The sequence below is a fragment of the Mercurialis annua genome, linkage group LG4, assembly GCF_937616625.2.
Source record: "Mercurialis annua linkage group LG4, ddMerAnnu1.2, whole genome shotgun sequence".
In the NCBI taxonomy this organism is placed as follows: Eukaryota; Viridiplantae; Streptophyta; class Magnoliopsida; order Malpighiales; family Euphorbiaceae; genus Mercurialis; species Mercurialis annua.
In genome coordinates, this window is record NC_065573.1 from 21,079,917 (window position 1) to 21,152,005 (window position 72,089).

Below are 72,089 nucleotides of genomic sequence, written 5' to 3' on the forward strand. Positions count from 1 at the left end.
CATTCCTCCATTTTTTTGGCGAACCAAAAAGCCCCTTAGAATTTTTCATGTACCTGAAACATTCAACATGAATTCAAAATACTTTCAAGACAAAATAAAATATCATCATTCATGGCGGCACGCTATAAAAACCATAAAAGATGAGGCGACATGGGTTTAACCGCCAAAAAGAGTGAGGCGGTGATGGTAGATACATGACGCCTGAGGAACATTCAAACAAGTACTGATGTACACCACAACAAACAAAATATAAATACTACCACAAGTAGAAGAAGAAGGAACAATTGAAAAGAGAGACAAAACAAAATAGTAAAGAGGAATAGAAGGATACAATAAATATAAACATTCTATTCGATTTTTGAAGTGACTCTCAAAGTTAAGCAACGACAAAATTTGGAATTACTTCCAAAATCAAGAGGATGATTATCAAACAAGGACCACTAACAAGGAATCAGTTAAACGTAGGCTTTTCCAAATTTTAGATGTAGACGTAAACCAGCATATACGTTTAAAATTCTAAAAACCCACGAAAGGCTAAAAGCACTACATCCACCACACCAGATTATATCGAAGCAAAGGCCTATAAAAAATGCAACACTAAAGGACCTTTAAAAGAGGTAAATGCCAGTTCTAATTTTTCTGGTATGGTTTAAATTACTCGTTTAAATACTACAACTACACTTACTGACTTATGTATAAGTGAATCATTTTAAAAGTTTTAAAGATATATTTTAGGCTAATAATCACCGACGGTCCTTGACTTTTACCCTAAACTTCTGTAAACCCCTATACTTTCAAAAGCTTCCCTAAACTCCCCAGACTTTATGGCGGCGCTCATTTACGGTCCTTATGGACAAAAAAATCCCTTACAAAAAAATGGCAGCTAGCGGCGCCACGTTATCTGACATGTCAGAAAAAGTTCAAAAAAAATTAAAAGCCCAAAATACCCCTGAAATAAACCTAATCAAACCACGCTCAATTTAATCTAACCATTCTCATTCAAACCAACCACGCTCAACCACGCTCGATTTCGAATCTGTTCTCAAATTCTTGAGAACAGATCGTTCTCAAGAACAGATTCGGAAGATGACCTGCGGCGGCGGCGGTTGACCTGGTTGGTTTTGAGTGTGGTTGGTTTGAATGAGAATGGTTGAATTTAATTGAGTGTGGTTTGATTAGATTGGTTAGATTTTGGTTTGATTTGCTTATTTCAGGGGTATTTTGGGCTTTTAAATTTTTTTGAATTTTTTAGGACATGTCAGATGACATGGCGCCGCCAGCTGCCAATTTTTTTGTAAGGGCATTTTCGTCCATAAGGGCCGTGAATGGCGCCGCCACAAAAGTTGGGGGTTTAGAGAAGTTTTTGAAAGTATAGGGGGTTTAGGGAAGTTTGGAGTAAAGGTCGAGGACCATTAGTGATTATTAGCCATATATTTTAATTAAATTTAAAAGTTTATTTGTATTTTGATATAAACATCAAAGAACAAAGGGATAACGCGCCCCCTAAATTTGCGAAACGGGGTCATCGAACTGAATTTATACTTTTTTGAGCAACTAACTCCAAAACTCTTCATTTTTGGGTCAAATAACCCCATAATTGTATTTTTAAATGCGTAAAATATAAATCGGAGGTGAGGGATGCACAAAAATAATTAGATACTTGCTTAATTGTTCCAATATAATTATCCTAAATTCATTTTTTGAAATAAAAATATAAATTATGAGATTATTGGGCCAAAAATGAAGAGTTTTTGGATTATTTGCTTAAAAAATTATAAATTAAATTAGATAATCCCGTGTCAGAAGTCCGAGGGCGCGGTGACCCTTTACTCAAACATCAAAAGATAAACTAAACCTTTTCTCATATTTAATTTAATTGGTAAAAAAATGACAAGTTAGGAGATCCAATTATTTAAAAAGCTAATTTGGATATTGACTTAATGGAGAAAATGAAAATTAAGTCAAACAGTATAGTATAAGCACATATGATGATAATGATGGATGTATTTTATTAAAAATAATTAAATTACTAATAAAATAACTTAAATAACAATTTATTTCCCCAATTTATAAATAATGAATAATTAGAAAATAAATTAACTATGGACAAATTAACTTTAAAATTAATAGTTATAGTCAATTAATTTTGTTTTTTTTAATTCACCCCTTAAAATTGTAAGTTAATTGTCCTCTTAAATAATAATTTGTCCTCAACTTATAATCAAATTTGCAAAATAGAAAATAATTGATTACAATCACCTATTTTTAAGAATGATTTGTCCATAAAAATAATTTACATAATAATTATCTATTTCTTACAAATTAAAAAAACAAATTACTATTTAAATTCTAATAGGAAAAAAATTACTCTCTCGGTCTTATAAATATAAGCAAAATAAAATTTACACAAGAATTAAGAAATAATAATTAAAATAGTTATATTTTAGGGGTATTCCTATTAAATAGCACTACTTTTAACGTTTTTTGTGATTTAAGGTATTACTACAAATTGTCTCAATTATTAGCCCAAACTTTCCAATCTTTTTAATTGTTAGCCCGGGTCCCATTTCCGGCATTTGAAATCCCACGTGGCTTGCCATATTGCCTCGTAAGCGCCAGTGTGACCTTCTTTATGCGACGTCGTTTTGGATTATTTCTATCAAATAACACGAACTACCATTTTGTCTCAAATATTAGCACAACCTTTCAAATATTTTTAAATTTTAGGCTAAAATTTGTTTCCGGCTATTGGAATCCAATGTGCACATTTAAGAATAATTAGTGTCGTTTCACGTGTTTCACACGTGGCTCGCAGTGTGACTCGTCAAATTATTAAATAATATTTAAAATAATAATTTATTAGGAATAGCAAATAGCGGCTCATGGAGAAGTGTTTTTTTAGTGCAGTCCACTCACAAAGTTAACGAGGTTCAAAAGTATTCCTAACATTGAATGTTTATCCAACTGCAAATAGGCATGCTGAACATGTTTACTGTTTTTAAATTGGCCCAGTCCAGTCCATAATTAACAGGCTAAAGGACAAACAACTTAAAATTAGTCTAATCTAGTCCAACGAATCACCTAGACGAGTTAGGTTAATCACTCAAAAATGTAAATAATGGTTGTACAGGATTTAAAGATGGTTAATAAAATCAATCAGATTTAGACATCCAACTAGACTTTGTGTATGCAAACTAACCAGACCAGACATTTATTTAACTATCTCTTAGAAACCGCCAGGTTAAGATAAATGAATGAGACTAAGTGCTATTTTTCAGTTCAAATCGAGTCATATGCGCGTCTAGCATGTTTAATTGCTTTCATCCATGTCTACTTCCAGCCTTGATATCCTGTGAATTTCGCTTGATTGTCGAGATGAGATTTAGATATGTCCGGTAAATAAAAGAAAATGCCTTTAATAAAAGTATACACGAGAATCGGGATATGTCCACGAACCCGGTCTTTGACTCGGCATACAGTAATCTCACCGAAGGCGAGTGTGATTACCTAGTCGAAATGAAAGCCAGTCCTAACACGGCTAGGTGACGCCTCCATATTTAATCAAACCCTAACCAGAATCGAGTCGGCCATAAGTTTGGGCGAGCGAGGAAACCTCCTCCGGAACCCGCTCCGCTCACATTTATCCTTAAACATTAAATTAAAAGGAGGCTAAAAGGTGGAGGTTTTTTATATTAATTTTTTAAATAAAAAAATGTTAATTTAGTACTTAATGATACAATAGAACTGAAAAAATACAAATTGGAATAAAACTGCACAAGTTGAAATGTCAAGATGTAATTAAAAGGGGGTTAAAAGGTGAGATTTTTTTTAGACATTAGTTCTTGGAATAATCATTTGTTTTAAATTTCAATTTAATTTATTTTTTTGTGTACTTCTAATTTATATTTTATTTTATTTTTTCTCATTTTGTTTCCTATTTTTTTTAATTCGTTTATTTTCTTATCAATTATTTAAAACTACCTTTGATATTATTGTACTAACTTTAATAATTGAGAACTATGATCAATTTAAAATTTCAGTAATTAATCAGATTGTTTAAAAACTAAAAATATTAAAATTTGATACTCTGTGTTTATTTTATATTCTGAATAATCTTCTACATATCTAAAGTATGTTAAACTTTCAATTTATGATTAATAGACTGTATTATTGCAACATACATGGACAAAATTTGAAGTTCCACTAAGGCCCCGCTTGATTTGTTTTATAGCAATTCCTGTGAAGTTAACTGTCACGACCCAAATTATTGAGCCGAGACCGGCGCTAAGGAATGGGAGTGGTAGCTCCGAAACCCGTAGCAAGCCTAAAACCACTCTAACTTTTTCGCGGAAACACAAACACAACTATCCTATAAACATATAATAAGAAAGACACATTTACAATCATAACATAACATCATCGATACAATCATAGTGGGCATTTCACTTCCGTAACTGGTACGTACTAGCCCATCTATCGATCAATACAAAAACTGACAACCAAAAGATGTCACATCAAACAAACATTATACACGTACACGACCTATAAGACCTAACTATACTAGGCTAAGACTCGTCACACGTATACTACTGCAGCACCAAGGGGACTTGTACCCAGCACACCAAAGACGGTCTATCTGATCCGACTCTAACACCTGAAAAACATCAATGTGAGGGGTCAGTATTTGGGGAAATACTGAGTGAGAAAACATATTACTAAGGTATTATAGAAAATAACATCGCATTTAAAACAAAACACATATATACAAACATATTATACTTCAAGCATTTGATCCGATCGAAACCCTAATATCTTAGTATGCATAATGAACATTATCACAACATCTCACGATCGATCGATATGAGTCCGGGATAGTTCAACCAGCCGACTCGCAGATACAGGCCCCGGGATAGTTCAACCAGATAGGCTCTGTATCGCATGCACAAACAAGTATGATATACGACCCATGAAATCTCTATCTATGACTTACCCGGACGCTGGTGATCACACAGCCTATTGACACCCAATAGGTAGCTTGTTTCCCCCGGATCATATACTAGTTTTCACAATCTATATATATTCGATAATACGATCACAAATTCATTTCTATCGATAAAATACTATAGCATGCGATGTAGTTTAATATTATATTTATAATATAAAAACTATCTATTGCGTAATAATACTCAAAGTAAAGTTTAACTCACAACGATCGCTATTCCTTATATCCAAACGTAAGCTCCACACGTCATTCACTCTTTTAACTATTCCAGCTCGTCGATCTCATACCTCGTCGATGTATCCACTTCCTATTCAAATCATATGTACGTTTAATCCATCATCGTAAACTTAATACTAAAACTCTAAGTTATAAACTTAGTTCGATATGATCGTATTCCCGATACGACTCTTGACTTCGATAATATTTTAATCCAATTTTCTCGAAAATATCAAATCTCTAGATCAAATAGACGTCATATACTCGTGAATACGAGCCGGGGTACACGGGCGTGCCCCGAGGTGGGTTCACGATCGTGCAACCAAGTGCACGTTCGTGCACCTCAGGGGTACACGTTCGTGTACTTTAGGTACACGATCGTGTACCTTGCTAGGTGCACGTTCGTGTACTTTCAGTACACGTTCGTGCACCCGTGGTACACGGTCGTGCACCACGTGCACAGCTCCTCGGAAGTTGATTTCCGGGGTTTTATCACCATTCCGACATGCTTCACACATCCATACTCAAAACCCATATCTCGGTTTCTTCAAAAACGTCATAATAACTTCAAAAACGTCAAATTCGAATCCAAAATCGTTAAAACGATAAAACCGCTCGAAACCTTAAACCAAAACGTCAAGCTTACCTCAATTGACGCTCGTAGAAGATAGAGAATTGAATTCTCAATCCATCGGCGCGAGAATCACTCGATTCGGACGAGAAACGGCGAAACGGCGACGGATCGTAATCGTTCGTCAAAACCTTCTGTGAGTTTCTTTCTCCTTCTGATCATTCCTTATTCTTAAGGAAACATATATATAGTTTGGCAAATTTGCCAGTTTAATCCTTCATTTCTTTAACTTAAACCAATTCTCTTTTAAACTTTCAATTTTAACCAAACGGTTAATTATCCTTTTAACTCGATTATCTACGTATTATTTATATCCCAATAAATAATACTACTCCAAAAATAATTATTTCCGTCGATAATCTTCCAATTTCTATTCTCGAGGCTAAATTGGATAATTTACACTTTGGTCCTTGAAATCTTCAAAATTGACAATTTAGCCCAAAATGAATCCGCGTCCAAATTTTAAAAGGTCTCCGATTGACCTGAAACTTTTACCACCAATACTATAAAACATTTCGCGGACCTTGGCGAAATAATTCCAATTTCGGACTTAACTGGTTAAATTACCACTTTAGTCCCTGATCTAAAGTTTGTGACTTTTCTTGATATTTTTCCTTATTTTCTTATTCTAATCCTCAAACATATACGTCTTACTCCATATTATTCTTTTCTTTAATATCCAATATCTTTATTTCTGTAACTCCGGTCCTTCTCTACCGGACACGTTGTACTAAACGGCACCTGAACTTACGGGGTATTACATTCTTCCCCCCTTATAAAAATTCGTCCTCAAATTTTCATACAACTTTTTTACTTATCTTAAACCCTTGACCCTTTTCATTTGTTCCTTGTTTAACATTCAATACTATATACTTTGTATTCCATCACACGCTTTCTTGACTCGTCGCTCCTATCCTTGTACATCCATCGTCGATATCCTTATTAAATCCGACGTCTTTCTAATATCACACAATATCCACCTCATCTTATCATAAGGGCAATCTTCTATCTTCAAAGCATAAACTATAAATCGATTCCTATACTCAACTATCCTCTTTTCATACTCCTATCATACAATTTGAACGTCCTAGTTCACCATCCAATCATTTTCATTCCGCTATTCACGTACATCTATCATTTACTTCTCTTATACAAACTTCATCCTTCATATCCACTTCTTCTCTTATATCCTTGTTTAAGATCTTTGACATCCCGTCAAAGAGATACTTACTTTCTAACACATCACTAATCGGGTACATATCACTGTCCAACGTATTCACGATCTTAACTATATACTAGCTCGTTAACTCGAAACTAAGTTCATATCCTAGAAGCATAACGTCTATGTTTTCGCAACTATACGTATTTATTCGCCTCTTGGTCTTGACCGCAGCTTGCTCGCGAGCACTTCACTTCCGTTACAGAGTTCTGGTCTAGGTATACTTACATGAAAACAAAACTCTTTCAAAACTCTTTCGATAAAACGATTCATTTTGAACTTTAAATCAAATTTCATTTTCATTTTAACAAAATTGTGCACTAGGGTGATGACGTCTCTCATCCCCAAAGAGTTGCCACATCTCACCTTTTCGTCCGAACATAATGCATATGATGCATGTCCTATTGATGTATGTACAGATATATGTAGTGATCCACTTCTATCAATGTCGTGGCACTTATCGATGACTATCGCGGGTCTAGGCACAACTATGTTTTCAAAATCGTTTACACAAACAACTTTCAAAAAGTTTTAAACTTCGAGTTTTGTAAGTTCTCTAGACATTTAAACTCTGTACACGGTAGGTTCTTCCACTTCTGTAACTTCATACTTCTTCTTCATGCACATCTCGACATTTCGATAATTCGATTTCGATACCATCTATACATCGTATACGTATTTCGCAAAGAAACAAACAAAGGTTTCACAATCCATCGATCATACTTGTCATAATGAAACAAACAAGAATTTCACAATCCATCGATCATACTTATCATAATGAAACAAACAAGAATTCTCAATCAATCAAAAATTCACAATCAATCAGCTCGATCTTAAAACAAATAATACAAACAACTTGGATCAGACATGGCTCAATTCTATAGCTGCAGTAGTTCCTAGCTTAGTCTAATGACCTAATACCTAGGAACAAACAAACATCAATCACAGACTTGCAGTGGTATCATGGACCAACTGCACTCAAATCACATATTAGCAGAGGTAACTGGACCAACTGCTCTGATACCAACTTTTGTCACGACCCAAATTATTGAGCCGAGACCGGCGCTAGGGAATGGGAGTGGTAGCTCCGAAACCCGTAGCAAGCCTAAAACCACTCTAACTTTTTCGCGGAAACACAAACACAACTATCCTATAAACATATAATAAGAAAGACACATTTACAATCATAACATAACATCATCGATACAATCATAGTGGGCATTTCACTTCCGTAACTGGTACGTACTAGCCCATCTATCGATCAATACAAAAACTGACAACCAAAAGATGTCACATCAAACAAACATTATACACGTACACGACCTATAAGACCTAACTATACTAGGCTAAGACTCGTCACACGTATACTACTGCAGCACCAAGGGGACTTGTACCCAGCACACCAAAGACGGTCTATCTGATCCGACTCTAACACCTGAAAAACATCAATGTGAGGGGTCAGTATTTGGGGAAATACTGAGTGAGAAAACATATTACTAAGGTATTATAGAAAATAACATCGCATTTAAAACAAAACACATATATACAAACATATTATACTTCAAGCATTTGATCCGATCGAAACCCTAATATCTTAGTATGCATAATGAACATTATCACAACATCTCACGATCGATCGATATGAGTCCGGGATAGTTCAACCAGCCGACTCGCAGATACAGGCCCCGGGATAGTTCAACCAGATAGGCTCTGTATCGCATGCACAAACAAGTATGATATACGACCCATGAAATCTCTATCTATGACTTACCCGGACGCTGGTGATCACACAGCCTATTGACACCCAATAGGTAGCTTGTTTCCCCCGGATCATATACTAGTTTTCACAATCTATATATATTCGATAATACGATCACAAATTCATTTCTATCGATAAAATACTATAGCATGCGATGTAGTTTAATATTATATTTATAATATAAAAACTATCTATTGCGTAATAATACTCAAAGTAAAGTTTAACTCACAACGATCGCTATTCCTTATATCCAAACGTAAGCTCCACACGTCATTCACTCTTTTAACTATTCCAGCTCGTCGATCTCATACCTCGTCGATGTATCCACTTCCTATTCAAATCATATGTACGTTTAATCCATCATCGTAAACTTAATACTAAAACTCTAAGTTATAAACTTAGTTCGATATGATCGTATTCCCGATACGACTCTTGACTTCGATAATATTTTAATCCAATTTTCTCAAAAATATCAAATCTCTAGATCAAATAGACGTCATATACTCGTGAATACGAGCCGGGGTACACGGGCGTGCCCCGAGGTGGGTTCACGATCGTGCAACCAAGTGCACGTTCGTGCACCTCAGGGGTACACGTTCGTGTACTTTAGGTACACGATCGTGTACCTTGCTAGGTGCACGTTCGTGTACTTTCAGTACACGTTCGTGCACCCGTGGTACACGGTCGTGCACCACGTGCACAGCTCCTCGGAAGTTGATTTCCGGGGTTTTATCACCATTCCGACATGCTTCACACATCCATACTCAAAACCCATATCTCGGTTTCTTCAAAAACGTCATAATAACTTCAAAAACGTCAAATTCGAATCCAAAATCGTTAAAACGATAAAACCGCTCGAAACCTTAAACCAAAACGTCAAGCTTACCTCAATTGACGCTCGTAGAAGATAGAGAATTGAATTCTCAATCCATCGGCGCGAGAATCACTCGATTCGGACGAGAAACGGCGAAACGGCGACGGATCGTAATCGTTCGTCAAAACCTTCTGTGAGTTTCTTTCTCCTTCTGATCATTCCTTATTCTTAAGGAAACATATATATAGTTTGGCAAATTTGCCAGTTTAATCCTTCATTTCTTTAACTTAAACCAATTCTCTTTTAAACTTTCAATTTTAACCAAACGGTTAATTATCCTTTTAACTCGATTATCTACGTATTATTTATATCCCAATAAATAATACTACTCCAAAAATAATTATTTCCGTCGATAATCTTCCAATTTCTATTCTCGAGGCTAAATTGGATAATTTACACTTTGGTCCTTGAAATCTTCAAAATTGACAATTTAGCCCAAAATGAATCCGCGTCCAAATTTTAAAAGGTCTCCGATTGACCTGAAACTTTTACCACCAATACTATAAAACATTTCGCGGACCTTGGCGAAATAATTCCAATTTCGGACTTAACTGGTTAAATTACCACTTTAGTCCCTGATCTAAAGTTTGTGACTTTTCTTGATATTTTTCCTTATTTTCTTATTCTAATCCTCAAACATATACGTCTTACTCCATATTATTCTTTTCTTTAATATCCAATATCTTTATTTCTGTAACTCTGGTCCTTCTCTACCGGACACGTTGTACTAAACGGCACCTGAACTTACGGGGTATTACATTAACTTCCCGGGAAGTATAGTTTATGGGAAGTTAACTTTTCAGCAAGTTGATAAATATTGCTTGTTTTGATTTTTACTTTCCGGGAAGTACAAAATTAATTTTTAATTAAAAGACAAAAATGTCTTGTGATAATTTTTATATAACTAAACAAATAAATATTTTTTTAAATCGAGCAATAAATAATTTAATTTTTACTTATTAACTCTTATTTTACGATTCAAGTACTATTTGAGAGAGTTTTTAAATATTAAAATTTAAAAATTATATTTTTTATTTGAATTTTACATAATATAAAATATTAAATAAAAATATTTAATTTTATTATAAATAATAATTATAAAACAATATAGGTATATTTTTTGAAATAAATAAAAATATTTTTTATATAAATTTAAAAAGAAAAAAAAAGTTAAGGTTAAATTAGGAAAATACAACAAAAGTGATAGGGAAGTTCTACTTCCTTGATTTTTGCTAGGGAAGTTACTTCCCTTTAAAAGAAAGTCAAACATCCAACTTCTCGGGAAGTAGAATGTATAAATTGAACCAAGCAAAAAAAATTTGCTACTTCCCGGAAAGTATAACTTCCCGGAAAGTATAACTTCCCTAACCTATTTACCCCCAATCAAGCGAGGCCTAAAACTATACTCACATATGTTCTAATTAACAAATAGCAACCTATGGTTACAACTCAGATTTCTTCGTGCTCGATTTCTTCCCACTCAATTTCATCCATCTTCTGTGCGAGCCCAAGGCAAACGTGCATAGGCTGGTCAACAGGGGCGGACCTAGGAAGAGCGTAAGATGGGCAATCGCCCACCTTATAATTTTGACTCCCTTTAAAAAACGTTGATATGGAATTGAAAAATATGATTGTGTCACCTCAAATTATATAGTTTGTCTACCTTAAAATTTATTTATTTTAATTTTACTCATCTTATAAAGTTTTAATATAATTTTGACCACCTTATAAAATATTTCTGGGTCCGTCAGTGCTGGTCAACCCTATGTATTTCAAAGGCATCTAAGATAATGTCGATTCTTCTCAGTGGCCGAAGGTATCCATCTAGCTTCCTCAGGCTAATATTTGGTGCAAAGTTCGGAGGCTCATTAAAAGTCTGTACCACGAGCCTATCTTTCATGCCACATAAAATTTTGTCTGCCATGAGGTAACCCTCCAACTGCCACTGATGGTCCCTGTAACTAAAAAATTGCAACGAAGAATCAGAGCGTTGCACTGCAATAGCAAGCTTGTCTTCCCACCTCATCAACTTTTCCACTGTTGGTATGCTTGGAGGCACAGCAGCAGGAAATGGAGGCAAATCAATTCTCCTCGTCCTGAAGTTATCCCCAATACCCATTCCCAAAATGTATTGGCCATAGTCGACCATCCAGTAGAGACAGCCTCCAATCGCTATTCCGCTCCTTGACGAGACGCTTATATGTTCGAATGTCGGCGCCACTATGCCCACGTTCATCCACCGAAATAATTCCCAGTCGTATCGGAAAACTGAACCTACAGATGTTCCAACCATTAGGGTAGGGCGTTCCCTGCCATTATCAAGAAATCCGTAAAACAACTGACTTGCAATGTTAAGTTCAGGCAGAGTTACCGATCGGCCTGTGGAAGGATTGCAGAGACTGGAATGATTTGGGCCTGGGACAGATCTCCTAAACTCCCTGATATTCAGGTTTCTCATGTTGGAATTCCTCTCTTGAGCTATTAGTGCTAAGACACCTCTCACAGAGCTGATGATTGCACCATTGTCGAATGCACGTGAATCAAAGGGAAACGGCCTTTTTTTAGACTCCATATTACATGTATTCAACAGAAGCAGGTTGTTGTCTCTTCCACTCTCTAGATACTGAAAGACAAGGTGCTTTCCATCCCCATATGATAGGGCAGCAAGCATGTCCAGTAAGCCATACTCCAATAAAAAGTGCCTGACTAATATATTTATGCGAATCACGAAATGCCATTGGAGTTCAAGTCTGACCAGTATCTCGTTTTGCATATCTCGGTTCTCGTTTAAGATACTTTCTTGGTCCATTTTCTGCTTCTTCCCATTTTCCGTTTCGTAGCGTTTCCTCTTTTCTGCATGAAATCCATTATTTAATCCGAGATTATTCATCTTTCCCTCCTACAGAACAAAAAGGAAATAAATTGAAACCCAACTAACAAAGCCAAAACAAATTATAAGATGAAGATTATTAATCAAGAACGGATTTTTATAATGAAAATGCAAAAAACAGGAGAAACTAACAGAAATATGATTTAAAATCATATATGCAGATCATATAATAAACGTACAAAGTAAAAACAAATTATAAAATAAAAAATTAACAGTATTCGTCAATCAAGAATGCATACATATAAACAAAATGCAAGAAAGAAAGAATAATAGAAACTAACGGGGAAATTTAAAACCATATGATAAACAAACTCCGTAAAAACTAATTATAACATGAAGATTTTCATCAAGAACCGACATGCATAAAGAAAATTCAAGAAGAATGCAAAATCATAAAGAAAAACTGTTTTCAGTAATCAAGAACAGTATTAACGAGAAAACTAACAGGAATATGATTTCAAATCATATAAACACGAAAACCCAGTTAATCAATTCACAAGAAATTAGAGTTATTGTACTTGATATAGGATTCTTGATTTTAAATGTTCTTCTTGATTTTGGCGCACTTATAAACTTTCTTATTTGAAAGAAAAAGACTGTTTGATGCATATGATATTAAGGAAATTACACCATTTACCAAAAAAAATGAAAATAATTACAAAATTACATGTTGACTTTTTTCATTTACAAAAATCTTAATAATATTTACAAAAGTATAAAAAAATAAAAAATAATATCAAACATACGGTGTATACTGTGGGTATAATGTTAGTATACTAATAAACTAATATATCAACATTATATCAATATTATACCAACATTATACATACTGAGATTTTATTAATATTAAATAAAAAATTACTAAAATTACATCAAATCGTTTACCAAAAATTAAATTAATAATATACCAAAATTATACTAACAGTATATCAAGAGTGTACACATCAAAATATACTGAAATTTTATTATTACATCAACATTACACCACATTGCATACTAAATATTAACCTAGCAATATACTAAAATTATACCAACAATATATAAAATCTCTAGTTCATTACCAACTATAGTGAAAAATACATATAAAAAAAATATACATGTTATCAACTAGAAAATATATATAAAAATTTATAATCGATATACCGGAAATATACTAAAATTATACCAATAATAAACCAAATATTATTTTTAAATTATCTGATTTATAGTTTTAATATTCCAAAATTATACCATAATTATACTGACATTATACAAATCGTACTTTTGTAATTAATTTTCATTTTTTGGTACTTTTGTAATTAATTTTAAATCAGTCGTATTTTTATAAATAAAAAAAGTTGACAGATACTTTTGTAAATATTTTTAAAATTTTAGGTACTTTTGTCATCGTCCCTATGATATTCTACAGTGGGCTATTAGCCAAAATGGGCTTTTTTTTTACTTATGAGTAATTATTTTATGGCATTTTTACAAAAATGCCACTTTTTTAGAACACTTTCCTTTTTACCATGTTTTGTAAAGTTATTAGAATAAAGGATCACTTTGCCCCCTCAACTTGGCACAAAGTATCAAAAACTTTCAAATTAGCAAAACGGGATCACTTTTACCCTGAATTTGTTAAATTTAAACCCCCCTCTCCACTCTCACTTAAGAGAGTAAGATACACTCTCCAGATTTCTTTTATTCTAGGTGGTTTTAAATGATAAAGAGATTAAAATGATCCTAATTTTTTCTTAACATTTTAAATTAACTCCTAATAAATTAAAACAAAAACAATTTAATCCTTTTAATTTAAAATTTTATATAACAAATTAACCCCTATTTTTTTATATATATAACAAATTAAACCCCAAATCAATTTTTTAATAAAATATTAATTTTTTAAAAATTTTACAAAAAAAATTAAAATTTTTTATGAACCCGTGGATCCTCAAGAACAGACTCGTGGGTCTGTTCTTGAAAAAGAACAGATATGGGGGGTATCTGTTCTTCTTCAAGAACAGACCCTTCATATGTTCATCAGAGAATAGACAGTGGGTCTGTTCTCTGAGAAACAGACCGGAGGAGCAGCATCTTCCTTTTTCCGCGAGGAGAGTTCCTCCTCGCCGGAAACTGAGAAAAAAAATTTGAATCTTTTTTGAAAAAAGTCTAAAAAGGTCCCTGAATTAATTAGGTTTAAACTATAATTAATTAGTATTTAAATATGATTAATTAGAGTAATTTTTTATTAATTAGTAACCCACTCTCCAATTAAGGTGCCACGTCAGCATAGGGTTTTTTTTTACCGGTTTTGACAAGTTCATGTTAAAAGTGATCCGATTTTTTCGATTTGGACGTCTTTGATATTTTGTGCCAAATTGAGGAGGTAAAGTGATCCTTTGTTCAAAGTTATTACATTCATACCATATTTTAGAATTTTTATTTACCATTGCACCATATTGTATTTTATCTTATCCTAATTCACTATTTACTCAATATTTTTTTATCTCCCCGACTCTTCTTCCCAAAAGACCACTGCTCATCTTCTTTTCTTCTTTTAAAATTGACGGCTAATAATCACTGACGGTCCTCGACTTTTACCCCAAACTTCTCTAAACCTCCTATATTTTCAAAAGCTTCCCTAAACCCCCCGTATTTTGTGGCGGCACCATTAACGGCCCATATGGTCGAAAATACCCCTTAAAAATTTGGCGGCTGTAATTATAAAAAAAAATAAAAAATTGGCGGCGCCAGGTGTCAACTGACACGTCATTAAATATCTAAAAATAATTAAATCACTCAAAATACCCCTCAACTATTTTAATCAAACCACACTAAATCAAACCCAACCGTTCGGTCAACCTATCACCACCGCCTGCCGCCGCCCACCGCCGCTGATGCCGTTCTCCGCCACCAACATCGCCGTCCTCCTGTCATATCTGTTCTTGGAACAGATTGCCAAATTTGTTCTCAAGAACAGATTTGGAAATCTGTTCCTGAGAACAGCTGAGAACAGATCAAGAACAGATTTGGAAATCTGTTCTTAAGAACAGATATCTGTTCTCAAGAACAGAATTTTCTGTTCTTGAGAACAGATCTCAAGAACATAAATTTTCTGTTCTAGAGATCTGTTCTCAAGAACAGAAAATTCTGTTCTTGAGAATAGAACTTTTTGAGAAGACGACCGAAGGGGACGGGTCAGTTTGAGTCGGGTGGGTTAGGTCGCGTGGTGGTTTGGGTTCGAGTAGATGGTTTGGGTTTTGGTTAGAGTTTTTTTCAAATATTAATTTGAGGGTATTTTGGGTTTTCCAATTTTTTAGGGTATTCTGGTGACGTGTCAGCTGACATGGCGCCGCTAATTTTTTTTTTCTTCAAATGACAGCCCAAAAAAATGACGGCGCTGAGGGGTATTTTCGTCCATAAGGACCATGAATAAGTGCCGCCATAAAAGTTGGAGGGTTTAGGGAAGCTTTTGAAAGTATAAGGGATTTAGGGAAGTTTAGGGTAAAGGTCGAGGACCGTTGGTGATTATTAGCCGAAATTGACTATTACCTTCAATTTTTCTCTATTCTTTTATGAACAAAGGATCACTTTACCCCCCCGAACTTGGCACAAAGTATCAAAAACGTCAAAATTGAGAAAACCGGATCACTTTTACCCTGAACTTGGCAAAACCGGTTCAAAATCCCTCTTTATGCTGACGTGGCACTTAACTGGAGAGTGAGATTTATAAAATCATAATTAACTCTAATTAATCACACTTAAATACTAATTAATTCTAACTAAATTTTCAGGGATCTTTTTGAACTTTTTCAAAAAAGTTTGAAATTTTTTTCCTTTTCTGCCACAGGTTGGCCGAAAAATTTTCCGGCCAACCTGTTGAAGAAAAACAGACCCGCCGGTGGAACAGACCCACCGGCGGGTCTGTTTCTTTAGCCATCTGGGTTCGCCGGCGAACCCAGATGAGTTTTCATCTGGGTTCCGACGAACCCAGATGACGGATGATGGGTTTGCCTCAGGCAAACCCATCGAGGAGGAGCTGCTGCTCCTCCTTAAAAAAAAATTTTTTATTAAAAATAATAAAATATATATTTAAAAAAATTTGATTATTTTTGTAAAATATACAAAATGGTCCTCTTTATTTTTAATTAATATCAATTCGATTTGTAAAGTTTTCAAATAAAAAAAATTCATTTGTTTTTTTTAATATTTAGGTATTAACTTAAAATGAATTAATAGAACTTAGGATCTTTTGAAACCTTTTGCCATTAAAAACCATCTAGCAAAAGAAAACCACTATCAAAAACCGGAGAGTGATTCTCACTCTCTCAGGTGAGAGTGGGGAGGGGTGTTTTTGTACCAAATTTGACAAGTTCAGAGTAAACGTGATCCTGTTTTGCTAATTTGGACGTTTTTGATACTTTGTGCCATGTTCGGGGGGTAAAGTGATCCTTTGTTCATCCTTTTATCAAAAGTTCTACATCTCATCATTACACAAGACTTCAGATCGGACCAATTTTTAAGTATTGGAAAAAAAAAACTTCTAAATTAAACTATTAATTTTGCAAAATAAGAGAAATTAATTGAAGATTTTGACAGCAGCATTTGGCTTCAGTTATGGTGATGATTCTTCTCAGTTCGTTATTCTTATTGTAGCCGTAGCAGCCGGTGTAAGCGGTTGTCATCGGAACTACTACGCTGCCCCCCAGAAGATTTAGCTCTGCCCATCCTCCATTAATAGAGGAAAATGAAATACCTTTGATATTTAAGAAAATGGCGAGCTGCTACGAGGAGAAGGAGAAGGTGAATCTGAAACCTACTTTTGTTTTTGGTAAAAGGCACTAATCAGTCCTTTAGTTATTCTTAAAATAGCACCCAAGCCCTTAAAAACAATTTCAGATTATCAAATCCTTAAAATATAATAAGTGAATCATTTAAGTCCTTAATTAACAAAGTACTAAAAATATTATAAATTACATTGGCAGTATACTACTTTTATAGTATACTAGTTTCGCATTACGTGCTATGCACGTGGCTCGTAACGTAACTCCTCAATAAACATATTAGTAAATTTATTATAATTATATCAATTTTTTATTTATAATTAATATTAAATTAGTTAAGAATTTTTGTAAAAGTAAATATAATAACTATAATTAAATAATTAACTTAATTTTATTAATAATATCTTTAAAAATAATAAGATAGAAATTTAAATAATAATATATTGACCAAATACAGTATTTTAATTTTTTAGTTCAATCAAACTAAAAGATAGATATTCCTACTAATTTGGAGACAATTTAGTTTATTTTTACATACTAAAGATTTAATTGGAGATAATTTAGCTACCTATTCTAATTAGAACTTTAATTACAATAGTGAGTAATTAAATATCTAATTAGTTAATGACTATAAAACCTTTAATTAGTAGTGAACTGAAAAGGATTATTTAGTAAATTTGTCTGTCCTCCCCATCCGTGCTTTTATATATAGTATAGATAATAAATTAAAAAGAGACATACACATCTTTTCCATATTAAAAAATTGATATTAAAATTGATGAAAATAATAAATTTGATTAGTAGGATCTAAATCACAAAACATTATAACAAATAAATAAAAAATAAACCAAAAATAAATGAAATATAAATAGAAGATAAATAATAATGATGCATAAAATATTTTTGAAGTTTCTGTTTATAATTTCAGTAACATAATATAAAATAAATGAAATATAAACAATTGTTTCTATCCCGAATTCTTTTTTATTTATTTGCTATAAGATTCCTTCAAATTGAATAGCTTCGTAGATTTTAAGTGTCATCTCATTTATCACTGTAATTTACAAAAGTTAATTTGTCATGCTTTAATTATGCAAGATTAATGTATATAGTTAAAATAAACGATGGCAAAATATAAAATTGTTTTTAAAACTATAGCTTTATAATGTAGAGAAAGATAAGCAGAAAAACAAAAGATAAACAATTACGACGCATAAAATATTTTTAAAGTTTCTATTTTATAATTTAAATAAAAATAAAATAAATAAAATCAAAAGATAAACAATCGCGTAACATATTCTTTATTTTATAATGTAAGAAACAGTTAAACATAAAATAAACAAACATTGACGTTCTATTAAATATCTGTTAAGTTTCTATTTATAATGTAAAGGAATGTAAACAGAATACTAACTGAATATAAACAATATGGTAAATAAACCGAAGATAAATGATAAATTTGTATTAAAAATGGAAAACAAATACAAAACAAACGTAAAACAAATGTAAAATATATTATATAAATATAAAAAAATAAAATAAAAAAGATAAACAATGATGTAACAAGAAATTAAAAGAATAAAATACATTTACAAATATATTTAAAGTGAATTTATGATCGTAATCGCATATATTATTGTGAGTGGAGCGGGGTTCGGAGGCCGCTCGCTCAAGGCTTATGGCTGACTTCTCGATCTGGAAATAGTTTGAAAAATGGAGTAGCCACCTAGTTCAACTAGGAAATGCGTTTTAACCAATTGGATAGCCTTACTCGCCTCCGGTAAGACTATCGTGCATCGGACCAAAGACAAGGGTTCGTGCACCTCCCCGAGTCTCATGCATATATTATCTGTTACCGGCTTTATTTTCTGGACATATTCATTTTATATCTCATCTCAACAGTATATGCAGTTCACAGGATATGAAAGCCGTAAATAAATAATGATGAAAGCAGTAAACACGTTTGACGCACATATGACTCGATCTGGACTGGCATTTGAGGCAAGTAGCAGGTATTTCTAAGCATACATCTGACCTTAGAGGTTTCTAACAAGTAGTATAAGTCTGGTAGGTCTGGATATTTTACATGCACAAAGCCTAAAACCGGATGTATAAGTGTGATTGATTGATTTTATTAGGTGAGTCTTGAAAAACCTATACAACCATTACTACTTTTTCATATTAGTCCTACCCTACGATGTCTAAGTGATGGGCTGGATTTGTATTAATGGGCAATTTTAGGTGATTAGTCCTTTAACCGGTTATTACTGGATTTGGATGCTTTTGGAAAGTAGTAAACATTGCAGACATGTTCATGGGCAGTTGGATATACATATAAGGTTAGAGATACTTTTAAACCTCGTTAACTTTTAGTGCCTGGCACTTGCGCGGTTTTTGACCATCGGTCTGATCGGAATTGGCTTTCGGTCAGATCACGGGATTTGTGCGTCTCATCGATCCGATTCTACTGGTTTGATCTGGAGTCGATTTCCAATTTGGGTTAGCCCGAAATCGGCTCTGAAAGTAACTGGTTTGATGGGCCTCGGGCTCGTGGTTTATACGCTATGTTACATATCTGGACTTCTGAGTCCGTTTTGCATCGGGTCTGGCCCGTTACAATACAGAATATCAAACTACATTAAATTCTCTACGTCTGAGTTCAAACTGGGCCCTGGTTTATATCTGGATGGGCACGAAAACGCGTCTGGAGTTTAGATCGAAGTCTGGAAGATCCGGGAAGTAAATCTAGAAGCTGGGAGAGGAAGAACACGGCGCCGGTTCATAGTGCCGGCGCCGGCAGGTTGATGCGGCGGCGCCACCTTATTTTGGCGGCATTGTCGGTTTGATTGGCGGCGGTTCGTCAGTAGCAGACAGCAGCAATTTCCTTCATACGTTTTAATCCTCCAAGTTTGAAGCTGTGCATAGATTACGCCTGCTTAGATTCCAGCAAGCAAATCAAAAGCTCGCCATCCGGACAGATTTCTCTGGAAATCATCATTGGACGCTTCAGTTCCTTATCACTTTTTACCTGTCCGAAAAATAAACGTGTACAATTATCAACATTGAATCACTTGCATAAAGTTTCATTATATAGTTATAATATCATTTACACAAAAGATAAATAATGTCATAAAGAGTAAAATTCTATATAAAATAAATAAAAAGATAAATCATAAATAAAAATAAATATTTTAACTTTTAAAAAATGAATCAAAAACAAATATATGGTTTTGAAATTATTGAATAATTCTTAATTATTTATCAATAAATTTTTTTGTTATACAATTGATTATTTTTATTTAAATTCTAAAACGAATTCTTTAAAATGTTTATGCGCTTAATTGTTTATCTTTGCTTTATTTATTGTTTATTTTATGTTCATCTTGTATATATTATAAAAAACTTTAAAAATAATTTTTAGTGGCGCCTAGAAGGAGAGCTCGTAGGAATCTACCTAGGTACTGTGAGGCGGTGATACCATTCATTTTGATTATATTCATCATTATCTTACATGATTAAATAGATGATAATCAAATTTTATACATCATAGTGGTGCATGAGATGACACCCATAATTTACGAATCTTTTGAATTTCAAAAAATCTCATAAAAAATGAGAAGAAAAAAAACTGGAATAGAAATATGTTTATACAATAATTTCTTTGTTTCATATTAATTTCATTTTTATTTTCATTGTAAAACATAAATTTTAAAATATTTTATGCATCATGATTGTTTATCTTTTTTTTTTATATATATATATTAGTGTATCAACATGTTTAATATAGTTGTTATTTACATTAGTTATCAATATTCTTTTAATACAATATAACGCTTATGTTGCTTTATAAAATAAAAAAGAGGAACACACCATTCCTCCAAATTCCATATTTTAAATATGATTTTCTACAACAACAAGCCAAAATTCGGCCATGACAAACTTCATTTCTTCTGCCAAAACATTATTGTTGATTCAGTCGAATATTCGTTCAACGTAGCTATTGATACAAATCATAATAAACTAGATCATCTTGAAATACAAATGATAATAATTTTGATAAATTTTTAAGGTTTAATTTCTTATAAAAACCCCACCTTGCATTTTTTTTTCGTTTATATCCTGACCTTGTAAAAACACCATTTGTACCCAATTTTGGGTTTTTATGTTTCATCCCTACCCAAAAGAATTAAATTGTACTTTTTTCATTTGGAAAAGAGTTTAAAACATACTTTTTTCTATTTTAAAAAATACAAATAAATCCTTAAACTTAAAAAATAATCAAATACATCCAAATAATAAAAACTTTAAAATTTAAAATTATATATTAGTATATATATAATTTTAAAATTGTCCTTACATCATATAATAAAAACTTTAAAATTATTATATATTAGTATAATATTGTTTATCTTCAGTGTGTTTTCTATTTATTTTTTTTATATTATAAATATAAACTTTAAAAGACATTGAACCTCAATGTTTATCGTTTGTTTATTATTTTTACATTATAAAACAAAAAAAATTTAAAATAAAATATGTTACATAATCGTTTATTTTTCATTTATTCTATATTTTTTATTTATATTCTAAAATAGAAAATTTTAAAATATTTATACATCATCCTTGTTTATTTATTGATTATTTTATGTTTATCTTTTTTCTTTACATTATAAAGAAGAAAATTTTAAAACAATTTTATGTCGCACTATCGTTTATTGTTTGTTTATTTTGACCATATACATTTACCTTACCGGATTAAATGGATAACCATCCAATTTTTGAATACCACGGTGGTAAATGAGATGAGATGACACCTAAAATTTTGATGAGTTTCAAATAGTTGATATATTAATATCAATTAATTTTAAATTTCCGGGGCTATAACCAATGTTTTTAAAACCGGACCGGAGATCGAACCGGCTTCGTCGAGGGTTTACGGTTCGACCGGTTCAACCGGGTTCAACCGGATTTTTTAATTATAATAAATATAAATTATTTAAATTAAAAATATGTATCATAACTATTAAATATGATAAAATATTTAAATAAAATTATCTTTAAATAGAATTTATTATCAAATGTGTGAAATATAATAATAATTGATCAATATTTATGTGTATAGAATAATTATATGTATGAGAAAAACTATAATTTTTAAAAAACATAACTTTTGATTTAACATGTTATTATATTTTAATTTTAAAATAATTTACTATGAACTATAATTATATAATAATATTCAAGAGATAAATATATAATTTTTAGATTCTAATAATTAATAATAATTAAATCAAAAAATATAATATAGTATATTATAAATAAAAATATGATAATTTATTTAAAAAAATAATTATAATTTTTTTCATGTAAAATATAATTATAAATAATTAATATTTAAAAATATATTTTTTTGATTTATATTTAAGAGTATATATTAATACTAGAAGAGTTGGTGTTTTTTTAGTGAAAATTTTATTTCATAACAATTAAAATGACATATGAGAGAGAAAATAGTAAGAGTAACTAATATGAGAGAGAAAAATCAATGCACATAGGTGAGAGAAAGAAAAGACACACATGGTAGGGCCACAAATGTACTTTTTAACCAAAAAAGTGTTTTTCTACCTATTTTATTAAAAACCGGATTTGTCCGGTTTTTGTGCAAAATCCGGTTTTTCCGGTCAAATCCGGTTTTTGACCGGTTTTGACCGCTTTTTTAATATTCCGATTTTCACAGAAAACCAAACCGGACAACCAGCCGGTTCACGGTTTATCCGGTCCAACATATATGGATGAATCGACCGAAAATATATTATAAGAGGACAATAGTTGATATAAAATGATTTGATAATTTATTTAATACCGCTGATAACTTAATATATTTTTTATTTTTTAGTCTAGCCGTACCTTTTTTCCACCCAATAACAATAAAACAATAAAAAATGCTACCAAAAAGATAGTATTATACTCTCTCCGTTCCATTTTATTTGTCCACTATTCTATATTTGTATGTCCCAAAATGATTGTCACATTTGTATTATATACAAATATGTTCCTCTTTTACCCTTAATATAAATGGATATAATTTATAAAATATTGTGTACCATAAATACATATGTTTGACTATCTTACATTTTTAATGCAAAAATTAATGACTACTTCTTTTCTAATATAGTAATTTTAAATTAACTCAAGAATCAAAAAGGGTACAAAGGGAAAAATTGTTAGTAATTAAAGATTTTTTAATATGTATAAAATTAGAAAGTGGACAAATAAAATGGAACGGAAGGAGTACATATTAACTAGAACTAACCATATATTTTAAATAAAGGAATCATAACAATTTTTTTAAAACAAAAAAATATTCATATCCATATCAATTATTTAGTTTATCTTTTTAGTTCGTATATAATATTTTTATGTACAATTTTACCGATTTATGACATAAAAAGATTTTTATTATTGTCTTGAACAAATTATTATTTTTATGTATCAAGTTAAACAAATTGTTTAAAAGTGAAAAAAATACCATTTAATTCTATATAATATATTTAAGTAGCTTTTTCCCTTTATCATTCATTAGTGATGGCTAAAGTATCAATTTAACCCCATTTTGAATCAATGTGATACTTTTTCCATCATCTTCAACCTCTAATCTTCTGTTTTTTTTTCTCATAACTCAGCCACAATTCTTTTTAAGCAAACACTGATACGATTTCATCCCACTTTTTTTTTCTTACACACCTATTTAGCTTCAAACCATTCATGTCAAACAGACACATAATTGGTCTCTGAAATGAGTTCGTGAAACCTCCACCTTTTGAAAACAAATTATTATTTAACATTAAATATTCCTTCATCTGTAATCTAAAACTGAGTCAACCACAAGGAAACCTAATAACCCGAAACAGTACCTATTATTGCTAACACAACCATATTTCTCAAAATTCTATCATTCGATTTATGAATTTAATGTCTCAGATGCAATATTTTCAAGAACAAAACATGTAATAAATCATAAAAATTTCAAGTGCAAAAAACTACCATGGAGCGATTTTGAAGCATCGGCAACAGTTTTTGAATGATAACTTGAGTTGCTTGCACAAAATAAAAACTGGTAAAGAAAGTAAATCCAAAGACATAATTCTGGTATACATGTAAGGCTAAAAAAAGACATGGCATAAAGGAAAGTATTCCCAGAAAAATGTAGGATTTTCGGTAAATTTCTCAAAAGTAAACAAAAAAATGCATTATAAAAACAATGCTACTACAAAATAAATAAGTATATTCTTGCAAGCAAACTCTGATATTCAGACTAGGAAATAGAAATGAAATTTATTTAAAAATCTAATCAGAAACTTTCAACCATTCAACAAGAATTGCTTCAAAATTGCAAGAATGCAGGCAACTCGAGCTCCCAATTTCAGCAACACTCTTTACCGGCAAGAATTAGTCACTGTTTGGAGATTCAAAGCCCTTTTAGAATAATCCACTCATCAAAGAACAGACACAATCACCTGCACCAAACACTCACACAACAAAAACTAACATGTAAATAAGTAAAAATTGTGAGTACAAGAAATATATTTATTCGACGGATAACAGAGAGTAAATGAAGTTTCAGACATCCAAGGAAGGATAAAGCAGCATCAACTCTCAAGCCTGGCAAGGCGAAAGTTCTTAGGCGGCCACTGCGAATGTATTGAGAAACAAGCCTTGAATTTATCATCATCAACAATGATACTACAATATTAAATTGAATAGAACAACAAAGACACTAGAAATTGTTAACATAGCAGATAGTAAAATTGAAAGCATCAAGACATAATTCATGTAGTTCTTAAGATTGAAATCTCAGACATCCAAGGAAGGATAAAACAGCACTAGCTCTCAAGCCTGGCAAGGCGAAAACTCTTAGGCGGCCACTGCGAATGTTTTGAGAAACAAGCCTTGAATTTGTCATCATCAATAGAGAAACTCAACAAGCAAAAATTCAATAATTTTAAATGAAAGTTCAATAATACAATTGATTAAATTCTATTAATTTGGTAAAGGATTGTAGACTCAGACATCCAAGGAAGGATAAAACAGCACAAGCTCTCAAGCCAGGCGATGGCGAAAGCTCTTAGGCGGCCACTGCGAATGTTTTGAGAAACAAGCCTTGAATTTATCATCACTGACCAAAAATTGAGCCAATTATATCGATTGCAAAAACAAGTCTATGTGTCTAAACATATGCAAATCGGGGGCAACAAATCATACAATTTAAACAGATCAAGTACAAATTTCAAACATCAACAGCATAATCAAAGTAATAAAACTAACGACATTAACAGCAAGTCAGCCAATTCCAAATGCCTCAAGAGTTTAATTTCAGAATGGATTAAGATTAATCCATTCAAACATCTAATTGAATCATCATTCTTGCCCATTTCATCTTTTCAAATACACAACACTAAATCTAAATAAAACTAAACCAATTCGACAAATACAAATTTTTTAAAAAGTTTAAAAATTGAGCTTATAAAGAGGATCAAATGTTTGAAGAAAACAATGGGAAATGTTTCCCACCAAAAAGTGAGTCATTCGTAAACAATCCAAGCACCTGATTTCCATTTCTGAATTAAAAGAAACACAGAAATAAAAAAAACAGGTACAAAGATTAAAGGGATGCCTCAAAAGATTTAAAATTTCAGATGGGAAGATAAGGGAAACTCCATAGGAAAACCCTAAAGAGAAACCCTAGAAAAGGAATTAATTTAGCGCACCAATGACTCAAAACGCTTCCATTGTAAATTGAAAGGCGATCTTAAGGGCTGCGCTTATAACTCATGAAAATCGCGAACTGAAACAAAATTAATTGAGCAATAAGAGGCGGAAATAGATTGCAGAAACCCTAGCTACGTGAGTAGAAGATGAAGAATAGAGGTGTATTAATAGGGGTGCGTTAGGGTTTTGAGCTATTATTTACTGATTCCACCATGTTGTTTGGGCCGTCAACATCTGTGAAGAAGAGCCAGGCCCATCATCAAGATAATAAGGCTTTTTTGGAAAATATCATGTTTTCGCAAAATAATTGGAGAAAATTATACATATGGGCTAAATAAGGGCTTTTATTATAAAAATGCTAAGACTCTTAAATTCTTTCATCAATGCTAAATTTTTCTTTATAATTTTGAGCTAATAACGGAGAATTCTTACAGTCTCTACATAAATGATCTCAGCCCTCCACTTGTCATATTGGCTTTATATTTTCATAGATTTCATGTCTTATTATTTCACACCTGAACGACAACTTCTTCTGTAAAGCAACCAACCCATACCCCAATTATCACTCTCCTAATTAACACTCACACTAACCCACTCTCTCTCCTTCACCCAATGGACAAACCCATAACGGATCCATGGGGTCGAACCTCCTCTTTTTTCGGCCACCGGAGACTCCACGTGAACCCATGGAGTTTCTTTTCCGTTCTAGGAGTGTTTCAGCTTTAGAAGTATTCAAAGCTCTGACTCTGCCACTATCGAGGATTATTATACCTGCTAATTACATCCATTAAAACAAGTTGAAACAAAAATAAAAGCATTGAAAGGACATATAGCAGCCTCAGCTCTAGCATTATTTAGATACAAGTTATTCGTGGCTTAACCACAAAAAGAAAAACAACTTTCATGTCCCTGTTTTTCATCAAGGCCCTCATAGGATTCATCTATTTACTAACGAAAAAAGGATCAATTCACCTCCTCAACTTGGCACGAAATATTAAATAAATCATTTTCACCGTTTTTAGATCAAACATACCCGCAACTATGCACTTCAGCATCAAAATCACCCCTCCGACACAAAAACATATAAAAAAGCGAGTGGGATTCTTTAATTACAGATTTTAATCTTAAATCAACACTAATGAAGTCTAATTAACTAATTAACCTTAATTATAAGCCCATTTTAATTAACTCTAAATTATCTTAATTAAATCTAAATAAACATAATAATATCTAATTAAACCTAATCTAATTAATTTCTTCTTCTCCACCAGTTTACAGCCGCCATCACACAATCACAAACCACCTTCTCCATCTCGTCACCACCACGATCCATGTTCTTCAATTCTACCAACCAGCAACTCCTTCATCGTTTTAGCACCAGCGACAACCACACCACCTCCCTCACCGTGAAACCCAGCAACAACAACAACAACAGAAAAAATCAAAAGAAAAAAAATCAAAATTGAGAGCAGCAAACCACCAGCAACAAAATTAAAATCATAAAGCAAACAAATTGAACCAGCCACCATTCCCTACCACTTACCACCATCACCACCGTCGTTTTCAAAAACAAAAGAAATGAAGGAGGACCGGCGGCGAGGAGGACCCACAGTAAACGGTGAAGAACCAACAGAAAAAGTAGCAGCCGTGGAGAAGGTTGCCATTTGTACAGGTTCGTTGGTTGCCGCTTGTACAGGTTCGTTGTACTTCAGTTGGAGGACGACCCTGGTTGCTACTCGGAGGTTGCTGGCAAAGAAGACCTGGGTTGAAAGAAGAAGAAGATTGAAGTTTAAAGGCTTTGTTTCACAAAATTAGGTTAGATTAAGTTTTCTTTTAATTTTGAACTAGGTTTAAATTAAATAATAAAAAAAATATAGAAATATCCTTCAATTTTTATGTAAAAGTTAATTTGATTTGTGGAATTGTTAAAAATAATGATTTAATTGAAATTTCAAAATCATTATTTACCAATATAAAGAATGAAATAAAAATTAAGTACTATTTTAAACTTTTTTACATTTTTAAATGAGAGTGTAACTCACTCGAGGGGCTGAGAGTGGGAAAGGACCTTTTTGATGCTAAAGTGCATAGTTACGGGTCTGTTTGATCCAAAAACGTTGAAAATGACTTATTTGATATTTCGTGTCAAGTTGAGGGGGTGAATTGATCCTTTATTAATTTACTAACCCTTCTCTTTGCATAGTTTTAGAGAGGGCTTCAGTCACAGTCGGTGAGTTTATTTTCTTGAAAAATAATGACAAGTTTTTTGTTGTGTTTTTCAGTTTTGATTCTTGATTTTTATTTTTTATTTTTATACTTTGGAAAAAATATTAGTATTTCTTGATGTTACAGCTATGTTTTTGGCTCTTTTCTGGTGTTTGAATTTGTTTCTTGGTATAATGTGGTGAATTTAATTTATGTAAAAAAATTAAAAAATAACTAAACATACAAAAAGCCACTTGAAAGATAAATTTAAATATAATATTATTAAATTTTATATAATGAATACATCGTTTGATACATTTTCAATACATATCTAATACATTTTCGACACATCTCATATATATTAGATAATTATAAATTTACTATTTAAAAAAAATAGTTAATCGACGCATAGATGATTTAATATTTTTTTTAATATTGGATCGGAAAGAAAACTAGATGTAGTAAATTGAAGTTTAATTAATTGAATTAATTAAACTTTTTATTTTTTATTTTTTTATTTTTATCGATTTAATTGAATCAACCGATGAATATTTAATACATACAAAAGATATTTTAAAAAAATATTTGATACATCTACGATACATATAAGGTACACCTCGAATACATATCCGATACATTTACAATACATATTTGATACATATTCGTTGTTCGGAACCTTTTTCTTATTGTCTTTTCTTAAGTTTTATTACTACTATTTTTATACATCTCAAAAACTTATCGAAAATTTTATTACATGTATTACACATATATTTTGTATACATATTTGATATATCTCTGATAAATAATTTATATATATGATAGATATATTTTTAAAATGTATTAAACAGATACATTGTTGACATATAATTTATACATGATATATACATCCTTAATATATGTCTTTTAGATGTATTTGTTATATATCTTTCATATACAACTAAAACATGATAAAATATCCTTAATATGTATCATTGATAAATATTTTATACAATTTACAGAGCATGTGGCATATTTTTATTTTAATATATGTTATAGATACATTTCAACTACCCGTAAATTATATATTCAATGCGTTAAATATACAACTCAAATACACATACTATACATATACGATAGAAATAGTTTAGACGCATAATGAGAAATTGTTGCAAATAAAGAGAAAAATATATTTTCATGCTAATGAAGTGGATAATATTGTTATTAGTTCTTTTTTTGTGTATATATCATGTATGTTAAAGATATTTATATCGAGTAACATATAAAGATGTTATTGATGCGTGAATTTCAATTAAAGTATGTGATTGGTGTATCTTTAATTTAAAATATATTATATATACACTTCAAAGACAATAATATATCAAATAATATCAATAACATTTTGATATTATATATACACCTCATAACTTATTATTTTTATGCTTCAATTTATAGTGAATAGTAACATATCAAAATATTATTGATATTATTTGATGCGTGAATTTTAATTAAATCACGTGATACATATATATATATATATTTTAATTTAAAATATATTATAAATACACTTTAGAGACACACAAATAATATATATTAATAATATATTTATTTATTTATAAATTTATTTTTATTTTAGAAATATGAAAAAATAATAATCAGATATGTCCATGATACATATCTGATACATAACAAATACATAAATGATACATGTTTGAATTTTTAACAAACTGACACGTGACTGAAGCACGCATCTGACGCGCGTGTCAGACGGATGTCAGACACGTTTCTGACGCGTTTTTGACCTATTCTGACGCGTTTTTGACCTTTTTTTATTTGTTTTGTGTGTGTCATGTGTTGCACTCTCATTGGGAAGGTATTAAATGTAAAGTTTCAATTTTTTGAGGTGCTCATGTAATATTTAACCAAATTTAGCATTATTGTTATTTTCTTTCTCTTTTTGTATAGTTTTGTTATTTTCTCAAATAATTGTATCTATGTGTGTGGATTTTCAAATCATTACAAAGACAAATTGTTCAATCCAACCGTTGCGACATGTTATCTGTGCAATAACTAATTATGTATTAATTATGTGAAATTTTTAATGATTAAAAAAATAAATAATAATCAAAAGATTGTCAATCGCATGTCTATTCTCAATAAAATATATTAAATAATAAATAATACTCATGCTTTTCATTAATTTGTTGTTATAAATAACTACACATGTGAAAGGTTTGTTGTCCTTCCTCTGCGGAAGGTTTGCTGTCTGTTAGATTCCATCTTAAAACCAATTGGTATCAAGTGGAGGTGCCCAACTAATATATAAACACAAGTCCATTCACACACACAACCAATGTGGGATTTCCCACTTCAACACTCCCCCTCACGGGTAGCGTGTACGGGCCGAGCAACAAAGTCCCCCCTCACGCACATCTCACGTGGGCCAGGCCAAACTCAAATTGTGTGAATGGACAAGGCTCTGATACCATGTTAGATTCCATCTTAAAACCAATTGGTTTTAAGTGGAGGTGTCCAACCAATATATAAACACATGTCCACTCACACACACAACCAATGTGGGATTTCCCACTTTAACACTCCCCCTCACGCTTAGCGTGTACGGGCCGAGCAACAAAGTCCCCCCTCACGTACATCTCACGTGGGCCGGGCCAAACTTAAATTGTGTGAATGGACAAGGCTCTTTTTTTTTAATAAAGAATGAATAATAATATGATTATCAAACAAATGACAGCAGCTGACTCTTTCATTCTTTCTACTACACTTTTTAATAATTCTTAATACTCTCAAGACCGCATATATACTTATATATGGGGTAGCTTAAAAAAAATTAAAAATAAAAAAGCCATTCAGGCAAAACCAAGCAAACAACATAACACTTTTAAGTTGCAGAGAATCGGCACATACAAATTTAAGCTTGAGGCTTATCCCATTTGAGGGGCTTCACCACCTCCCATGTGAAATCGGGGTCATCCCTTCCGAAGTGACCATAGGCAGCAGTCTTCAAGAACCTGCCGTTACCGCCTCTCTTCAAATCCAGGTTGATCGACATCATACCGGGCCTGAAATCAAAGTTCTCCTTCACAATCTTGAGAATCTCTCTGTCTGGGATCTTTCCGGTGCCGTAAGTATCGACAAACACGGACAATGGCTTTGGCACACCAATGGCATACGACACCTGAACAATGCAACGAGGAGCAAGCCCGTTGGCGACGATGCTCTTGGCTGCCTGCCTAACAATGTAGGCTCCACTCCTGTCGACCTTGGTGGGATCCTTTCCGGAGAAGGCACCACCTCCGTGGGCTCCCCAGCCTCCATAAGTATCGATAATGATCTTACGGCCAGTGAGACCAGCATCACCATGTGGGCCACCAATACCATGTTAGATTCCATCTTAAAACCAATTGGTATCAAGTGGAGGTGCCCAACTAATATATAAACACAAGTCCATTCACACACACAACCAATGTGGGATTTCCCACTTCAACACTGTCTATTTTTAATGAAGGAGTTATCAAGTGGTGGTTAAACCAGATGATGTGAGTTTGCGGGTGATGGGTGATGGATGAAGTTTGATCGAAGATTGATTGAAAACTGCACTTAATTAGCGAAACAGATAATAATTTATTTTTATTTTCGTAAGTAAGATCTGCGAATCAGACAGCATGTTGTCTGTTCCATGTCAGGTCATCGGGTTTCGTTTTCGAATTATTCCGAATTTCTTACAAATGTAACTGTTTCATATTCGATTTAATGAGATTTGATGAATTCAAAAAAAAAAAAAACTACACCACATGTTATATATTAAATGGATGGTTCATAATCCTACATGGTGTATTTTATTCACCTAAAAATTTCTCCTTAAAATGGATTTATATTTGAGGTTAGGTATTATTGAGGTGATTGAATGGTGATTTTTGAAGATCTAACGGTGGTTGTTAAGAAAATGGATGACATAATAGATCAGAATAATTATATTTATGGATTGCGGCGGTAAAAACTGGTGAAGATGCGAGTGACAAAAATAACAACTATTGTGATGAAGCATTTGTAATATAATTTATTTTTGTGCAAATTTGCTTGAAGAACATTTCATAAAATTTAACATAGTAATAAAACTTGTTTGTCTTTAAAATGGTATATATTATTTGGATTGAGGGCTGAAAAGAGTAAGTAAAAGTTGACAGGGGTTAAAAAAATGTCAACTTCTATTTTAGAAAAAAAAATTAAATAAGAGATATGGATTTTAAAAAGTTGAGAAGTCTTTCTCAGCCAACCCAGCAAATTAGATTGTAGGAGAAAGATTAAAAAAATATACATTTTTTTTACTCTTTTTTTTATAAATTCATACTGATTTTAGTCCAATTAAAACTTTTTTTGCCGTAAGATGTAATTTCATTAACGAAATGGACTTCAATAGTCTCAAATCTAGTGACACCAAATGGATTAAAAAATTACAACAAAACTCATTATCACTAAAAGTTTTTTTTGGCTACTTTATGTGCCACTCAAATACACACTTTTAATAAACTTGAAGAAATAGTATTATAAAAAAAAAATCTCGACAATCCTGCATAGTAACTTCGCAACCTGTCTCTAATGTCGAACCAATTCTTATGGCATGTATAGTCCTTTTAACATCGCCATCAAAATTTTAATCATTTATTCATGTATTTCATTCATTTTGATATTTAGATGGTTAAGAGTAAGCATCATTCATTTTTGTATTTTGATGGTAAATAGTAAGCATCATTCATTAGCATTAACATGAACGTTTAACGTATTAAATTGAAACGATGAGGTTTTATTTAATGCAATAACTATTCAAAATGATGAGTAGTTAATATATGAAAAGGTAATATATTATAATTAAATTAGAATGAAAGTACGTCGGTAAACAAGGTATTATTTTGGTCACCATGAAATTTATTAAAATATAAAGTTTAAGTTAGACTTGGAGGATGGACTATAAAAGATATTAGTGTGGATACGTGACTCCATAAGATTTATTCTATTTTAACATGTTAGAGGTTAAGATTCACCTCTTCACTGTTTCTTCTCTATATATCAAAAAGAGAAAGAGAGACGAGAAAGATAAATTTTGAAAACACAAACCTAACTCAAGCTAAAAAAGAAAATTGAATTATATTATAATTAAAGTTGTGAATCAAATAAGAAGATACTTGGTAAGTAATTTAAAGTATCTTTGTTAATTAAATTAGGGTTCATCATTTTTATGTATGAATTCTGCATATGTTCAAAAATTTCATCTCTAGTTTTTTTATCATAATTAAAGTTAAACAACTCCAAATCAAATACTACTTGATTCTATAGAAACTATAATTAGTCTATTATAATTGTTATTTTTTGAGTTTAATCATTTTCAATGTTTATCGCAGTGTTACAGTACATAATGTTTTGTTCTTTCTCTGTAAATACAGTTTGATAGTATGTCATTAAAACTTGAACAACTCATTGTATTGAGATCTATTTGAGTTTGTTATTTTTGATATATCTTATAGACTCATATATCTACCATTTAATGGTTTTGCAAAATTATATTTATATTGAAGTTTGTATAACTTTTAAGGTAAAATACTATGTCTACAATGTAAAACTATGGTTGCACCCCTATCTCCTTGTGTGATTGATCAATTGAGTTATACATGTCTAAATGCTATAAAATTCAATTATGTAAAATATCGGGATGATATCTAAAACTGTTAAACTTTGATTTAAGACTAATTTGGTTACTTGGATAGTAAATAAGGAGAGAATAATTAATTGTACGTTCAGTTTAGACAGTTTAACCTTATTTTATAATAAATTGCATGATTTGTTTTATACTAATCCAATCGATGTGCTTTCAATAGGGGTGTAACTGAGTCACGCCAACGCATGGGCTACTCGAAATTGTATTGAAAAAAAAACTCAGGATCGACTCGATGTAAATCGAGCTTGAGCTACCGAAGTTATATTTTGAGTCAAGTTCGTGTATCAAATTACTCGACCTGAGAGACTCGCGAGCTTAAGGCAATGCTTTTAAAACCGGACCGGAGATCGAATCGGCTTCACCAGGATTCATGGTTCGACCGGTTAAACCGAGTTCAAACAGGTCAACCATATTTTTTAATTATAATAAATATATATAAATTATTTTCATTAGAAATACATATATTATAAATTAAAAAATATAATTAAAAATTTAAACAAATTAGTTTTTAAATTTTATGATATAAAATATAATTATAATAATTAATATTTAAAATATATAGAATAATTACTCTAAATGAGAAAAAATAATTTATTTTAATAAAAATTGTTATTAAATTAAAATTATACAATTAAAGTTTTTAAATAAAAACATGATAATATATTTAAATACAATTAATTACTGAATGTGTGAAATACAATTATAATTTATCAACATTTAGGTGTATATAGAATAATTATATTGTAGGAGGAAAAAAGAAGACAATAAATTTTCGTTTAACGTTTCATCATATTTTTATTTTAAAATTTTAAAATAATTTATTATATGAAATATAATCATAAATAATAATATATAAGAGTATATAAAAGAATTATTTTATATGGAAGAGACAAATATACACTTTTTTAATTTTACTGATTATTAATTATTAAGTTGAAAAATATAATATGGTATTTTATAAAATATAATTATTAATTTTTTTTATGTATGATAGTATTAGAAAAAGTATAATTATTTTTTTGAGTGAAAATAATATTTTATGAAAGTTGAAATGACACGTGAGAGAGATAAAATAATGTGGGTAAGAATTGTAATTAATATGAGAGAGAAAAAGAGTGCACATGGGTGAGAGAAATAAAGAGACACATGGATATGGGACCATACATGCATTTTTGTCAAAAAGGTATATTTTTTTACTCATTTTTTGAAAATCGAATCTGTCCGGATTTTATGCAAAACCGGATTTTTCCGATTAAATCCGGTTTTTGACCGGTTTTTAACCGGTTTTGACCAATTTTTATGTATCACGATTTTTATAAGAAGCCGGACTAAATAGGTAGACGGATCCCATTTAACCAGGTCCGACTAGCCGGTCCAAATCGGTTTTCAAAACATTGGCTTAGAATACTTTATAATTTACCCTTTATATATATATATATATATATATATATATATATATATATATATATATATATATATATATACACACATTTGTACCATAATATATATAAGAAAATCTCAAATTTTATTCATGTTGCTCTTACTCATTTTTACTTCACTATCTACCATCACCTCTTTCACTACACTCAAATGGCTTAACCCCTGAAAAACCTCCCACCTTTCAATCCCCCTTCGTTTGCACTTTTACCTTTCAAAATCTCCAATTTTATCCAAATTATCACCTTCCATTTTTAATTGCACCCTAAAAGTATTAAATTTGACTTTTGACACTAGAAAAAAGTTGAAATCGATACTTTATATTTTAATTCATGGTCTAAATAGTCCTTAATGTTTAAATTTCAACAACAAAACCATATTTAATGATATTTTTAATTGATTTTTATTTTATATAAAAAAAATTAAATTTTAAAATTTAAAGAAATATGGTTTTATTGTTGAAATTTAAACATTGAGAACTATTTAGAATATGAATTAAAATATAAATTATCGATTTGAACTCTTTTATAGTGAAAAAGGGCTAATTTAATACTTTTAGGGTGCAATTGAAAATGAAAGGTGAGAATTTGGGTAAAATTGAAAATTCTGAAAGGTAAGAGTACAAATGAAGGGGGTTGAAAGGTGGGAAGTTTCTCACAAGATTAGCCCACTCAAATTCTTTCTATTTCATTCTTCCATAAATCATCAGTTCCTATTTACTCTGGTATCAATTAATTTTTTTTTCTTCTAATTGAAACAAACATGCTTTTTTTCCTCTTCTTCTTTACTTTTATTTTTTTTACCATGAAAATGAAATTGATTTATACAATGAAATTAAAATTAAATTGATAGCAACTAAGCATCTGTTTTGTTCACACTAATTCTATGTAATTATATAAATGTTAGTGTTTGTATTGTGAAGGCCATCGTTTGATCGGCTTAATTTGATACTCTTAATTGGATTTTGCCTTTTATTTATATAACTATAGATTATTTTCTTTAGTCAATTTTCCAATTATTATATAAATTATAAAATGTATTTCTATGGGCATGTTTTAGTTAATTCTAAAACAAAAACTAGGTCTTAGTTTCTCACATTTAATTCTTCCATAAATGTACTAACTCATTTCCATTTCGAGAACGAATTCCAACCATAACAATTTCGGCTTTTAAAACACGAAAACCATCTTTTTCGTAAAACGCCAAAGTATATCTCGGAACACGTCTAGACTCTAGGATATAATCCAAAAACAACTTCAAATTTTTTTCCATGAAAACCTTGTGTTTAAATAAACATTAAGGCTCCAAACTCAGCACGTGGCCAAAATGCCAAAAACACCCTGAAATATGGGAAATCGTCAAAATTGCTTTTCGAAGCAAAACCTTTCAAAACGAAAAATAATCCTTTCATTTTGTACAAAGTGCACTTTAGTGCTATACTTTGAAAATCGACCAAAACCACTTAAATCAAACCCAAACAAATCTAGATAGCCAAACCACATAACCAAACACACAAAAAAGCCCCTAAGGCATCTAAAACTTAGGTTTGGAAAATTTACAGTTTGGCCCCTCAAATTGTCAAAATTGACAATTTGAACCCTAAAATTTTCAATTCGCCAAATCACACCAAAAACACCAAACAAGCATAAACAGCCCACATACAATTTACAGCAACATAAACATACCACAAATATGTCAAACATGTAATTAGATCCTCGAACTTTCCAAATTGGCGTTTAAGCCCAAAATCATGCAATTCCTGCCAAAACCACCAACACCAAGGACTAGACATGGACTAATACCAAACATCAAGAATTTCCAGATTCTTAACAAACCCTTAATCACCTTGCATGTCATTATAAATTGATCAAACCCACAATTAAGCATGAATTCATCTTTTAACCAAAAATTAACATGTATGAACATGTGAAACAACTCAAAACTTCAACCAAACACTTTGCATGTGAATTTCTAGCAGCTACAAACCATATAAACACTTTGCATATCGAATAAACTAGCTCATAATTCAAGAACAAGCATGACAACATGAGTAATCAGAGAATCAAGCCAAAACTCAAGTAAAATCCAAAGCTTAACCAACATGCAACTCAAGATATCAAAATAAAAGGATAGCCACAAACCTCTTGAAGACACAAAGTTGGAAATCAAAGACAAATACAGAATATGAAGCTTCCAAGAATAATAACTCAAAAATCAAACTTCAAGAAACATATTGCATGCACCAAATATCTCTTAAACCATGAAAAAGGTATTCTAAAATGGTGTTTGATATTTGAAACACTTAGATTAGATCTTAGTTGAGAGAAAATCAGTTTGAGAAGAAAATGAATAGTGTCTGAATGAAGAAAATCGAGTGAACTAAAATTTAAAACGAAATTTGAATATATAAACAAATCGCAATGAATGATCGTTCAAATTTTGCACGATCGTTCAAAATCTTGAAAGTGCACGATCGTTTTAACCAAATGGACGATCGTGCAAAAGCCATAAACAGCTTAAATCCCGATTAAAACTCTTGCTATGCAAACGATTCAAGACCGAATTCAAACTCAAGGCAACCTAACCATGAAAACATGCTTATGAACATTTTGAAACTCAATGGAAGCATAATACAAACATCAAGCCAACCAAAAACAAATACGTGGACAAACTTTACACATAAACTAATCGGAAAATATTCCGATACCAAAACAAAACCATCGGAAAAACTACCGGAAAATGTGGGATATTACATATTTCTACCACCCCGACGGCTAAATCGCATCGAGTACCAGACATTCTAATCTACAAGGTTTAAAGTATATTTAACCTTGTATGTATATCACATGCCTTGTGTGTATGCTTGCAATGTTTAAACGCTTTCCAAAAGCATGTATAATCCAAATATTAGCAGGTTAAAGGACTTAACCATATAAATTAGTAATCAAATTCAGCAAATCCAACAAATCACTTAGAAATTATAAGATTGCCATGAAAATGTAAATAATAATATATACAAGGAATGTTAGAGTCATGTGCTCTAATTTATTTTATAATTTCACTTTTCAGTAGCAATCTAACTATAGCTTAGATAGGTTTTTTTTTTATCTTTTTCTTGTTTACTTTCTTATTTTCAATTTTTACTCATTTAAGTTCTTAAAAATGTGATGTAATTTGTAAACACTCACAAAGAGTAACATCCTAATAGTATTATTTTATTGTCTAATTTTTCATTATTCAGCTTATAATAAATAAAATAAAAAGAGTAGTAAAAACGATTTGAATAGATATTAAGCATTTATAATGATGAGATAAAGTAGTTAGCATAATTTCTGACTGCTTCAAACAAAATCATTTGAAGGTCTTAAGTAGCTTTCAACATCATTATATCGTTTGCCGAAATCTTGTAAAAGACTTGCGAGGTTTTGCCGAACGATATCTTACGAAATACAACAATTGCAACTTCATAAGTTTGACTCAATTATGCCAATATGGACTTTCAAGTTTCGTCTCTGAAAGGGACTCCTTACATTTAAATCCCGTCATAATCACTAAAAAATGTTCACATTTTGAATTTTTTTTATTTGTATCTCTCTTTTAAAATGTTGATTCTAGTCTAATTTCGATAAATATATGTTAATTATAGCCAATTATTTAATTTTTTAAAATAAAAACCAAAAAAGTTAATTATAGCTTAACTATCTCGATTTAAGTAAGTATTTTTCCATTGGAAAGGAAAAAACATGGACCATAAATAAAAATATCAAAAAGATAAATAATTGAAATGTAATTATCAAAATTAGATTAAAATTAAATTTTAAAAAATTAGAATATTATTTAAAAAATTGAAAAGATGAAATGGTTTTGATTATGCTAGGATAAAAGAACCTTGAGCAACTCCACTTTTATACCCTTCTATGTAAATAAATTTCTCCCATTGCATATGGAGTTAAAAGTTAGAAAAACAGTCCCTCAACAGAAAATATTGTCAAACTCATAATTTATTTAGAATTAATTCAGGAAAACATTCAAAATCAACTCAAACTACTCGAGACAGTCGAACATCAAAAACACTCAACTCAATATGCTTACAAATCCTATCGAACTTCAGTTAAATTACTTTTTTTTATATAATTGTACATATTTACAAAATTCTCTTATTTTTGAACTAGATTTTGTTTTTAAAAAATTCTATACAAATAATCAAAGTTAAACTCAATTTTCGGTTACACTACTACATTACATCTCGAGTTCCTCAAATCAATCTAGATCATGTTTAAATCCATTGGAGTCTTAAATCTTTATAATCAAGTTTTCTTGTCAAATCAAACTCAAATTTAAGAGAAAATCAAATAAATGGTCTAATAACAGCCAAAATTTTCAAAAACACATTTTTCTAAAACAATTTTACCTAACAATTGATGTCACACTAACACCTAAAACTTTATTTTGTCCACTACGTAAAAAAGATGTTTAGAATGTATTTTTTAGATATTAAATATAATTTTACAAGGTATTTTCTTATGGGTAAAATTTAAGGTGTAAAAAGTGAAAATAAAGATAATTTTTTTGGATAATCGGACTCCAACAACAAAATTTTAACCCACAAATGTTGTAATCATGCTCGATTCGAAAAAATATCATGCTAACAGAAAATGAAAGGCAACAATATCGACAAAAATTGGCAAAACGGCACATGAATTCTATTACTGTGCAGGGTAAAGTCAAATTTGAACAAATTATGACCTCCATGTATTATGGTAGAACTAAGAACTCAAAAACAGAAAGCTTAGGTCTACCAATGGTTGCTCTGAACAATTTTTATTGCAAAGAGATGCATTCGCATCATAAAAGAAAGGCCGACGTACAACCGAGAAAAAACCAAGCCAGAAATTTAAAATTCCTTTAATTTCTAGAGGACGACATGTATCTCAGATGAGGCAAAGCCCTTTTAAAGTGTACCGACATTTATAGGCTCGCGCAGGAACCTCTCCATCTGCTTCGCCCGAGTCCTAATGGACATGTCGAACACTTTCTGGCTAAACTCTACCACAAGGCCACCAAGAATACTGGCATCAATCTGGAACAGGACGAGATATCATTAACATTACTTCGATTCAACACTACTTTGGCGGAAAAACAATGATATAACTGATATTTCATACCTTTTGTTCAACCTTGACCGTCTTCCCTTGTCCAATTATTTCCTGTAGTGTTTCCTTCAGTTGTTTCTCTTCATCTGGAGGTAGTGGCTGTTGCAGGATTATTTAGCAGTTAATTTTCAACATAAACACAGACAATCAGCTACAGCTTAAATATTGTAAGAATCAGACATACGATTAGGTGAAAAGTTTGATCTGAACATTATGTTGTGAGGAACTAGCCATGAGCATTTGATTAAATCAATCTTCAGAGGAAAGAAAACGTAAAAATCACCTCAAAACTCAATTTTCACAAGGAGACCTACGACCTGACTTACAAATATATTAATCGCCTAATATGACCTAAGAGAATTAAAATGCTAACAGAACACCTCCTTAATCAAAGCTTCCAAAAACCATAGTAGTTAATCCAAAACATTACTTTTGTTTCCAGTTTCCAGTAATTAAAAAATCATTCCAAAATTCAAACAATAGAAGAGGTTATGACAAGATATCAGATAGAGTATCTGTTTAGCATCATTCTCGAAGACTATCAGTGGCTGATACATGTTCTATAACTTATCCCTTTCAGATTTACTGATTGGTTTATAATTAAATGGCACATAAGATCATCAAGTTCCAAAGCACATCTCAAACATTAGAAAAATGTCAGCATCATTACGATTGGGTCAAGAAAAAATAAATATCCTAAATTATAGAGGCAAAAACAAAATTAAACAAAATCTTGTTGAGCAATAAGAGGGCGTGCATTCCTACACCCATAAGTACTAAAAACATTAAACTAAGACTATATTTGGTTCATGGAAAAGAATAGATATTCTGTACTTTTTGAGAGAAATACTTATTCCACAAAATCATGGAATAACGATTCTATGGAATTATTATTCCATGAACCTATACAAGGAATAGCCATTATATATGGATGTTGTTCCTTACATGTTCCATGAACCAATGATAGCCTAAGTAGTAGTTCCATGCCCATAATTTATACAATTCCTAGAAACAAAAAGGCGTCTGAAAAACAATTATACAAAGAGGGTCAAACTTACAATCACAGTTGTGACTACAGCTTTCACTTCTCCTCTATCAGCCATGGTCAACTCGGTAAATCTCTTTGCAATGCTATCTATATACCTCAACCTTCCATTCCCAGCCAACACAACTAGTAGAATGTAACAAAAAGAATGTTTGGAGTATGAGAACACAAAAGCATAAATACATCAAATCTGATAGCCATAGATATGTAAGAACAGTTTATATAGATGTTTGAGAACAATAACAAAATGCTTAAGCAAAGCTTTGTAAAATGAACAGACTGACAAAATTAACTAAAAATATTCTAAGAGAATACTACAAAACCAATATTGTCAATGCAGGCAAATCCAACCAGCAAGACTTTCTGAAACAAGTACCATTCAATGGATGGATGTGCATGAAGCAACTATCATTCCAAATGAGCTTTAATAGATAATATCTCATCATATTCAAGTTACAGCATGCCTAAAATATTACTAATGTACAGAAAATACTCCATAATGCCCACAAATGGCCTTTAAGAATAACTGAGGATGAAAATTCCCACAGCACCAGGAGGAGGCAGTAGTTTATTTCTCCTTGCTATTTTAATGTATGACAGCTATTAGGAGGGAAACAATTTGTTCTGAAGTTCTTAAGTTGTGCAAGATGCATGCAAGCTGATCCATCAAAAAGGAAGAAATAATGACAACAACTTGTTCCATAAAAGCATAACTTTGAGAACATAAATAGTACAAGGGGTAGAGTTCAGATATCCAGCCCTAAACATTTATAAAGAAATTACTAAACATAAAGTTTCCATCAAATTGAGTACGATTTAGTAATACATCAATTTTCACCAACCAAAATCAGACACTCATATAAATTTAATTAAAGCATTTGCATATCATATGAACTAAAGATAAAACAGAGGTAAGGTTAAATGCATTTAAATTCACTTAACTGACTTATATTCTCACCTAAGAAGTTCTTTGTAACATCAGAAAATTTAGCTTGGCCACAAATTTCATTAAGGGCCTTGACTCTCGTATCAGAAGGCACTGACAAGTCCTTTGTAAATTGGGAAAACATGGGACTTTTCTTTGTAGCAGCCACAATGTCCAGAATTTCTGTCTCAACCTTGTCCAATGCACTAGCTTTTTTGGCTGCAATGTATAAAGCAGAGGCATAGTTGCCAGATCCTCCATACAAAGCAATTGGCACCTAAATGTCAAAGATAGCCATTAACCAGAGGTTAAAACTGGAAAAAGAGAAAATGTTTAATTTCAAACTTGAGAGCCCCATATCTATGGTTAAAGATACATAAGAGCGTAGTTGCATTGCATGACCACATATCAATCACATTTACATACAAGCAAAACTTAGTAATCTAAATAAATACACAAGCATATGACTCAAATAAACATCTAGCAGTGAAGTGTAATCCAAACGCTGTTGTTCATAATAAGTCAGAAGAACCAACCAAATAAAAAGCAAAAATCATTCACAATTTATCCAAATCTTGCAATGACTAAATGACAGCTGACAAGACGTGCCCTGACGTTATTACATGTAGTTAAATGAAACCATTAACTCTTTTTCTAGTTTTTCTCTCCTTATTTTCTTTTACTTTCAAACCTTCTGGACTCAAATTATATTCCCCTTTGTTAAATACTAATGAAGGGGTACTTAATGAGTACCAGGCTTAGTAATGAGAAACCTCTTTGACCCAAATTCCATTTCACTAGGGGAAAACCATCTTTTGATGAAAAAAACATTGGTCAGGGCACATAATTCTAAATCATACACAGAACTCAGAAGGCTATTTTCCTATTCAGCAAAACATTTCTCACAAGCACACGATCACAGATAATATGCATAAAATTTCATCAAAAGTTTTGTTACCTTAACTTTCACCTCCTTCTGTCCTGATGCAGTAGCATAATTCTTCGAAGACTGCAAGCAACAAAATTACCAACCTTTAGATAACAGTCATAAAATACCAAGTTACAATAATGTGTCAAAATAAATATTTCAACGTCCCATAATAACATGTTTACCTTCCTTTTTTTTGTCCATTCTAATATATAAATCTTTTTCGTTTTTAAAACTATCATTTATACTCTAATTCTTTTAACATTGGTATCAAGCAAATATTAAGAATTGAGGGAGTCGTTTAATAAGGAATATCATAGAACATCTATACAAATATAACTATAAAAATTAGGGTTATTTGCATATTAAATCCTACGTTCCACTTTTGTAGCGATTTAATCCTATTCTTCAAATCGTTGCACCGCACATCCCAACCTTTCAATTTTTGGCATTAAGTATCACATTTCTGTTTTGTGATGTCGTTTTATATAAAACGGCACCATTTGTGTACACAATTTGTAGCTTTATATTTGGTGAAAAACGAATGCAGGCTACACAATGCAAAAGCACGATGTGCAGTGTAACGTTTTAAAGAATGGGATTAACGGTAAAACGTTGGGATTCAATATGCAAATAACCCTTAAAATTATTATTATTTTACTTCTGCAAAATGAACTATAAGCCTCCGCATATATCTTAACGGAGAGAGTAAAAACATAAGTGAAAATTTTGAAAAATATAGTAAACAGGGAAACAGAAAAAAAATCAATTCAAATTTGCTAAAATTAATGTCATCAAACTGTTATCACTCAAATATATGAATAGTCAAAATTGTGCCCCAAATGGACATTTCAGATTCCAAAACAAACAAAAAAAGACTGCTTTATTGGGATAATAAGTATGAGTAGCTTAGGGTTTACAAAAGCTAGGCGTTAATCAAACACTAAACATTGAAATAAAAACCTAAGAAATTAACAATAAGAAATAATTAGATTTAATGGCCTTTTACCTCAGATGTGAAAGCAGCGACGGAGCGTTGAACGGAGGATCCGGGAGCAGACAGAGAATCGGATCTTAGGATCCGATTAGCAAGAGGAAGACCCGATCTGGCACGCCCAAACATTGTTTTTCTTGTTTTCAATTTGTTTTTCTTTCTCTGCGACAGTGAAATGAGTGTTTTTTGAGATAATGAGGGTGGCTGGTCTTTTTTGTTACGGTGATAGTTTCACCTGTGAGTGTATTGTTTTTGTGTGATTGAGTTTCAATTATGACGCGTTGTTTGGGCCTACAACATATGTGAAGAAGAGCCAGGCCCATCATCAAGATTATAAGGTTTCTCTGGAAAATATCATGTTTTCGCAAAATAATTATAGGCACCGTTTGGATTGATGGATTCTAGACGATAGATTTTAAACAATCAATGGATTTGGACAAAATCCATCGTTTGCCTCAAAAAAAAATTAATAAAATTCATAGATTTATAAATTCCCTCATTTTCTACGATCCATCATTTTTTAGGGTTTTGATTTCCCACCTACTAGGTGGGAAAGTCCAAATCCACCATTTTTTATGACTGATGGATTGTTATACTATTTTTTTTTTTTCATAAATAATGTTAAAAACCATTGATTTTATTTTCAATCCAAACGATGGAATTTTAAAATCTATGGATTTAAATTCCATTGATTTAGAATCCATCGATTTTGTTAAAATCTATGGATTTTAAAAACCATCAATTCAAACGGTGCCATAGAGGAAATTAGACTCAGCACTTGATTATCAAAAATAATTCTATAAATACTTGAGCATCTTTTTTTTTTTTCTGTCGACACTTGATCCCACCTTTTTATTTCATCTAGCACTTGATTCCACCTTTTTATTTCATCCAGCACTTGATTTCACCTTTTTATTTCATCCAACACTTAACCCAACCTTTTTATTTCGTCCAACATTTAACTTCATTTTTTTATTCATCCAACATTTAATTCCATTTTTTTAAGACTTAGAATTTAGATTTTAGGATTTTAGGGGTTTAGGGTTTATGATTTTAGGGTTAGGGTTTAGCATGATTTAGGGTTTAGCATGATTTAGGGTTTAGGATTTAAGATTTAGGATATAGGGTTTAGCATGGTTTACGGTTTAGGATTTAGCATGATTTAGGGTTTAGGATTTAAGATTTAGAATTTAGGGTTTAGCATGTTTTAGGGTTTAGAGTTTGGAATTTAGGGTTTAGGCTTTAGCATGATTTAGGGTTTAGGGTTTAGTATGATTTAGGGTTTAGGGTTTAGAGAAATAAGATTTTAAGTGTTAGGTTTAATGTTTTTATTAAATCAAGTGCTAGGTGCAATTTATTTTCTTTTATAAGTATTGTCCGCAAATAAAAACGAACATAAATATTTTTGAGATTATTTTAACAAAATCAAGTATTTTTCAACTTTTCTCATAATTATATCTAGGTGTTGGGATTTTGAAGTGATTACAAACGAGAAAATTATTCAATACAACCGTAACAACATGTCTTTCGTGTAATAAATTAATTACGTATTAACTATAAAAAATTTTAATGATTAAAAAATAAATATAATTATAAAATTGTCTATCGTAAATGCTCATTAATTTGTTGTAAATTTAACATAAATTGTATGGTATAAATACTCTTATAAAAGTATTTGAAATGTGAAATCACTTTACATCAATCTTTGGCGCCCATAATACGAAAAAAATACATGTTTTTTAAACTGATTTTCCCCTTTAAAATGTTTTTTTGTTTTCTCGATTTGCCACTCGAAATGGGTTTGTATTTGAGGTTGGATATTATTGAGATGATTGGATGGTAATCTTTTAGGATCTGGCGGTGGCTGCCAAGGACATGGATAACAAAATATATCAGAATAATCACATTTGTGGACTGTGGCGGTAAAAACTGGTAAAGATGTGAGTGACGAAAGCAGTAACTATTGTGATGAAGCATTTGTAATATAAGTTAATTTCATCTAAAGATAACAAATTTACTAGAAGAATATTTCATAAAGTTTAATATAGTAATTAAACTTGTTTGTTCTTAAAATTGTATACGTTATTTGGATTGATAGCTGAAGAAAATTAAAAAAAAGTTGGCGGGGAGTAAAAATTTTCAACTCCTCTTTTAGGAGAAAGTTTTTCTTTTTAATCTCCTATCTTAAAATTGTACTATTTCTTTTGTTTTCCCTCACCAACTGTTACAACTCTTTCTCAACCAATCCCGAATCGTAGGAAAAAACACAAGTTAAAGAGTTTGTAACTTTACAAATTAAAGAGTTTGTAAAGGTGAAATATTTTTTATTTCAATTGATTTATACTGTATATTAATATTTATTTCAATATAATCTATCTCGTTAAGAAAACCGGTTTTCGTTAATAGAGGAAAGGAGGTGACAATCTGGGGCATAGCACGTCGTCCATCCTCACCCCTGATTCAGTCCCGGTTTCTAGCCACAATTAATACTTTCGACTCTAGGGAGTTTTGTGATCTGAAGATTTAAATTTAGAAAATATAAGTTATAAATTGAAACTTAAAGATTTTAATGAGATAGAAAAAAATTTAGGGATGGTGAATGGAAATAAGCCGATAAAGCTTGCATGACTTCTACAAGTCTACACTACGTCCAAAGGCTCTTCAATATAATTTGAAAGTCTCTAATTTATATGTGACTCGCTGACTTCTTCTTGACTTCATTCTTCCAACCCTTTTATACGATTCACACGACTTATAATTTAATAGTGTTTAATTAATATGTTTTCTAATTAAGGGAAATTATGAGTGACTCTTTGGAGAAAGAAAACAGGGAACCTTCAACGGAAGACAGGTCAACCAAGAAAGCAAAATTTAGAGAAGAGGACAGTTTGAAATGCTATCCACAGGCTATGTCATTCAGGGATAAATTGGTTCAGAATGATAGGGAAAGGGAAGAGTATCTGGCCGGGAATTATGACAACTTTAAGGTCAGCGATGAGGAAGTTACTATTCTCAGAAATGGTTGTATGCCATCCATTGAATTCTCAAAACGCATTCAAGAGGAACTCGCTAAGCAGTGGAAGACTACCGTCGTTGTGAAACTCCTTGGGAGACCTATTGGATATCGGAATCTCTGTAATCGCCTCGATGCCATGTGGAATTTTACACAGGGGTTCGATGTTATTGACCTTGAAAATGGCTACTTTTTAGTCAAACTCAAAAGTGGAGGGGATGTTGAAGCAGTTCTAACAGGCGGGCCGTGGGTTATTCTAGGTCATTATTTGTCTGTACAGGCATGGAGTACGAAGTTCGATTGCCTTACGGATGACATTCAATCTGTTCAAGCATGGATTAGACTCCCGGGGATGCCAATTCACTACTATAATAAAAAGGTCCTCAGGTATATAGGGGAAATGGTGGGCAAGGTTATTAAAATCGATTATTGTACTGAGACCGCCGAGAGGGGTAAATTCGCTCGTATTGCCGTGGAGCTTGACCTCAAGAAACCCCTAGTGGCTCATTTTTGCCTTGATGGCAAAGTCCAATTTGTGGAATATGAATGCTTGCCTAGAATCTGTTTTCATTGCGGTAAGTTTGGTCATACCAAGGATTATTGTCCTGAGGTCATTACTCGACAACATCCTGACCGGAACGAGGGTGGAGGAAGGAATGAGGTGGAGCGGGGCTTGCCGGCGGTAGAAGTTACCAAAGAAGGAAACAATAAAGCTATCCCTAGTTTTGGGCCTTGGATGTTGGTGAACAAGAAAGGTAGGTCAAATGCTAATTTTGGCAAAAAGAAGAATACTGATGCGGGGAGTGCAGGCAGGGAAGGAAATCAGCAAGGATCTCGGTTTCACGTTTTAGAAGATGTTGCTCAGGAAGATCCCCTTGATTTAGGCAAAGATCCAAGTTTGGAATTTGAAGTTGACCAAAACACTAAGACCCACGCTGATACTCAAAAGATGCTTGATCGCATGAAACATGCAGGGAAAGACAAATCTGCCCTTAATGAAAACGCTGGTTTGAATGGTTCTCAATGGCAAGCTTCTAAGCCCAGGAGCCCAGCCTTACAGAATAAGGCCCGGTTTATTGTTAACAAGAATACCACGTCACTAGATCCTCTGCAACACTCTGTGGTTACTGTTCAATATAATTCTAATATTACTAATGCTGGAAACTCCTTGTCAGATACTTTGTCTGATAAGGGAGGGTCTGCTAATCCTACTCCGAATACTTTTGAACCTCGCCCTCCTGATATTGTGCAGAATGGTGCTCTCCAAGATTTTGTCGAAGGGAAAGATGTCGATATGAGTTTAGTTGAAGAAGATATGTGTCCGGATAATGATGACGATATTGAAGCCGAAGATATGGAAGGGCTGTCTCAAAACCCCATCTAAGGGGTCGGTCTCGTTTCTCTTTATTGTTATCTATGTTAGAAAACAAAAAAATAATGGTGTGGAATGTGCAAGGTGCTGGATCAAAGAAGTTTAACAGGACTTTTAAGAATTTTTGTCGTAAACATAATGTTGATATAGTTGGCATTCTCGAGCCAAGGATTAGTGGGAGTAATGCTGACCAGTTTATCAAGAACAGCGGTTTTAATTTCTCTCATAGAATTGAAGCAGTTGGTTTTTCGGGTGGGATTTGGATCCTTTGGAAACCTGGTTTATCTATCTCGATCTTAGAGAATAATAAGTATTATGTCCATATGAGAGTGGAAGTTGGTGTGAATACGTTTCTCTTAACTATAGTGTATGCGAGTCCAAACGCCACTCTTCGTCAACACCTTTGGTATGACTTATCCATTCTGGCTAGTTTGGTCACGGAGCCGTGGATTCTGGGGGGTGATTTTAACGCTGCTTTATATGACGAGGAGAGAAAAGGAGGGGCGAGTGGTAGAATGGGTGGTTGTCGCTTGTTCAGAAATTGGTTTGAGCAGTGGAATTTTATTGATCTTGGATATCATGGGTCCCCTTTCACTTGGAGACGGGGTAGTTTGCTTAAGAGGTTGGACAGATTCATTTGTAATGAAGCTTGGGCTCTTAGATTCCCTCATCACTTTGTTCTTCATTTACCTAGAATTCACTCTGATCATAATCCTATCTTCCTCCAGTTCAACAAGCTTTGCGGCAGAAATTTCGGTCCCAAGCCTTTTAAGTTCTTAGCTGCTTGGACGGGTAATAGTGGTTTTAAAAACATTGTCGAAAAGAGTTGGGCTACTTCTTCTTCGTTTGTTAATTCTGTTCAAAAGTTTACCGAAGATGTCAAAATCTGGAATACTCGTGAATTTGGGAACATTTTCAAGAGAAAAGATGAGCTCTTGTCGAGACTAAATGGTATCCAAAAAGCGAGAGAGAATTATAATTCCCAAAAGTTGAATGATCTTGAGCAGGAGATCACTCATGAGCTGGATAAAGTCCTCTATCAGGAGGAACTTTTCTGGTTTCAGAAATCCAGAAGTGAGTGGATTGCGGACGGAGATCGCAATACCGCTTTTTTCCATAAGAAGGTCGCTGAGAGACGCCGTTTCAATAAAATTACTGTTCTAAAGGATTCTGAAGGGCGTTTTGTTGAAGATCAGAATGCTTTGAAGCAGATGGTTTTGAATTATTACTCGGATCTTTTTACTAGTTCGAATGGTCATTTTAAACCACTTTCTCTCTATGGTAGCTTTCCGAGTATTGAAAGGGGATTGGAGGAAGAGATGTCTCTGCCTGTTACGGATGATGAAATAAAATTGGCACTTTGGAATATGAAACCGCTCAAGGCTCCTGGGGTTGATGGGCTTCACGCTCTTTTTTATCAAAGTCAGTGGGAAATTGTGGGGAAGAGTCTTTGCAGCTTTGTCAAGAATATTTTCAATGGCAATCCTTTGCCGGAGGAGATCAACCAAACTCTTATCACTTTGATCCCGAAGTGTAATAACCCGGAGTCTCTCAAGTCTTTTCGTCCAATTAGTTTATGTAATGTATCGTACAAAATCATTACAAAACTTATAGCGAATCGGCTCAAGAAGATTATGCCTCTCATTATTAATCCGGCTCAAACCAGTTTTGTCGAGGGTCGACACATAACTGACAACATCATCTTGGCACAAGAGGCGATGCACTCGATGCGTCAGAAGAAAGGGCGTAAAGGTATTATGGCTATCAAAATAGACTTGGAGAAAGCTTATGATAAAATCTCTTGGGATTTTCTTAGAGATACGCTAGTTGATGCCGGTATTCCGAACTATTTGTCTAAAGTGATTATGCAATGCGTGACCACTCCCTCTATGCGTATTTTATGGAATGGCTGCTCGTTGGATCCGTTTAAGCCTACTTGTGGGATTCGTCAAGGAGACCCGTTATCCCCATACCTCTTTGTTCTTTGTATTGAGCGGCTTGCGCATTTAATTAACCAAGAGTGTAGAAGCAATCATTGGAAGCCTCTCCGATTGGGTCGTGGTAGTCCCCCTCTTCCCTATTTATTTTTCGCAGATGACCTTTTGCTGTTTTGTGAAGCTTCGACTGATCAGGCTGTAGTAGTTCATCGTGTTCTGTCCACATTTTGTGAGTCCTCGGGTCAAAGAGTTAATAAAGAGAAAACTAAGGTGCTGTTCTCTAGAAATATCTCGATGGCTCAAGGAAATATGATTGCGGCTAAGTTAGTTTTTTCAATTACTTCGGACTTGGGTAATTATTTGGGCATCCCTCTCCTTCATGGGAGAATGCTCAAGAAGCACTCTTCTGGATTCATGAGCCGTATCAGAACGAGATTATCGAATTGGAAAGCTAAATCATTATCGATGGCCGGGCGAGCGACTTTGGCAAAATCTGTAGTGGAAGCTATTCCTATCTATACCATGCAAACTATGGAGCTGTCGAAAGGCATTTGTGATGAAATCGAAGCTCGTTGTAGACAATTTTTGTGGGGATCCTCTGAAGAGGAAAGGAAGCTCAGCCTGGTTAAATGGTCTACTATTTGCCAGCCAAAGTCTCATGGTGGTCTTGGTTTTAAGAATATGAATTTGATGAATCACTCTTTGTTAATGAAACTGGGGTGGAGCATTTTTTGTAATGAGGAGAAGTTGTGGGTTACCATTATTCGGGCAAAATATAAAATGGATAATGACAACAGGCTGACTCCAAAGTTTAAGGCTAGGGGATCTCACCTTTGGAAAGCCATTCATCATATCTGGGATAAAGTCTGTGCAGGCGTTAGATGGGCTCTTAGTGATGGTGCTACGATTCGTTTTTGGCTTGATCCGTGGCTTGGTGAAGAGACGATTTTACAACAGGTTGCGTTAACCCCAATTCCCATTGCTGAGCTTGAGTTACCTGTTAACGCCTATGTTGATAATAACTATAACTGGGCATGGGGAAAATTTGCTAGTTATGTTCCTCATTCTTGGTTGCTAAAGATCTCTAACTATAGTCCACCTCGTCCATCGTATGGTAAAGATTTTATATTTTGGGGTCTTTCTACTTCGGGGAATTTCACTGCTAGATCTGCTTATAACTACCTTGCTGCTCCTGATTGGAATGAAGCTGAAACATGTTGGAAGGCCGTTTGGAGTTGGGATGGGCCTGAGAAAATTCGTCAAATGATGTGGTTAGCTGTTCACGGCAAGCTGTTGACTAATGTCGAAAGATTCAGAAGACATTTAACAGATGTAACTACGTGCAGCCGATGCCATGCTGTGGAGGAGGATATTGATCATGTTCTAAGAGGTTGTTCTTTTGCCATGCAAGTTTGGCTGAGACTCATTGACAAATCCAAGCTCAACAGATTTTTCACGTTGAACTTTAAGGATTGGCTGCTGGTTAACATAACAGGGAAAGAAAAATTTGGGTATAATGTTGATTGGGCTATAATCTTCGGAGTTACCATTTGGCGTATTTGGCAATGGAGGAATACCTCAGTCATTGGTAACAAACACACAACTATAAACCAGGTAGTAATTGACATCTGCCGAAGAGTTGATTATATTAATATCTCAAAGACGAGACTTCACTGCTCGGGAGGTTCTAGCCGTACCCAAAGAGATATTCAGGTAGGATGGGTCTGTCCTCCGGTCATGTGGGCTAAGATAAACACAGACGGGGCCTATAATTCAACTACAGGTATTGCGAAAGCCGGAGGTATCATCAGGAACGACATGGGTCGATGGATAGCTAGTTTTTCAGCCACTATTGGTATGGGTTCGGTTTTGGAGGCTGAATACCGAGGAGTGTTGCATGGCCTGCAGTTGGGTTGGAATTTGGGTTTGTCCAAGGTTATTCTTGAAGTTGACAGCAAGCTTGTGGTGGAAAAGATATCGAGCAGTTCAGATGCGGCTCAATTCTCCAATATTGTTACTGCCATTCGTGAGTTGCTCAAGCGTGATTGGGAAGTCAAGGTGTGCCATACCTACAGAGAAGCGAATTTTGCGGCGGACCACCTCGCGTCGCTTAGTGATGATTACATTATTGGTTGCTATTTCCATGAGAACCCTCCTGCTACCTTATTACCCTGGATCATGCATGATCTTCATGGGACTTCTTATACTAGGGTTATTTCTTCTTAGTTTGTTTTAAGCTTTTGCTTCATCCCTTGTACCAAAAAAAAAAATATGTTTTCTAATTTTTTTTTTCTCATAAATAGAATTCATCGATGAAGAATAACTTATAAATTAAAAATTATATATAAAAATAATATATAACTTTTTAATGTTTAATTTAAAGTACTAATAAATAGCCCAAAATACATAGATCGAAATAAGACAAATCTAGATATCGATTCCGCATAAGAGGACCAAACGAGAATTTAAGAGCGAAGTTATGTTGAAGCGGGTATTTCGATTGTCCTTCTGATTTGACCGACAATCCGCTCGATCCGTTGAAACCTACTATTTCCGATTCTCATTTTAAGAATAAAATATATGATGATATATTTAAATAAAATTAATTACTAAATATGTGAAATGCAATTATAATATCAACATTTAGGTGTATATAGAATAATTATATTATATGAGAAAAAAAAACTATATTAACTTTTAATATTTTTATAAATAATAATTGTTAAATTAAATAGCCAATTAATAAACAAAAAATAAGAAGCATATTTAAGTAATAAATAAAAAAATATGTAACATAATTCATAAATATATTTGGATGAAATATAATAATATGTTAAATTTTTTCGTATGACTTTTTAAATTATATTTTAATTTGGTTCTAATAGATTCTAATTTTTGAAAAAAAAAATGATGATGTGTGAAAGAGAAAAAATATGTGGTTGTGTAAGAGAGAAATAAAGGCTTAATACATCATTTGACCTCTAAATTACACCATTTTATTTTCTACGACCTTTAAACTAATTTCGTATTTTTTGGACCTCTTAACTCTTTTTTTGTTCTATTTAACCCCTCATTCAGAATGTGCACACCACGCGCGACGACGTGGATAAAATTGCTGACATGGAGTTAAATAGAATTGAAAAAACAGTTAAAAGGTCCAATGGAACACTAAAGTAGTTTAGAGGTCATAGGGAATAAAAGGGTAAGGTGTAGGGGTCAAAAAATATATTAAGCCTAAATTTTTTTTAATTTAAAATAAAAAGTGATGTAATTTACATATTATTTGAAAAAAATCATTTAAGGCTTTAAAAATCATGAAATTTAGCGTGTTTTCCAATTTCATCACAAATTTTAAAAATTCAGAATTGATTTGAAAAGTTTAAAATTGCAAAAAATTAAAAACTGGTGTATTAAAAAATTTTAAAATTGGAAATTCGTGAAACACACTAAAAATTATTTTTTAAAAAAATCAGTTTTTAAGTACAGTAAATTTATATATTTTATAATATCGTTAAAAACAAACAAACTCCATTTATCATTATTGAAATGTAAACAAATATTTACATGTACAAGAAGTTATATTATGTAATTGTTTGACTAAATTTCAATATATTTTTATTTTTCTAGAAGATTAAATGGGTAGAATTTAAATAAGTGTATTTTCGAGAAGATTAAATTGGTAAAAATTTAAAAGTTTGAAGGTGCAATAGGAAAATAAAATAAGTTTAGGAGTCAAATAGAATAAAATAGTGTAGTTCGGGGGATAAATAGAACAGGGTTTTTGACAAAAATGTTCCCCCATTATAGGGAAAATTCCTTTATTGTGCCCCAGAGCACAAAATTTCTCAATTTGTGCCTGGGGCCCACGCTGCCAGCAATGGCTCTTTACGGGCAGAAATCTGGCCCGCAAAGAGCCATTGCGGGCCAGTTAATCCAGCTGATTAACAGCTGGATTAATTCTTAAGCAGCCCGCAATGGCTCTTTGCGGGCTGCTTAAGAAGCCAATGATTGGGGAGATTCTCTCCCCAATCATTGGCAGCAATATTATTTAAAAAAAAATAATTTTGTTATTAATTTTTTTAAAAAACTTAACAAATAAAAATTATAATATTATAAATAAAAATTATCTACAATTTCGATATTTAAAAGGACTCGAGCGTCTTTCCGACTAATATGCAAGCGATAAAGATAAATTAATAATGAAATTATACACAATTAAAAGTAACCGTAAATAAATTAATAATGCAAAAATAAAAAACTGTACAAAAATAATAAAACTACTCAGTAAAGTCTGATCTATCAGGACTCCGTAAGCGTGTCCTCATGTCGTAACCCTTGTTGACACGTCGACTCATCTGACTATTAGTTAATCGGCGGTAACGTCTTCCATCTGGTCCGGAGCTTCTCTCTCCACTATCGGCGACTGAACTGGCCACATCCTCAATCTCGTCATCATCATGCACATCAGGAGCAGGAGCCTGTGAGGAGGGGTCTAACCCTAATCCCAGAGAAAAAGAAGGAGCCTGCATTCCTTGGAAGTCACTAAACGGCTGTTGGTCCTGAACCAAATTATAGATCCAAGGGTCATCCAGAGAAAAATGCATCTGGGAGGGACTCTGAGTCGGGCGAGAAGAGGAGCCCGGATCTTGACCTGGCAGCATCGGAATGTAGCCCCCCTCCATAAGTCGGGACCGCTGTGAGGGAGGAGTGGTCAGGGAGCTAAAGTTCCAAGAATCGTCAAATACAGGAACAGTCGGCAAATACGTAGGTGTCTGAGGAGGAGGTGTCTGCGCCGTCTGAGTCGCCTGGAACGGGGTAAAAGCAAAAGCCGGATGCTGTGAGAACTGTGGAGGAGGAGTGGCCAGCGGCGTGATGTAATCTGCCTGCCCAAATGACGGGCCTACATAGGGTACAGACGCAGGCGGTACCGTAAAAGACGAAGCTGGATATCGGCGAATGAAGTCCTCGGTATCCCCAAAGAAATCATCCTGAAAGAAAAGAAATTAATATTTATTATAATTGATATTGTAATGGAAAATATTTAAATTGAGATTGAAACGTACATGCGTAATAAATTAATATTAAAATAATTTCTACAAATGTACATTTCTAGGCTTAATTCATATTTTTAGATTAAAAAAATGATAAATTTAATTCACTTAGATATATTTATAAAGTAATATTTTTAACAATTTATAAACAATTTATTTAAAAATTTAAATTAATTTATTTAACTATTTAGCAAATCGTCCACATTTTAACCAAACTATTATATATTTTATCAAATATTTATGAGTAATATTCATTCTATAATGTTTTTGTATTTTATATTCATACAAATCGTTCTTGTAGTCCTTGCAAAATAATAATAATAAAATTTTAAGCTCCAAAATAATTCGATTAAGCTCCAATATAATCCGGTTAAGCTCAAAAAATAATCCGCCAAATTACTCCAAATCCGCCGAAACTAATCTAAAACAATTTTTTTTACTTGTAGTGTAAGTGTGGTGAATTGTTTCACCACACACCCCCTTTATATAGGGGATGTCGCCCGCAAACAGCCATTGCGGGCGACATTAATGGCAGGGAATTTAATTACTGGCCCGCAATGAGCCTTTGCGGGCCAGTTTGCTGCCCGCAATGGCTCTTTACGGGCAGCGTGGGCCCCAGGCACAAAAATGTAATTTTTGTGTTCTGGGGCACAAAATCCGAATTAGCCTTTGTAGAGGGGAACTTTTTTGTCAAAAACCCAATAGAACAATTTATGCATTTTAATTATCCTTCACGCGTTTTAAAACGTTTGAAAACACGCGATTTTGCCACGTTGGAGGAAAAAGGTTAGATCGGCAAAAAGTTGCAGTTGACGGGTTATATAGAATAAAAAATAAGTTAAAAGGTCCAATAAAATATAAAATTAGTTTAAAAGTCTCAGAGAATAAAAGTGTATATTTTAGAAGTCAAATGATATATTAAGCCGAGAAACAAATAACATATGCGAGGTTCACACATGTATGAAGGACCATAAATATTCTATTGGACAAATAAATTAATTTTTGACCATTGTTTTTAAAAGTTGGGTTTGTACAGTTTCAGTTAAAGACCAAATTTTTTCGGTTCAATCCGGTTTATAATCAATTTTTTAAAACTTTAATTTTGGTGCCTAATCAGATCGGACTGGAGATCAACTCCCAACTAACCCGGTTCAATTGGCCTATCCGGTCGGATTTTTAAAATATTGGTTATAACTAACACCTCATTGTTTAAGTATTTCGTTCCTATTTTTATTTTTTTATTTTTAAAAATTGTTGTCCCAATAAGTTATACTGATAATGTGAATTACCCGATTTAAATTAATAATTCTAAAGTATAATTGTTCAGTGAATAATGACAAACCTAACCATTAAATAAAATCATATGTAATAAGAAAAAATATCTATCTTTAATGATTTTTTTAAGTCAAATAATATTTTAAATTTTGATTTTGATATCTTTTAACAGTTATTTTTTTTTAATTTAATCTATTTTTTTTCCAATTTTGTCCAAACACTTGAGTTTTATATTTTAAATTTAAATCTTTGTATTCTTTTATCAATTAGGATCAAAATTTTACAATAATCCTTTTCAAAAGTTAGATAACATTATAAACTTAAGCCGCAATTAAAGAAAATAAATGTTTGATTTTAAAAATAAAATTACAGTTTTGGACATAATTAAAAAAAACCTTTCAAATTGATATATAATTGTAAAAATTAAAAAGTTTGTATCACAATCGATAAAAAATACAAAATACTTAAATTTAAAAAAATATTAATTTCTTTATAGTAAAATAATTTCATATATCCACAAATTTGATCCTTTTGATAGAGATTTTTTAACAAAATATTTAGACAATCTGATTCGTCAATTTTAGGAGTGTTAAAATGAATCATGACACGACAACACGATTTGCCTAACACGTAATTTGACAAATTCAGATAGAAATTTAGCGAGTTTGTATCAAACAAGTGTCAACCCGTTTATGACATGAAATAAATCGATCATGTCATAGGTTAACTCGTGATTCTATCTAAGTTGATTACAAATTATATTATTTATAATAATACAAAAATAAAATACTTATACTTTTATAAAATAAAAAAATAATAATTATATTAATATATACATACAATTAATCACATGAAAATTTTACAATTTAAGATGAAAACTGTATCTATATGTTCTAAATACTTTTATAGGTTAAGTAGGTCATATTAGCTGTGTCGTGTTAGCCGTGTAACAGTGTTATATGTTACCTGTTTATCTTAACGTGTTAATCGTATCGTGTTATTTGTTAAAAATTCGTGTTGTGTTAGAGTTTAAAATTTTGACACGATTAGTTAAATGGGTCGTGTTGATTCGAATCGTGTCAACAGGGTGGGCCGACATGATATGAATACGACCCGCCAATCCATTTTGACACTCCTAGTCAATTTGACGAGTTGCAAATGCCAAAGATTCAACATCATAAGGACACAAACAACAACCCAATCAACAATTGGAAGCTCATGGCCTTCATGACATGGGGCGTCGATATTTTAGGACCGTTACCCCTCTCGAAAGGCAAGTTAAGTTCGTCGTGTCGCCATAGACCACTTTATCAAATGGGTGAAAGTGGAACCATTAAACACGGTAACCACCAAAAAAATCCAAAATTTTCTCACAAGAGAAGTCATCAATAGGTCTAACATTTATTCATTTCATTTTTTATGCTTCAAAAACTAACAATGTTAACAGGTTTGGCATACCATATTCAATAGTGACAGACAATGGAAAACAATTCGACAGCGAGAATTTCAAAGAAGATTGCAATAACCTGTACATACAATTGATGTTCACCTTTGTGGCTCATCCCCAAACAATAGGTTAACTGAGGTCATCAACCGAACCATACTTTCGGGATTCAAAAAGCGGTTGGACAATTTGAAGGGAAGATGGGTGGAGGACTTGTACCGTGTGTATGGACATATTGTACCACACCTAGGAAAGCATCATGAGAGACACTATTCCGCCTCACATATGGAGTTTAAGTTGTATTGCCAGTCGAAATAGGAATGCACTCTAAGGGTACAATTCTTAGATGAAGAGCGCAACAAAGAACCCATTAGGCTATGCCTAGATCTGTTGGAAGAAAGGAGGATTGATGCCGCCATAAGGGCATAAGCATACCAAAGGCAAATGGTTAAGTATCACAACGCCAAGGTCAAAGAAATACTGTTCCAACAAGAAGACTTAGTCCTTAAAAAGGTAGAGATTGGTAAAGGACAAACAAGAGTTGGCAAACTAAAAGACAATTGGGATGGACCATATCGATTGACCGAGTTATATGAAGATGAGCTTATAAGATAGCATATCTAGGCAGAACCGTCCTACGTAGAACATAGAATGTTGAAATGAAAAGGTACTACCAATGAATGTAATGCCTTCTCCCATTCAATAAAGCAATATATATTTTTCTTATTTCTTCTCAATATGCACTTGAATGAACAAGCATTATCTAAGCAAACAAAACAGTTGAACGATACATGACCCAAAAATCATGCCTAGTAAAACCATAGATAAGGTCAGCAACCTTGCTAAAAATAGGCAATAGCCTAAGAATGCAAAACCATTTATAAGATTAGCAGTATTGTAGAAAATAGATGAAAATCTAGGAATGTGAAATTATAAACAAGGTTAACAATGTGAAACCATAAACAAGGTTAACAACCTTTGCAGAATATAGGTGACAACCTGAGAATGCAGAATATGTTTGAGGATAACACCCTCGCTGAAAATAGGTGCCCAAAACACCTAAAAATACATAATGTATGAGAATTAAGAAACTTATCATTGAACATGAATATTATATACATTAATGAAATTGAAATGGATCCATACAAGACAAATCATCACCAAGAAAAGAAGATTGTTTTGTTTTAAACTTACTACAAGAAAGTAAAAATAAAATCACAACTTAAACATCAGAAGGAGGAATCATTTCCTCCTCGTCAAACTTTTTGTCTCCTGAATCAGTATGATCAACTGTGGATGGAGAGCGCTTCTCGAAAGTCTCGCCGGCTGAACCATTAGGAATCAATGACTGGAAAGGGGGAACTGTCTCATATCCAGTCGGAGGGTCAAGTTAGTAGAACCAGAGTTTAACTATGAAACCTTAAGATCATCATTAGCTTGACCTTCCATGGGAGGAACCACACCTTGGGAACCATCAGTTACAGCATCACCATAGTGCAAATCAGCAACACTTACAACATCATTAAGAGCAGGATTAAGTTCAAGACCTCTCTTAGCAGCAGCACAAGCCATGACCCTTTGACCTAATGCCTTCAAACCAATGGCTAACAAATTGGAGATATCATAATCAAGGTAGTCTTTCTGGATTATCTTCACAGCAGTACCACAGAGAAATCGATTAGGCACCCACTGATGTCGATAATGGTTTCTTTCTTACTATTTCTTTATTCCAGCAGCAGAGCATCGTATTGGACTTTCAACGATGTTAAGGTATCTTCCCAATCAACAACCTTTTTCTTCAAGATCTTGTTGACATCCATAGCACTTTGTAAGGACCTCCTCAATTTGGCAATTTCAGTAATAGAAGATTGGCGAAGAAAAGACAAACCCTACTCATGTGAGGTCACCATGGTATCCACTTTCTCCTTATGAATTTTGAGCAAAGAAATACCATGAATCACATAATAAAAAATAGCAATAAGTTTTAAACAACAAGGCATAACCAAAGAAAGCATTTATGAGAAAGAAATATACCCAAAGAAGGAAAACAACAAAATAATCGTAAGTCTCATCCTCTAAAACCTATTTCCAGGCTTCCATATCTCCTGCCAAAAGTACGAAAGACGCCAACACCCGAGAAACTACTGAATTATGAATGAAGGGATCAATTTCTTTATTTTCAAACCATGCATGTAGATCAGGACAAGAGAAAGAATCTTTCTTGAGGGACTTGGAAACACCTAGCTTCGAAAAGCCACAAATAGTTTGGAATCTTTTTGCCAAAGGAGACCCGAAGTCACTGGAACTAGAGAATCTTTTATACAGAGTACGAGCAAGAGATGGTGGCATCATAGTAGATGCAACAGTTGACGGAGGAGGAACCAACCTAGAGGATGAAGATGGAACCATACCAATAGTTAGGGGAGGAACCATACTTGCAAAAGGCACATCGATCTCCTCCAAATTAAGTTGTAGACCACTTAAGAAATCCATCTTTGGGATAACACAAAGGGACACACAAAGTCACAAAAACATAAATACACATGTATAAGAAAGATATCACATGAATACGTACCTTGATAACAAGAAGTTGAATCCACAAAAGAAGAAGAAGGAGAAGATTTGAGAGCTCGAATTTTCAAAAAGCGTTTTTCAAAAATCAGAAGAAGGAGGGGGTAATATCAGGATATCCACGACTCAAATAACAAGAAATAATGGCATAGACATTTCCAAATTAACACGACAAACAGTCATCAGAGTATTGACTTTCCCCACATCAATATCACTAAGGCATGAACATCAATCTCAGAAGGTTGGTCTAACCATCCCACGAGAAAGTCATCAAAAATAGAAGCATGAGCATTCAAAAAAAAGGACCTTTGCCAACGTTTCACAATTTTCGGCAAATTATCCACAATCTTACAATTTTTATGAACAATCAGATAATGATAATATTCATTGGCCCTACGAGAGACGTAATAAATTTCCGACAAAGAACTCAACGAAGAAAGTAAATCAAAGGAAGAAGCAAGTTTAATAAAAGAGCGTAGTAAACATATAGCATCTAGATGAATTGTGCTAAAAGAATTTTGTAAGTCAACGCAATGTTTTCAATCAAAGGATGCAAGGAAAACCTAAAACCAGCCCTAAATTATTCTTGATACACTACTGTCTTTCGAGCACCAGGATCATGATTAACCCTAATAAAAGCCCCACATGGAGACAAAGTATAACCATCAAGATTCCCATAACTATTTTTAATCATAGACAAAGCCGCATTGTTGATATTAGGGAAAAGTAGACATAATATTACGATAGCTAACAACAGTATTAGTAGAAGGGCTAGTAAATCTAATAGCTTTTCGAGTATGCATCATAATTAGAGAAAAGGGGAGACAAAGAAATACCTGAAAAGCACTAAAACCATAATGACATAGATTTTAAAGGATGATTTGTTTTCTCGCCAAAAAAAATAAATGGGAAGAGCTTTATTTTTATAGGAGGATAACCGCCTGAATGAAGTAACTTGAAGTTGGTAGAAAATGAAAAGGCATGAGAAGCAATTTCAAGATTCAAAATTCAAAAAAGGAGTTTTTAACATAACACGAGGAAGGGCTACAACTAAAAATGGAATATAAGCAATGACACGTGTAGGAAAAAACCCGCCATAAATTAACAAAAAACGGACAAAAAAAAGGCACAAGAAACACAAAAAAAAAAGACAACACTCAAAGCAAAACAGTACCTGAGGGGAATGCCTAACCAACCTTAAAAGGAACCATTCAATTTCTTTCACAACGAACATAATTATTTGGCATACCAACTTCGAAATCGGAAGGGACTAATGATGGATAAGGAGAACAACCCGGACCTAGACGACACTCTTGATCAACTATTCAGTTACAACAAATCTTATCTTATACGACATAAATTTGATGGGAATACCAAACAGAAAGGAGAAGTCCGACTTAAATACTGAATTAACAGTAGAATTGCGCTACTATACGAATACTAAAGGTAAAAATAACTACAATTAAACCGATGCGAAGGTACATAAACTCTAATTTTACTCATATATATTGTTCAATCATCTTCTAAATAGACTGTTGCTGACTTGAGTATCAAAGTGTTGCCGGACTCCACGGTCCGACTCATTCTAACCATTATGTGATTTCATGTTTAAGAGAAGAAAATCCACCCGGTCTGGACATAAATCACTCATTCTTTTAATTAATAATAAACTTTATTTGTATTTATTTTAAAATTTATTTCTATTTTTTAATTAATTAAATTTCTCACACAAACAGAGTAATTGATTAATTATATTTATTTATAAAATAAAGTTGATAAAATTTATTTAATAATGCATGTACTTTTTTTACTTTATATTTAAGTGTTTTTATTTTTTTATTTGATTGTATTCCGAATAATGTTTTATGAAGTTATTCTATTAATAGAAATGTGAAAGTGCGCTGCACTTTTTATTAGTACATGAACCAAGTAAAACTGTTTTTAAAAGTGTAAGAATTACATAAAAAATTAAAGAGTCTATAAAACTATTTTTAAAAATAAAAAAGTAAAATTAGAAACGCTCGAAAACAAAATAAACAAAATAAAAAAGGCTAAATCTATTTTAAGGTACATGAACTATACGTTTTTGGTTCATTAGATCCCTCAATTTTTTATTTAGCTTCCTCAAGTCCCTAATTTTTTTTAGTTCATCAGATCCCTCAACTTTTATTTGGTTTCCTCAGATCCCTAAACTTTCATTTTTTGGTTTCTTAGGTCCTTAAACTTTTGTTTTTTTTACTTCATTAAGTTCTTAAATGGATATCCCTTTAAGGATCTAATGAACCAAAAAAATAAAAATTTAGGGATCTGAGAAAACTAAATAGAAGTTGAGGGACCTGATGAACCAAAAAATGAAAATTTAGGGATTCGAGGAAGTTAAATAGAAGTTGAAACTAAAATTATATAGTTTAGGGATTTCAAAATGGGTTTAGCCAGTAAAAAATAAAGTGGTAATTTCTCAAAATACATGTTTTGGCATTTTATTTACAACTTTACATTGCAAGTTTTGACTTTTCTTATTTGACTTTTTTCATTTACGAAAAATACTTTTTTTTTAATTTCATAAATACCTTTTTTGGTTTTCAATTTCGGTTTTTGGTTTTTTTCGGTTCGGTCGACCGAACCGACCGGCAGTTTTTTTATATAGTGTAGTGTATATATAGTGTTAATTTTTATTTTTTATAGATTTTTTCCTGGAATTTTTTATTTTATTTTTTATAGTGTAACAGTTGTGTTTTTATGGTGTTTATATAGTGTAAAATTAGTGCATATATAGTGTATAAGTAGTTTATAAGTAGTGTATTTATGCAATTTTGTAGTATTTTTGTGGTTTCACCATGAAACACTGCAAATACATCATAAACACTGCAAATACACCAGAAACACTGTAAATGCACCATAAATATACTAAAAAACGGCAGAAATACACTATTAATACACCAAAAATACACTAAAACGTAAAGATATTATAAAATTATTACAAATGCACCATAAATCAACATTTTCTATACAAAATCAGTAGCAATAAACAAATTTATGAATAAGAGAAGACAAAATAAATAATTATATGAATAATAGAACAATTTTATAAAAAAAAAATTATAGATCTACAATAATTTATTTATAAAATATTTAAATCATTACAAAAAATCTAAAAAATTACACAAATCTAAAAACGAGTCGAGAAATCCATAGCGTGAACGAAAAAGACGAACGGACTAGCGCAAACGGAAAAGACGAACGGAAAAACGACCGGAAACGACGAGAAATCCATCGGAAGTAGACGAAAGGAAGCGCGACCGGAAAGACGAACGGAAAAAACGAACGGAAAAATAATCGGAGGAGATAAACTGAAAATCAAATGAAAAAGAAGAAAAAAAGAAGAGAGAAGAAGAAAGAGAAGAGAGAAAAGAGAGAGAAAAAAAAGTGGATATGAAAAAGTTTAATCTAAAATGACATAAGATTTTTTATATAGTAGATATTTTTTGTTGATAAATTAGCTTATTAGGTAATATAGGATAAGAGGAAAAGATGGGTCAAAATAGTGTAAATACTTTATCCAAATTAGGTATTTGGAAAATAATCCCAAAAATAAATTCATGCGATAATAAAGTTTGGAAGAACACAATCTTTCTCATGCCATAAAATGTGCTTTAATTTTTGTACATTCTTCCATCTCCATCACGTAAACTTCGGGGAAATTATATGTATAATTTTCCTTTTGTTAAATTGCAATTGACTATTTTTATACATAATTGTTAGGATTGACTACTAGTATATAAGACAACTCTTCTCCACTAACATTGACTAATTATTGAATCTCATGCGTGGCAGATACTAAAATTTCATATTAAAGTTTTTATGGTTGAAAGTAAAAGATTATAAGGTTTAATGTCACCAAGAACCTCGATTTTTTTGTCTTTTTTAAATTTTACTCTAACGTTGTTAAATCATTAATTATATCTAAATTTACATCTTTAGATTTTAATTGTATTTTTTTTATTGAAACAAAAATTCAAAAAAAACCTTTCAAAATTTCGTGGTACATCTTTACTCATCTTTCCATGGAAAGGTAATTTTTCTTTCAGGATGTTTCTGACTATGTGAGCCACATAGTCTTCATGTCCTACATATGCAGAAGTAGGATCATCCACTGCATCCTGAGATACAATAACATATTTTTCTTTCTGACTTCGAGTTCTAGCCATGACTCTCAGTGTCCCACTGGGCGTGCCAAAAATTATTACTGCGTTTTGCGTTTATAACAATAAGTGTGTGAATGCGGGCGTGCCAGGAAGCGGATTCCAATTTGTGAACTTAACTTCTTAAAACGAGCGATTGGGGTTTGGTTAACCTTATAACAAATACTCCAATCAAGTAATGTTAAAACAGAGAAATGCAATTGTAAATGTGTTTACTAATTGAATACAGTGAAATTACAAGTGTTTGAGTAAAAAATGCAGAAGTTCAATCGTAAAGTTCTTTACTGATTGAAGAAAATTGATTTGCTAAGTGCTGAGTGTTTTTGCTTTTGAGCTGGTTTTTGTTGGATTTGATCGAGGCTTTTTCTCTTCCTGCTCTTGTCTTATTTATAGACTTTGTCACTTGAAAACTGCTGCTTCATCTTTCAACTGCACACGCTCTTTCCCACCTTCAAGAACTGCCAATCGTGTCTTGTTGCTTCTGCTCGTGCTTTTTGACTTCTAATTTTATGAAAATAACCTCCTTGGACTTATGGGCCATTTAAAACATAATTTAATGCCCATTTAAAATATGGGCTTAACCTTATGAAAATGGACTTAAGCCTTCTGAAACTTCTAGGAATAACTTGTCAACTTCTGGAATCAACCTCTGAAATCAATCATCTAAAATCAACCTCTGAAATAGGTTGAGTCAACCTTTGGAATTAACTTCTAGAGTCAACCTCTGAAATTAAACTTCTGGAATAGTCAACCTCTGGAAATCAACTTCTAGAAATTAACTCCTGGAGCCGACCTCTGGAAATTAACCTCTAGAAATTAACTCCTGAAGCTGACCTCTAAAAATTAACCTCTAGAAATTAACCTCTGGAAATCAACTTCTGGAATTATCTTTGGTCAAATCTTGGTCAAAACTTCTGAAATAAACCTCTGAAATTATCTTTCGTCAAATCTTGGTCAAAACCTCTGAAATAAACCTCTGAAATTATCTTTGGTCAAATCTTAGCCAATTATTCACGGTAGTTTTTTCCTATCTTTTAAAAAAATATGGGCTTTTATGGCCCTTTGGCCATATTTTTAATTTTGATGCAAACAGAAGGTTTTCGGGGCTATTTTAAAATAATTATTAGCCTTAAATAATTTAAAAAAGTTTAAATAATTTTTCTAAATATAAAATTAATCATTAATTTTTTTATTTAAATAATTGAAACATGTTCGTCTTTCTCGTGACAAACACGACATGTTTTCGTTTCGAGGAAGACGAACGAGTTTTAATTTTCTATATTATTTAATGATATATTAAATTGAATCATGTTTAATAGTAAAATTATTATTAATTTTTAAAATTTAGGAGAGATGGTGTTTTTATTTTAATTATAAAATTGAGAACTATTTAGAATATTTATTAAAATTTGAAGTATTTAAAAAAAGTCAATTTGATACTTGAGGATGTAACTGAAAAAAAAATATGGATTTTAATGACTGAATGAGCAATTAAGACCGAAGGTGAAAGGTCATAATTTAGGTAAAATTGATAATTTTACAAAGTGAAGGTGTAAAAAAATTGAAAATAAAAGATGAGGAGATTTTCAGAGGATTGTCCTTATTTCGAAGAGTTATGAATGGATTAAATTATGAAAATAAACTAGATTTAAAATTTAATAAACTAGATTTTCAGAGAAATACCGTTTGCTACAATATTTTCTTATGCTGAAACGCGTTTTTGAAATTTATTAAATTTCCCGGCAAAACCCAATGACATGTACGCGCGTACGTATTCCTCATCTAATTTCTTCTTAGTCTCACGTAAATAATAATTTCAGGATAGATCCATCTTCACTTCACAGATATTTTTTCCTTATATATATACACACCCACGCACAATATAAATAATACCAATGTCCAAATATATAAACTATCTAGAGAGAGAGAGAGAGTTAGAGAGAGAAAGTAGAAAGAATGGAGGGTTTGCCCCCTGGTTTTCGGTTCTACCCAACTGAAGAAGAGTTGGTCTCGTTCTACCTTCATAACAAGCTAGAGGGCCGGCGAGAGGAGCTGAACCGGGTCATTGATCGGATTATTCCTGTTCTTGATATTTATGACTATAATCCTTGGGATCTTCCACGTAAATAAATCAATTCTTCTACATTTTTTCTTTCATTTTGTTAGTATAAATATGTCTAGACGGCTAGACTATCGCCACGATGTGCACCAAACCGAACGGAAAATAGTTGGTTTGATTTTTTTATTTTAAATCTTTAAAATATTTTGATTCCGTCGTGTTTTATATTTTACAAAACCGAAGAAAACCAAACTATCTATGCAGAATATATTTTTTAAGAAAATAATATTACTATATTATTATGTGTTCAAGCGATTAAAATGTATGCTTTTTTTTTTATTTGACATAGAGTTAATATGTAAATATGTCATACTTTTTGTTATTTTTATTATTATGTATAATTTTTTATTTATTTTTTTGCTTTAAAGAAATAATAATTCCTCTTGTATTTCGATATAATCAGAAACTAAACCGAACCAAATGCAATTTTACTCTTTCAATTTGGTTTGCCTTTTCATTCCTTTTAAATTAACCAATCAATTTTAATAAATTCACTTTCAAATATAATCAAAACCGATTTGCATATGCACACCCCTCATAATGCGTGTGTATGTATATATATATATATATATACATATATGTATACATACATATATGTATACATACATATATATGTATACATACATATATATATATACATACATATATATATATATATTGTTGGAATATGCCTAGAATTTTAATTCCTATTTGAATTAGGACTCTATTGTGGAGTATTTAGGTGAAGGATAACTTTGTTGTCATTGAGTAATTAGGAAGTATAAATCCAATTAGGATTAATATTCCTAATGCCATATAGACTATTTACTCACTATATATACACTACCTTATTCACCTTTTAGAAGACACCAAAAACCGAACACACAATGTAGACATTGATGTGAATAAGGGAAAAGGGGGTGTGTGTGATGTGAGAAATATAAGTTAATTCTTACCCTTTTTGGTACTTCTTGTAGAGAGAGAAACACTTTGTGAGTTTTTCTTCTAAGGGCATATTTACTAGAGATGTTCTCTATTTGGTGATTCTCCACCAATTTTGTACTCCTTTTGATGATTAGTGGATGGCTCGAATCTTTCGCCCGTGGATGTACGCTTTAAAGCAGAATCACGTAAATCTCTTGTGTTATTTATTATTTTGCTATATTGTTATTTGTTGATCAAATCCATTATTAAATACCTACCAATGGTTTCGATTCCGCTGCGCATACCAATCCGGTCACGAACCGGTCACGACAATTGGTACCAAAGATTCAAGAATCGGTATCAATGTTACAACAATTGGTATCAGAGCCAATTTGGTTTTCAGATTTAATTTTGGATTATGGTTATTATGGCAAAGTATTATTTGAACGATTTCGCAAGGCGCAATTACTTGACACAAAGAATATTTTTTGGAGATAGAGAAGCCACCAAATTTTGGAAGTGCCGAAAGTCGTTTAATTGAAGACAGACTTGGGTATTAAAATTCTTAAGGAGATTTTTGTGATGGAGATCAATATGCTACTTTAAACTACAAAGAAAAAAAAGGTATGACTTTTCTAAACACACAACTATTTGAGGATTTTATAGAGTCTTTGTAAGATGAATGATTGGGGTAATCTCTTTATACTCTCGTAAAATTCTATTGGTAATATAAAAATTGCTTTTAAGAGTTTGTTGAATGAAGAGTTCGTTTGGGCATAATCAGATTTTTGATAAAATCATGATATTGCAAAAGAGATTTTGTTTTGATTAAGTAGCAATCTTAGACACAAGATGGATTACAACGTTTGTAATTTGAAACGGCGTCACTATTGAATCGCTCATAAGCCAATTTGTTTGGAGATAGGCAGAATATTTTTTATCCAAAATTTATGCAGATTCAGGTTGTTCATATCACATATGTGCCAATTTCGATTGGTTTTCCGTCTACAACTGAGTTGATAGTGGAGTGTAGTTATGGGTAACGGTCAATACATGCAGAATTTTGGGATATTGGTTCAGTCAAGGGCAAGATGCATAATGAGACAGTTAGAGCAATAATGAATGTTCAACATGATTTCTATATGCACATGTATGATATCTCAATATATAAAACTACGAGTTTTATGGGTTATTTGGCGATGAAGTGAGATTGGATGCTGCACTTGTGATGTATGCTCATTGGGTTGGTCGACTTATGAAGATTAAGGGATATGCTACGACCTCAACATTTGTTTTTTGATTTAATCATTATAGGCTACTAATGACGTTTGTTTCTGGTATCAGTTTTAAGACCAACAAAATTCGAAGCTTCGTGAAATTTTGATTGATACACCCGAAGATAGTAAATCTTCAGTCATTTTGGTTTCAGCAAGTTCAAGACGTTCTTGAAATTTGTATGGTCCTCCTCAAAGAACCTCTTTTGGAATAAGTTCAGTTTGGACTTAAATGGAGAAGGTGGAGCACAACAGTAATCACAGTTTATTGGAGAATTCAAGTCAAGGTGGAGATTGTTGGAATATGCCTAAAATTCTAATTCCTATTTGGATTAGGACTCTATTGTGGAGTATTTAGGTGAAGGATAACTTTGTTGTCATTGAGTAATTAGGAAGTATAAATCCAATTAGGATTAATATTCCTAATGCCATATAGACTATTTACTCACTATATATACACTACCTTATTCACCTTTTAGAAGACACCAAAAACCGAACACACAATGTAGACATTGATGTGAATAAGGGAAAAGGGGGTGTGTGTGATGTGAGAAATATAAGTTAATTCTTACCCTTTTTGGTACTTCTTGTAGAGAGAGAAACACTTTGTGAGTTTTTCTTCTAAGGGCATATTTACTAGAGATGTTCTCTATTTGGTGATTCTCCACCAATTTTGTACTCCTTTTGATGATTAGTGGATGGCTCGAATCTTTCGCCCGTGGATGTACGCTTTAAAGCAGAACCACGTAAATCTCTTGTGTTATTTATTATTTTGCTATATTGTTATTTGTTGATCAAATCCATTATTAAATACCTACCAATGGTTTCGATTCCGCTGCGCATACCAATCCGGTCACGAACCGGTCACAACAATTGGTACCAAAGATTCAAGAATCGGTATCAATGTTACAACATATATATATATATATATATATATATATATATACACACGTACAATTCCCATTTTATTATTTTCTTTAAAACACATTCATGTTTTGCCGTAAACTAATTGAGAATTTGTTTATTTTCATAAAGAGTTTGGCGGAGATGTATCGAGCAGAGACGTAGAGGAGTGGTTTTTCTTCATTCCGAGGCAAGAAAGTGAAGCTCGTGGAGGAAGGCCGAGGAGGATTACAAGTAGCGGATATTGGAAAGCCACCGGCTCTCCCGGCCATGTTTACGCCAACAATCGCATCATCGGCATGAAAAGGACTATGGTTTTCTATAGAGGACGAGCTCCTACTGGCCGCAAAACGGATTGGAAAATGAATGAATATAAAGCCAATCGTGGAGATTCATCTTCTTCCTCCATTTCTGCAACACCAATGGTATATTTCATGTCATTTTATTTAGGCCGAATCACTCAAAAATAAATATATTTCATTTATGTCAACTACTCAATATTTTTAATCTTTAAATTTCGGTTTTTTATTTATGACCAAATTTTTTAATTTCATTAATTTTAATCAGCTACAATTGAAATATAATTATCAAAATTAATTAAAAATAATGTTTTTAAAACATTGAATCATAAATGAAATAAGTCCAAATAATAATGTATTTTTAGTTATTAAAACAGCAAAAAAAGAAATATAAGGAATTTGTAGGTATATTAATAGGCAAAATAGATAAACTTATTACTAAAATATATCCTAAATAACAGTTTAGTCTAATAATTGTATCATTTACATCAAATAATATTTTAACAACAAATAAAATAGTTGAATAATTTAATCGATAAAAATAAAATAATTTTAAGTCCTTTAAATTACATTTTTAAAAGAAAATCATGTCGTTACCAAGTTCTTTTGTGAACTTTTATGTTATTACAAGAGAAATTATAAATATTTTTCAAATTTGGACATTTATCCCCCAAAAAACCCTTAAATATCGAATTACATCTTATTTTTATCATTAAACCATTCATCTTTTTTATTTGCTATTTAGATATAATTGACTCAATAAAATGTTAGAAAAAATTGTCTTGTTTTTTGTTAATGCTATATTTATCAATTTTGCCATAATTATAAAAAAACTAATTCATTTTGCCATAATTATAAAAATACTAATCAATTTGTTTTGACATATACATTGCACACAAGTATATGTGAGATTCATAGATGCAATTTTAACTATTTCATCAAATATATTTCTAATATTTAGTTTAGACTTTTTAGTCCGTTAAATTTGTGAATTGAGACATATATATATCTAACCTTAATTTAAACCTATTTTTAGACATATAATTTTCTAAATTCAAATAAGCATTCTTAAACTGAAATTAAAGGTTGATTGTGTAAAATAATCATTTATGAAATTAAAAATTTAGAAAAAAAATCTCAAAAATATGTATAATTTAGAATTTGGATATATTTGAATCAATTTTACAAATTGATTTTTTTGTATATTTT

General features: G+C 32.2%; 3 protein-coding genes and 4 non-coding genes across 7 annotated transcripts in view; 1 reads left to right on the top strand and 6 right to left on the bottom strand.

Annotated features, from left to right (window-relative positions):
• Nucleotides 1-24,970: 24,970 nt before the first annotated feature.
• Nucleotides 24,971-25,091, bottom strand: LOC126679638 (small nucleolar RNA SNORD14). Its single transcript, XR_007640926.1, has one exon. It is a non-coding gene; the product is annotated as a small nucleolar RNA SNORD14 (small nucleolar RNA).
• A 113-nt stretch (nucleotides 25,092-25,204) lies between these two features.
• Nucleotides 25,205-25,325, bottom strand: LOC126679639 (small nucleolar RNA SNORD14). Its single transcript, XR_007640927.1, has one exon. It is a non-coding gene; the product is annotated as a small nucleolar RNA SNORD14 (small nucleolar RNA).
• Nucleotides 25,326-25,414: 89 nt separating this feature from the next.
• LOC126679640 (small nucleolar RNA SNORD14) lies at nucleotides 25,415-25,536 on the bottom strand. The gene has a single exon (XR_007640928.1). It is a non-coding gene; the product is annotated as a small nucleolar RNA SNORD14 (small nucleolar RNA).
• A 149-nt stretch (nucleotides 25,537-25,685) lies between these two features.
• On the bottom strand, nucleotides 25,686-25,787 carry LOC126679621 (small nucleolar RNA Z266). The gene has a single exon (XR_007640911.1). It is a non-coding gene; the product is annotated as a small nucleolar RNA Z266 (small nucleolar RNA).
• Nucleotides 25,788-31,035: 5,248 nt separating this feature from the next.
• Nucleotides 31,036-31,704, bottom strand: LOC126678433 (S-adenosylmethionine synthase 2; the record flags this gene model as incomplete). Its single annotated transcript, XM_050373330.1, has 1 exon — nucleotides 31,036-31,704. A coding segment is annotated over one exon (471 nt), but the record flags the coding sequence as incomplete, so codon positions are not given.
• An 8,449-nt stretch (nucleotides 31,705-40,153) lies between these two features.
• Nucleotides 40,154-44,739, bottom strand: LOC126678098 (ATP synthase subunit O, mitochondrial). Its single transcript, XM_050372970.2, has 6 exons — nucleotides 44,533-44,739; nucleotides 43,554-43,604; nucleotides 42,629-42,872; nucleotides 41,684-41,796; nucleotides 40,638-40,724; nucleotides 40,154-40,552 (listed from the first exon to the last, which is right to left on the bottom strand). The coding sequence occupies exons 1-6, from the start codon at nucleotides 44,644-44,646 to the stop codon at nucleotides 40,424-40,426; spliced, it is 738 nt and encodes a 245-aa protein (XP_050228927.1). The 5' UTR covers nucleotides 44,647-44,739; the 3' UTR covers nucleotides 40,154-40,423.
• Nucleotides 44,740-67,286: 22,547 nt separating this feature from the next.
• Nucleotides 67,287-72,089, top strand: part of LOC126676730 (NAC domain-containing protein 90-like) — a 5,309-nt gene continuing 506 nt past the window's right edge. The window contains exons 1-2 of the mRNA XM_050370998.2: nucleotides 67,287-67,504; nucleotides 70,714-71,006. Of these exons, the coding sequence (XP_050226955.1) occupies nucleotides 67,339-67,504; nucleotides 70,714-71,006 (459 nt within the window). The 5' untranslated portion in view covers nucleotides 67,287-67,338. The remainder of the gene's footprint in view (nucleotides 67,505-70,713; nucleotides 71,007-72,089) is intronic.

What these genes read in the sequence shown, in the direction of transcription:
- LOC126678098 (XM_050372970.2), bottom strand. Translation starts at nt 44,646, where the DNA reads ATGTTTGGGCGTGCCAGATCGGGTCTTCCTCTTGCTAATCGGATCCTA. An exon ending in AGAAGGAGGTGAAAGTTAAG is followed by an intron (nt 42,873 to 43,553) that starts GTAACAAAACTT and finishes TTTGACATTTAG; the next exon opens with GTGCCAATTGCTTTGTATGG. An exon ending in CGGTCAAGGTTGAACAAAAG is followed by an intron (nt 40,553 to 40,637) that starts GTATGAAATATC and finishes GTCCTGTTCCAG; the next exon opens with ATTGATGCCAGTATTCTTGG.